We start from the raw sequence: 72,089 nt of genomic DNA on the forward strand, positions 1-72,089 counted from the left end.
CATAAAATCATGCCGCAGGCTGGATTGGAACCTTTGGAGGGCTGGTTTTGGCCCACGGGCCGCATGTTTGACATCTGTGTTGTAGACGAACAAAAAACAAATTTGCCTTATCTCATCTAATTGTGGTATTATTGTTTATTGATTTAGTGTTTTTTTTATTCAGTTACCACATTTATATAAATATCTCTTTTTCCAGAGATGAAAGTTATGTTTTATTCAACTATATTCCTCACCTTTTAAAGTACACTGTACTCTTGTTGTAGTAAAATCCTTTATGAATAACATGTTAGTTATCGTTTTGGACAAATATGGTATCTGCTTAATATTATTTCACCCAAACTATCCCTGTGTTGCTGTTAGTTGTTTGCACCACTTAATGCTAAAATACCTTTAATGGTGTTGTCCTTACTGCACTGACAATAACGCTCAGTATAATTTAGAAGTATTTGTAATTTAATTCAGTTATTTTTAAGGTCAGTCCTCATTTTGCAATATTCACCAGATCCTCCACAGATAATACAACCACAACAAATACGGGAAGAACAGGTTCAGCTTTTCTGAAGCCTGTTACAAACCACTGCTTCATTGTGAAAACTAAAGTGGTTTGGGGTAAAGAAGAAGACAGAAAGAGGGAAATGTTGTAATTATTCTTTTGAAATGTTTCCCTTCCCTTTTGATAGTGATGTTACAGATAGAGCCTGCAACCTCAGAGGCACACAGAGGGCATATGACAAGAAAAAGGGCCCCCGGGGGGACGCTGAGGTTAACCACCAGGTCACTTGTGGCTTTTTTTATTTCTTTGTGAGACTTGTTGGCATTTTCATCTTTACTTTGTAGTTTGCTGTTGGATAAAAACATAGTTTGATAGATAAGACACATGGATAGAATGGAAGGTAGCTGCACATACAACTCAACAACGCAGTGTTATCTTTAAAAATGAAAAAGAGTCTTTTTATTCCATATTAATTCCATAGTGTAGGAATGTCAGACCCATTTCAGTTCAGCCCAGTGGGATCTCCAACAGACTGGAGCAGTAAAATAATAGCATAATAACATGTAAGGAATGTCAACTCTAAAACTGTCCTCTGTGATTTTGAGTGGAAAAAAAGGAAAATCACATGATGAAAGTGTTTACATTTACAAAGTATTTAAAAAAAAAAAAAGAATAACATGAACAACCTGAAATTTCTTCATAAAAGTAAGTGCAGTTTGAACAATATTATGCCTTAAGCTCATCGTTTAAATATGTGGATTACAGGTCACAGTAGATCTACCAATAAACAAAACACTTATTAACAGGCTGTTGTTAGAATTGCATTTTATTTTTGTCAAGAACTTTTAGTAGTTTTTTTTTTTTTTTGGTGGGGGGGGATACAATTTCCCTTTTTTACAGTAAAACAAAGGGTATTGTGATAGTATTTTACTGGCCCAACCTATTTGTGTTGCCCTGTGTATATTCGATTGTGTTTATTGTCTTTTTATTCTCTGCACCGAACATTGAGCCCTATCTATCTATCTATCTATCTATCTATCTATCTATCTATCTATCTATCTATCTATCTATCTATCTATCTATCTATCTATCTATCTATCTATCTATCTCTGAAAAAGAAACTAAAACTCAAACTTGATCTGTAAAATGGTCAAACAGTGTCCATAAGGTTCCATCCTTAATGTACATTTGTATATTTGATGTTTACATGTTAATATTTGAATGTTTCTGATACAGAAAGTACATTGTGCCGATTATTTTATTTATTTATTTATTTATTTATTTATTTATTTATTTATTTATTTATTTTTCAAACTACAGCTTGGTTAAATTATTTCAGTGTGTATTAGTACTTTTTGAACATTTTGAACACATTTCAATAATACTGCCATAATAATGATAACCTTGATAATTTTGGTCACAATAACCGTGATATGAAATTTTCATATTGTTACATCCCTAGTCAGAGCATGAAAAATACTTTAGAAATTTGGAGGTAGAACATTTAAAATTATGGTCATGGAAAGAAAAAAAAAAAAATCAATGTTGAGAGAAATGAAGTAAAAACCACCTCTGAGGCATTTTGGAAGCAAAGATAACAATTTAAACCAAACTAACCAATGCAATGATAAGATCGATCGATCGATCGATCGATCGATCGATCGATCGATCGATCGATCTATCTATCTATCTATCTATCTATCTATCTATCTATCTATCTATCTATCTATCTATCTATCTATCTATCTATCTATCTATCTATCTATCTGTCTATCTCTCTCTCTCTCTCTCTCTCTCTCTCTCACTCACTCACTCACTCACTCACTCACTCACCCACCCACTCACCTGGATGTTGCCCCTGAACTACAATGACTTTGACATCGTGGACTGTAAATATCTTCAGTGTGCTCTCCGAGTGCTTTTCTAGTTTTTGCATTATAACTGAATCCCACAGTGGAGCCTTTGGAGGGCTGCTTTTGGCCCACAGGCTGCATGTTTCACACCCCTGCCACAGACTAACTTTATACAGTGTGTGTGTAGTTACAAATAAGTATACTTGTACATCTACATGTTGGGGGATTTTTATGAGATACCAAAGTAACAACACTTATTTTTTGTCAGTTCTCAGTTTTAAAGGCTCACTTGCTGCAGCTTTGTGCATGTTTGTGTGTTTATATGAAGACTGTCATGGATGGAACGTGTTTTTTTGCTAGGAGTGGATTGATTTCTATCCTTAAACTAACAATGGTCTGGATTATCTACATCAGCGATAACAGCCACACCGTCCTAAATGCTCTGTAGAGTTTAGGTTAGATTTTCTGCACAAATTCTCACACCTCCTCTCAAGTTCTTCAAAGCATCTCTTCTACTGCTGCAGTGTTTGTAACACTAGCTGTCAGCTTACAAATGCAGTAAACAGATATCCAGCTCTCAGCACAACACAAGCGTCCCCCGAGTGCCCATCATAAGCATGCGCAAATCTTACATTTGTCATTTTTCTTTCCGTTCATCAGTATCAGTTCAGCTCACATATTCTATCCTCTGCAGAGCTTCTTATGAGAGATGCACCAATGAAAGAGGAGTAAACTTAGACTGTAACTGTAAGCGATCATATTTAAAGTATAACGTTGCATTCATTAATGGACAAGGACCCAAGCTTCAAAATGAAACCAATGCACACGTATCATAAAATAAAATAAAATGGTACCTCTGCCGACAGCTGCTTTGGGGGGCTCCAAAAGACCATGTAAGCCAGGGGCCTCAAACTCATTTTCTTTCAGGTTCCACATTCAGCCCGATTTGATCTCCAGTGGGGAGGACCAGTGAAATAATAGCATATTAAACTAGAAATAATGACAACTCCAAATTTTTGTCTTTGTTTTAGTGCAAAAAAACCCAGTAAATTCTGAAAATACTTACTTTTGTAAACTATGCAAACAAAAAAAATGTGAATAACCTGAAAAAACTGAAATTTCTTTAGAAAAATATGTAAAATTTTAACAATATTCTGCCTCAACTTATCATTTCTACATGTGGATTATGGATCAGCTCTACAAAGACACTGGACACTGAGGAACAGGCAGAATTTTGTTAAAATTGTGCTTAATTTTCTTCAGACATTTCAGATTGTTCATATTTGTTCAGGTTATTCCCATTTAATTGGTACAGGATAGTTTGTAAATGTAAATATTTTCATAATTTAATGTTATTTTTTGCACTAAAACAAAGAAAAAAATTTTTAAGTTGTTAATTCAAGATTTTTTGCTTATTACCTCCGCCAAGGAGGTTATGTTTTTGCCAGGGTTTGTTTGTCTGTCCGTTAGTGTGCAACATAACTCAAAAAGTTATGGACAGATTTGGATGAAATTTTCAGGGTTTGTTGGAAATGGGATAAGGAAGAAATGATTAAATTTTGGTGGTGATCGGGGGTGGGGGGGCCCACGGGGGGGGGGGGGGGGGCACTAATCAGCCTTGGCGGAGGTCTGCGCTCTCCGAGTGCTTCTAGTTTCAAGATTATTTGCTAGATTTTAGATTTTTTTTTTTTAGCTTAATTCAAGATTTTTTTTCTTAACTCAAGTTAATTTTTTTTTTTTGTGTAATTCATTCATTCATTTTCTGAACCTGCTTTATCCTCACTAGGGTCACAGGGGTCACTTGGAGCCTATCCCAGCCACATAGGGGCGAAGGTGGGGTACACCCTGGACATGTGACCAGTTCATTGCAGGGCTGAACATATAATTCAATTCAAGACTGTGGAATTTTTGTAATTAGCAAATTCATCCCAGGGGCTGGATTGGAATCTTTGGTGGGCCACATTTGGCCCCCGGGCCGCATGTTTGACACCCCTGACGTAAGCCGTCTTCTAGCATCTTCTCACCTCTGACCCCTTGAAGATGGCTCTGAGCCCTTGTACTCAGGCAGCTCCATCCTTGTTGTCCATTACTGCTTCCAAAGGTCACCATGGCAATGGCCAAAACACAAACCACTGCCTTCACAAACCAATGTCACAGCTTCCTCTGTCCACTAATTATAAGCATAGAGATTATAATTTTTTAGCCCATAAAGACCCAAACCTCCATTGGGAACCAAAACCATCCACTGATCTAAACTGTTTAATACCTGTTGATCTACTAATCCTATTAATACATGTAAATAACTGATGTCAAATACAGTTCTTCATCTTTTCATGGTCATCAGATATGACCCATTTGGACGCTCAGAGGCTCCATAGTGAATGTGGAAACACCGTCATCTTCTACAACACTGATTCACCAGTAAAACCCATGGAGTTGGATCAGTGACAGTGGATGGACACACTGGGTTTATGTTCAGTTAATGATATCTTTGTGGAAAAAGTTTTGATATAATACACTGTTAAAAAAAAAAAAAAAAAACGTAAAAAAAAAAAAGGTATTATTCCGGCAGCTGGGGTGCCAAAAAATACTGTTAAATAATGGAAAATAACCATCTATACAGTAATTTTCCATAATTAAAATACAGTTTTTTGCCCTAACTTTACATGAGATTTTGCATATTTTTTGAATTTTTAATGTTTAATAAAGAATATTTACATGTATTTAAACAATTGAATTACCTATAACTATATATATATATATATATATATATATATATATAAATAATTTTCAGTGAGACTCAGTTGTCCAATCCACTGATAAAAACTGTATTTGGACAGTTTATCAGTGCTTATACATGTTATACATTCACAAAAATACATTTATTCAACATTTTTGTTCTGAAACCTCCTGTAATTACACAAGATATTTGTCAATTAACAAACAAGTCTGGTTCAACTGACAGAACAAAGACTTCTGTTACTGTTAATTGTTAGTAATTTTATCTTGTTTTTTTTTTTTTTTTTTTTTTTTTTGCAGTATTAAACTTTAAATTAACAGTTTAATCTCAAAAATAGAAAAGAAATATATATGAAATTACGATACATTTGCAAATGTATTTTAACTGTATTTTTCTGTGAAAAAAGAAAAAAATTATTTTAAAAATGGAAACTTTTTTGGTTATTCACAGTTACAGTTTTTTCATGTTATTTTACATTTGATGTGTAAAATCACAGTCTGTTTTGGTCATTTCATTGATATTTTCCTGTATCTTAAAAATACAGGAAAAATCTATAAAATAAACAGTGAAAATTCTGTTAAATTACAGATTTTTTTTACAGTGTAACTCTCAACTTTAATTTGAGCTTTTATGAACATCTACATAATCAGTGAAATAAATTTAGGAAAATACCTGATTTAGATGTAAAAAATGCTAAATACTATAGAATAATATCATAATAAATGGTGATAAAACACTTAAGAAAGGTTAAATATAGGAAAATAAAATATTTTGGAAGTGCCACAAAAGTAGCACTGGGTCTTTATGGGTAAAAAAACCAAAACAAACAAAAACAAAAACAGGTCAATTTGTTCAGACAGAGCCTACTTGAAAATGTACGCGCTCCACATATTGACACAGCAATGAGTCTGGGTCAGTCTGTCATCGGTGTTTATTTTACATTTAGCAGTGCTTTAACTCACTGAAACCTCAACTCCTACTATTAGGTTTAAAGTTGCACATTTTTTTAAAAATGTTTTTAAATATCTCTTTAGTTTGTTAAGTAGCAAATACTGATACATCTGTGGGGACTGTAATGGACTGAGTTTGACCTTGGTTTAAGTGAAATTTCTATTAGCAAAAAAAAAAAGAAAAAAAACACTCAGAATAACTCAATAATGAAGAGCCAGACTGTTTGTGTTTTCATTAGCGGACACTCATGGTGTATAATGCAGGAACATCTGAAGGAGGGCTGCATGCGGCGCTGACAGAAACCACAGTGGAGATGGAACCAGGGTCGGCCTTCCAAACATGGACTGTAGGCACACAGTACTGACACACTCCCAGAAACACACACACAAACGCACACTGAGAGCAGTCAGCAGCTCATCTGCGGCTGTCCGGCATGCTGGCGATTCCTCACAGATAGTATTGATCTGGGATGCAGGCCTCATTCATTACAGGCTGACTAGCGGCAGATGAGCTGGAGCTTATTGCTGAGCAGGGCCTTTCTGTGCCGTCTGCAAAACCACAAGGGTAAAAGTGGAGAAGCCATGCATAAGGAAATGTGAAGCTGGGCTGTACGTCTTACTCAGCAGAGTTACATAACATACAACACTCCTTCAGATAAGAAGGGAAAAATAATGATCTGATCATCTGTAATAATTTAGGTGGTTCTGCATAGCTACGAGTTTTTCCAGAAAAAAAAAAAAAAAAGCATTTGGTTCCAGTGATCATTTAAACAACACTATGTTCAGCCAAGGCATGTGTTGACCATTTTGGAGCTTTGCTTGAACCACAAACTGGACATTAGGGCTTCACGATATTAGAAAAAACCTGACATTGCGATGTTTTTTAACCCCACGATATATATTGCGACATGAACAAATACTCAGGAGGATTTAATAGCTGTGTGGTGCCGACATAAATGGTCAAACAGATTAGTTGTATGACAGGTGTAGGGCTGTAGGAAAATATCAGTTCTGCAATATATTGTGATATTTAATTTCACAATACTGTTAAAAAGTACTGTATCAGTATCTTTAGGTATTTACTCAAATGCAGATATTATGGAGGTTCATTTTTGTTTTTCTTTTTTGTTTATACTTTATTTACTGTTATTTCACACTCTTTTATTCAATAATGTTCGTTCCTTTGTTGGGATTGAACTAATATAAAGTTCTGATGTTAGTTGTGAACTAATAGAATCTGAACATTTGAACAGGATCTGAAACTGGAATGTCTGTAAAACACAATTTCAGTTAGAACACAGTTTGAACATTTGGTGATAGAACATTAGTTCCTGTTGGGAACAAATACAAATGTGTTTAGTATTTGTGCATACTTCTGGTGGAATTCAATTCTTCAAGAAAATAATCATTTTTAAAAAAGAAACAAACAAAAAAATGGCCTTTTTCACAGTATTGTGATATATCGTATCATGATCCTAGTATTGTGATTGGTATCGTATCTCCAGATTCTTGCTGAAACACAGCCCTACACAGGTGTAAGGCACTGTGGACACAGAACACAGGTTTCACTTTCATCCTTCTGTAGCTGAAAGAATTCCAGATAACTGATGTCGCTTTTCTTTTTGCCACCGAGTCTTTGTTTTTGGTGATGTTCTCTTGTTCGTTGCTCATTTTCAGTGTCGTTACCAGTGACTCACTCCATGTGCAGGGGCGGGGTCTGCTTCGGCAAACTGATTAAGAACAATTGTGATTGGTGGATGGGTGTGTGCGGTGCGTGTCAGGTACCCAGGTTGAACGTAGATGAGAACACGTTGAGTTCATTTCCCTCCTACACTGCAGGACCTGCGATGGGACTGCTGCACACATGTACATCGTGATGACGATGTTCAAACGATGTATATTATGCAGCTCTACCGAATACACAGTCACAGAAAAAATGATTAGACCACCCTCGTTTTCTTCAGTTTCTTGTTCATTTTAATGCCTGGTCCAACTAACGGTGCGTTTGTTTGGACAAATAGAATGAGAACAACAAAAGTAGCTCATAGTAGTTTGATTCCAGAGCTGATATGTTTCCATTTTTCAGGATTTTCTTGATAAAAACCAAAATCCCTTCAGTTCTTCCATCAGTATCTATAGCATTGTACTGACACAAACAGTGCTTTTATTCATTCCATGTTTTCTTTTCTGTCTGTTTTAGTCACATGACACACACAGGAGTTCGGACTTGATTGCATAACCATTGTTTTTGATGACTTTTGATGGTCTAATAATTTTTTCTGTGACTGTAATTCTTTCTAAATGTTTCGAATAGCCCTGTCTGCCAAAAATGTTTTTTTTTACATACATCTAAACTGCAAGTATGTAACTGCTATAAACAGAATTATATTATTTTCTAAAGTTTAATCAGACTGGTTTTGGTGCATGAGTATGATCACTGTTGGACCTAAAGATGCAATTTCAGATGATACCACAGAGTTCTAAATACGTGTCCTCTGGCTTACCTGTGTTCCTTTGTGATATTTACTTTACATGTCTGTGATTCAGTTAAATGTTTACTCGATTTGTTTTATTCAAAGGACTGAAGTTAAAACACAGGCTGCATTTTAAAATAAAACAGCAGAGACAGGATGAGAAAAGGAAAAAAAAAAGTTTCACAACTAAGAAATAATTTAAAAAATGTATATTTAATGTTTGATATGATGTAGGAGGGATTCCTATTAATTAGAAGGATCATCATCAGTGCCTCTGCACTGGAGGCACCATAGGTCCACCATGTGTGAGTTATACTCTGAAATATGATTGGATCCACACATGCTGTGATGTCACTAATGCTCCAAGTAGTTGAATGTTTTAATCTGAGATTTAAGACAAGTGCAGAGAAACAGACATGAAAACATCAGTGGAAGGATTTCCATGTAGACATAGCACAACTTTTTTTACTGCGTCATCATGATCTTCATCATCATGGTTTAGATCAGGGGTCTCAAACATGTGTCCCGGGGGCCAAATGCATCCCGCCAAAGGTTCCAATCCGACCCCTGGGATGAATTTACAAAGTGTAAAAATTCCACAGTCCAGGCTGTGGAACTCATTTTAGTTCAGGTTCCACATCCAGACCAATCTGATCTACAGTCAAACAATAACAGCAGAAGAACCCACAAGAAATAATGACTGCAGATTTTCTTCTCAGTTTGATGTGAAAAAAATATTACATTATGTCTATAAATAATGACAACTTCAAATGTTTGTCTTTGTTTTAGTGCAAAAAATAACATTAAATTAAGAAAATATTTACATTTACAAACTACCCCGTAACAATAAAATATGAACAACCTGAAATGTCTGAAGAAAATTAAGTACAATTTTAACAATTTTCTGCCTGTTACTAAGAATCTTTGTAGTTCGGTTCCATAATGCACATGTACAAATGATAAGTTGAGGAATAATATTGTTAAAATTGCACTTATTTTTCTTACGAAATTTCAGTTTTTTCAGGTTATTCACATCTTTTTTTAAATAGTTTATAAAAGTAAGCATTTCCATAATTGAATGGGTTTTTTTGTACTAAAACAAAGACAACAATTTGGAGTTGTCATTATTTCTAGGTTATTCTGTTATTATTTTAGTGGTCCGGCCCACTGCAGATCAAATCGGGCTGAATGTGGAAGCTGAAAGAAAATGAGTTTGAGAGCCCTGCTTTAGATACTCTGTCAGTTACATGTAGTAGTAGTAGTAGCAGTAGCAGTGGTAGTAGTAGTAGTAGTAGTAGTAGTAGTAGTAGTAGTAGTAGTAGTAGTAGTATACAATAACATACTACCTGGGGTTTGACTAGAGCACTGAATGGCTTAATAGGACTTTTTCAGCTCTGGCTTTGGTTTTTGATCACCAAACTGAACTGAACCACACGTCTGATTTACATGATGTTGTTTCAGACTCAGTTTGTGCAGTTTGTCTAACATTTGTGTCTGCAGGTTTCCATACCTGATGGTGTTTCTTTGCTCTTTTCTCTATAACATGGCTTTTATTGTTAAATAATTCAATCAGTTTTCTTCACTCCTTTTATTGCTACATCAACTTTTCAACCTCCAACAAGAATAAAAACATAAACAAAAAACTGCTTTTTTTTTTTTTGCATTTTTTTTTAGTTCAGTTCAGTTTTTTTTAATACTCAGTATTGAAAATCTGAATAAAAAGAGTGGAATTGATATGCAACTAGTGTTAGAGATGAACTGCAATTACTGCAGGAGAAGTATTTGTCTTCAGAGTTAATTAGTATTTAATTAGTCTTAATTTAATTAGTTAGTATATAATACTTTCTGTGACTTGTGGAAAATATGTGTTGCAGTAGTTTCAAACTGTAGTTTTAATCTTAGAACACCTGCAAAATGCAACAACACGTCATAGAGGCTTTTCTTTTTCAGAACAAAATTCTGAGAAAATAACAGCCTTATGTTAGAAGTTCTCACAGTAACATAAAGAGAAACATGCGACAGTCCAGCAACAATCTCACTGTGATCTCTTAAACGTATTGGAAAAGGGACCGGCTCCTGAGCAGCTCTTTTACTTCAGAGACTTCAGGGAGTGAAGTGGATGAGCAGGTTGAACTGTGGGAGATTCGGACTTTTCTGTATTAACACAGGGAATGGAGATAAGCTTTGGGTTTGTACTTTCGTTCATATACTCCGACCTGTAACCAGCTCATAACAGTGCTTAATATTGGTAAAAATAATGAGACATTATGTGTATTTTGTCTTCTATCTGAGCCCTCAAATACCTCTTTCTCTCACTTCCTAATAACATTGTATTCAATCTAATTATATGTCCAACTTTGGCGCTCCACCCTGACATATCTGTGAGCGAGATGAAGCGTGATGACGGCCGCTCCCACGGACTCTGAAAGACAATCCCTTCCCCTCTGTCCTGACCCAACAGGCTCTGCTTCATACATGCAGCTGTATTTCCCCAGAGAGTCGGTCACATTCCTGCCAGCACACAGCAACACGCTGCCATTTCCAACAGGGGCCCCGGGGTCACCGATCCAAGAGCTCCAATCGCCGCCGCGCAAACCTGGCTGAGCTGCAATTTTGGCCTTTGTTCATTTTCTCCCCTCTTTCTGGTTTCTTTTTGGTTCCTGGGCTGTGGGAAAAGAATGACTCCTGCTTAACGATAAAATAATGAATGTCATTTTGTGGCGGGAGCAAGAGGGAGGGAGGAGATGGACGGCCAGAGACAAGAGGAGGGAAGGGAAGGGCTGGAGAAAAAGCTGGGGGAGGGAGAGACGAGTATATTACCGAGCCGGCAAATGTGCCCTCGTGCCAGGGAGTCAATTTGAGTGAAGCCGAGCAATGTGACATCATTTACTCAGAAATCCCTAATTTGTCAGCATTAATATTTCAGCCCCAGCATTGCCTGTCACAGTGTGCCCGAGATGACTGATCAATCTACAAAACGGCCGCAACTAATTTATTGAATATTTATGTGCAATGACATGTGCATGAGAGCAGCAGAATGTATTCCACCCTGCTCTGACTTTACCGTATCACAAAGGGATTCTTAAAAACCACATTTAGATTTCAGCGTTGCCGTTTAAATGCAGAGAATGTCTCCCAATAGTTTACACCCAAGTACGTTAAAGTGAAAATACAAGGTGTTGTCTGTAAGGATTTCCACTTTTACAAGATGAAATTAACCACCATTCATTGTCACATCTGTGCATCATGTAGACCAGGGCTGTCAAACTCATGTATGTTCAGGGGCCACATGCAGCCCAGTATGATCCCAAGTAAAATAATACTATCATAACCTGCAAATAATGTCAATTCCAAACTTTTCTCATGTTTTAAAGTGAAAAAAACAAACAAACATTCCTAATCAAACATTGAGAAAATGAAAAAATCTGAACATCTACAAACTATTCTAAAATTAAATGTGAATAACATGAACCTGAAATTTCTTAAGAAAAAATAGTGTAATTTTAACAATATTATGTCTTAGTTTATCACTTACACATGTGTGTTACAATGTACAGATTACAGTGGATCTACAAATACATAAAATATTTCAGAACAGGAGGAATATTGTTAAAACTACATTTACTTATCTTAACATTTCACGTTCTTCATATTTGTTCAGGTTATTCACATTTTCTGGGAAAGGATAGTGTGTAAATGTAAACATTTTCATGTAATTTTACTTCTTTACACTAAAACAAAGAGAAAATTTAAAGTTGTCATTATTTATAGGTTGTTATAATTGTATGTTACTTGTTCGACCCACTTGTGATCATGTTGGTCCGTATGTGGAACCTGGACTAAGATCATTTTGACATCATTGATTGCTAATGTCTTCAGTGTAATTTTTGTATTTTCCAGGCTCATCCCACAGGCCAGATTAGACCCTTAGGTGGGCCGGTTTTGGCCCCAGGGCCGTATATTGGACACCCCTGATGTAGACGATCAGTAGTTGTTTGTGACACTCTAAGTCATTTCCTGTTGTCAGTGTGTCTGAACTTACTGTGTTTGGATAAATATTCAGTTTATTTGTATCTGTACTGAATATGTATGAAATAGCTGAGCACTTCTACCAAAAATCAAGGTAGTGTTTTAATTTTTAGGAGAAATAGTTTTAACCACAGTTAATGTATGTGTATTGTCTGTAGAGGACAGTGGATAATCATACTTTACATCTGCATTCATTTTTTTCATTTATTGACTCAGAGTCCTTTTAGTCAGTGTATATAATTTTTCAGGTTCACAAAAACATGATTTTTTTTTAGTACTGCTGTGTAACTACTGTTGATCGACCAAATACACCCCCCCCCCCAAAAAAAAAAAACCCAACATAAAATCCACCTGTATTTTGATAAATCATTTTTATTTGGCTATATAGTTACACTTTGTGTTGTTGTCAAATGACAAATGTAAGCATCTGATCAGTCACAGCTGGTGAAATAACTTGCAGGATGAAAGTCAGTTTTCAGATGCACATAACCACATACCACCACTAGGATACACCACAGCACATGGACCATTATTTTAAAATAGGAATTAAAATTAAAATAAAGTAGAAGTTGTCCTAGGTGCGCAGTTAAATGGAAAAATTATCACTGTTGCCTCCAGGATTCGAACCCCGGTCCCTTGCATCAAAGTCAGTGACGTTACCTACTGAGATGTGCAGGTGGTGATATACACTACAGTCGTATTACCTACTGATCTGTCTGCTGATGTATATGTCAGTATACAGTGGACACACATCCTTTTGGGGTGGTATGGGGGTGCATTGGATAGCACTGTCACCATACAGCTAGAAGGTCCTGGGTTCAATTCCAAAACCAAGACCAGATTTTGCATCCCAAACAGGAAACACGTCACATGTCTGCACACTAAACGACTGAGAGCAGTTTTAAACAAGAAAAGCACTCAGAGCGCAGACCTCCACCAGACAGACCTGCCCATCTGGTTAAAGAATACACCCTTATTACCTCCGCCAAGGAGGTTCTGTTTTTTCTGGTGTTGGTTTGTCTGTGTGTCTGTCTGCCTGTCTGTCTGTCTGTGTGTCTGTCTGTGTGTCTGTGTGTCTGTCTGTCTGTCTGTCTGTCTGTGTGTCTGTCTGTCTGTGTGTCTGTCTGCCTGTCTGTCTGTCTGTGTGTCTGTCTGTGTGTCTGTCTGTCTGTGTGTCTGTGTGTCTGTCTGCCTGTCTGTCTGTCTGTGTGTCTGTCTGTCTGTGTGTCTGTGTGTCTGTCTGCCTGTCTGTCTGTCTGTGTGTCTGTCTGTGTGTCTGTGTGTCTGTCTGTCTGTCTGCCTGTCTGTCTGTGTGTCTGTCTGTGTGTCTGTCTGTCTGCCTGTCTGTCTGTGTGTCTGTGTGTCTGTCTGTCTGCCTGTCTGTCTGTGTGTCTGTCTGTGTGTGTGTCTGTCTGTCTGTCTGTGTGTCTGTCTGTCTGCCTGTCTGTCTGTGTGTCTGTCTGTGTGTCTGTCTGTCTGTGTGTCTGTGTGTCTGTCTGTCTGCCTGTCTGTCTGTGTGTCTGTCTGTCTGTCTGTGTGTCTGTCTGTCTGTGTGTCTGTCTGCCTGTGTGTCTGTCTGCCTGTCTGTCTGTCTGTGTGTCTGTCTGTCTGTGTGTCTGTGTGTCTGTGTGTCTGTCTGTCTGTGTGTCTGTCTGTGTGTCTGTCTGTCTGTCTGTCTGTGTGTCTGTCTGTCTGCCTGTCTGTCTGTGTGTCTGTCTGTGTGTCTGTCTGCCTGTGTGTCTGTCTGCCTGTGTGTCTGTCTGTGTGTCTGTCTGTGTGTCTGTCTGTCTGCCTGTCTGTCTGCCTGTCTGTGTGTCTGCCTGTCTGTGTGTCTGTCTGTGTGTCTGTCTGTCTGTGTGTCTGTCTGTCTGTCTGTCTGTGTGTCTGTCTGTCTGTCTGTGTGTCTGTCTGTGTGTCTGTCTGTCTGTCTGTCTGTGTGTCTGTCTGCCTGTCTGTCTGTGTGTCTGTCTGTCTGTGTGTCTGTGTGTCTGTCTGTGTCTGTGTGTCTGCCTGTCTGTCTGTCTGTCTGTGTGTCTGTCTGTCTGTGTGTCTGTGTGTCTGTTTTGTCTGTCTGTGTGTCTGTGTGTCTGTTTTGTCTGTCTGTCTGTCTGTGTGTCTGTCTGTGTGTCTGCCTGTCTGTGTGTCTGTCTGTGTCTGTGTGTCTGTCTGTGTCTGTGTGTCTGTCTGTGTGTCTGTCTGTCTGTTTTGTCTGTCTGTGTGTCTGTCTGTCTGTCTGTCTGTGTGTCTATCTGTCTGTCTGTCTGTCTGTGTGTCTATCTGTCTGTGTGTCTGTCTGTGTGTCTGTGTGTCTGTCTGTGTGTCTGTCTGTCTGTCTGTGTGTCTGTCTGTGTGTCTGTGTGTGTGTCTGTCTGTCTGTGTGTCTGTCTGTCTGTTTTGTCTGTGTGTCTGTCTGTCTGTCTGTCTGTGTGTCTGTCTGTGTGTCTGTCTGTGTGTCTGCCTGTCTGTCTGTCTGTCTGTCTGTGTGTCTGTCTGTGTCTGTGTGTCTGTCTGTGTGTCTGTCTGTCTGTTTTGTCTGTCTGTGTGTCTGTCTGTCTGTGTGTCTGTCTGTGTGTCTGTGTGTCTGTCTGTCTGTCTGTCTGTGTGTCTGTCTGTGTGTCTGTGTGTGTGTCTGTCTGTTTTGTCTGTCTGTCTGTTTTGTCTGTCTGTCTGCCTGTCTGTCTGCCTGTCTGTCTGTCTGTTTTGTCTGTGTGTCTGTCTGTTTTGTCTGTCTGTCTGTTTTGTCTGTCTGTCTGCCTGTCTGTCTGTGTGTCTGTCTGTGTGTCTGTCTGTCTGTTTTGTCTGTGTGTCTGTCTGCCTGTCTGTCTGTCTGTTTTGTCTGTGTGTCTGTCTGTTTTGTCTGTCTGTCTGTTTTGTCTGCCTGTCTGTCTGTTTTGTCTGTCTGTCTGCCTGTCTGTCTGTGTGTCTGTCTGTCTGTTTTGTCTGTGTGTCTGTCTGCCTGTCTGTCTGTCTGTTTTGTCTGTGTGTCTGTCTGTTTTGTCTGTGTGTCTGTTTTGTCTGTCTGTCTGCCTGTCTGTCTGTGTGTCTGTCTGTCTGTTTTGTCTGTGTGTCTGTCTGTCTGTTTTGTCTGTCTGTCTGTGTGTCTGTCTGTCTGTCTGTCTGTCTGTTTTGTCTGTCTGTCTGTCTGTCTGTCTGTCTGTTTTGTCTGTCTGTCTGTCTGTCTGTGTGCAAAACAACTCAAAAAGTTCTAGACGGATTTGGATGAAAATTTCAGGAAATGTTGATACTGGCACAAGGAACAAATGATTACATTTTGGTGGTGATTGGGGGGGGGGCACTGATCTGCCTTGGCGGAGGTCTGCGCTCTCCGAGTGCTTTTCTAGTGTTTTAGTTTGTAGCTATAATTTAGGCGTTTCAACTTCAGTTTTTATTTCATGTCGTTAGATGAATGGTTACATCTGAACTGATGTAACATAGGTTGTGTTTTATCCACATCTTGAGAACAGAAAGTAGAAGATGTTCTCTTTCAAATTAAGTTCAAAACATGTATTTTAGCCTCATTCTAGGTGAAAGTTACTGTTCCTTGAAAGGGAGAGATGTTAAAAGGTTAATCAACAATTTCAGCTATGTCACGTTCTGAGGGTTTCACTACCAACGTAAATACCATACCATACATTTAATTTAAATAAATGGGATATTTATTCTTTTGTGAACTGAGTTCATGTATATGGAATGAAATACAACAACTTTGAGAGACATTTGTGTGTGTGTGTGTGTGTGTGTGTGTATGTGTGTGTGTGTGTGTGTGTGTGTGTGTGTGTGTGTGTGTATATATGTATATATGTATATATATATATATATATATATATATATATATATATATATATATATATATATATATATATATATATATATATATATATACACACATGTGTATATAAAATCAGACTCAGGTGCTCTACCAGAGGCCTGGGAGCCTGAGGGTTCTGTGCAGGATCTTAGCTGTTCGTAGGATTGCGCTCTTTTCGAACCGAACACCAATAACACTTCTCATGACAGTGTGTTATTTTGGTTTAAAATAATATAATTCCAGGAAGTGATGACATGTGCCATACTGTGACATTTGACATTCCCTGAGCCTGACCCACCGTCCTCTGTGTTTATGGGTTCATTAACAGCAGTCTTCCAGTACAAAATGATGAATGTGAGCAGAAGCTTTTCTCCATTCACAAAGCCAGCAGTTGTATCTAAATGTCAGCACTCCTAAAGCCCTGCAGTACTAATCTGTGTGTGTGAGCTGCCAGCACATGACTTCCTGTGTCATTGTCTTATTCCATACATTGCCTGCAGATTACTTCTTCTACAGGGATAGATTTTTAACATAACCCACATTGTGTGCAATTATTTACCGGCTGCTGATGGAAAAATCCCTCCATTTTCTGCCTTTGTTGGCAGCTGCACTGCACATTCACACAATAGGCATTTAGCACGGACAGCATAATTATGACAGCACATCAGGGCTGAAAGTGCTGGGACAGCGCCAAGGAAAAGGCGAAACCCTCATCAAACCCTCATCCTTCAATGCCGCCCATGAAGATGATTATGAAGGAAAATTAGTGCCGGTGGGATGCAGAGGCGCGTGTGAGGAAAAACACCACCACAGAGTTGTGAGAGTGGAATCCCAGTGCACCATGACATGATCTGTGGAAAAACTTGAGCTCATACTTATCAGCTGTTTCACAGTTAAACTCAGGGTAGGATCTCAGATGACTTCATGAGGTCTTCTAAAATGCACCGATAGAAGAGAAAGTACCAGTGTTGTAATTGAACCATCTGTAGGAAGAAATAAACAGCATTGCATCATTAGTTTGCAGTTTTAATTACATTATAATACTACTTGAGTTCATTGAATTCATCATTTGAACCACTTTTATCCTCATTAGGGTCATGGGGGGGGGGCCTATACCAGCTAACCTGTGGGTGAAGGCGGGGTACACCCTGGATGAGTCACCAACACATAGAGACATTCACACCTATGGGCAATTTTAGGTTGACCAATGAACCTGTCAGTGCATGCCTTTGGATGGTGGGAGGAGCCAGAGTACCAGGAGAGAACCCACACAAACACACAGAGAACCTGCAAACTCCACACAGAAGGGTCCCACGGAAAGAACTCTGATGTTTAAGACCCCAAAGGTGCTGGAAAAAGAAAAAGTTAAAAAGAAAATGGGTTGGATTTATCGATTATTTAGGTTACTAAATATAGAAAAAATAACATCAGTCTATATGAATGTTGCCTTTCCCCACTTTATAATTGAAAACCTTGAATAAAAAAAAAAAAAAAAACTAACATTTTTATTGTAAAAATAAAAAAATAGGACCAATGTCCCTGTGTCTCACCTGCATGTTCTGTCAAGAATCAGTCCCCAGTTGAATGTGTGAGGTCGTCAGGTTCTGTTCTGTGTTCCAGTCCTGTGGTCTGGATGCAGATCTGTCTCCCAGTAGAAGTGGGTGGGACTGTCACTGGAGGAGAACTCAACTAATTCAATCAAAGTTGATAATAATAATAATAATAATAATAATAATAATAATAATAATAATAATAATAATAATAATAATACATCAGTTTTATATAGTGCTTTTCTAAGTACTCAAAGACGCTTTACAATAAACAGCCAGAGGACAAACATACATCAGACGGGTAAACAGATACAGAGTTAATGCTAAATGGTAATTAAAGAACAAATACAAAGACAAATACGGACAAAAAAATCACACAAGAGAAGGTAGATCAGAGTGGATGAGGTGGAACAGGCAGTCAGTTTATGAAGGCTGATCTGAACAGGTGGGATCTGAGTTGGCTTTGGAATGAGCTGAGTGTGTGGGAGTTCTGGATGTGAAGGGGTCGGGGGTTCCAGAGGGTCGGGGCGGCGATGGCAAAAGCCCTGTCACCCAGGGTACGGAACTGGGTCTGGGTGATGGGGGTGAGAAGGTTAGCTTCTGCAGAGTGGAGGCGGCGAGTAGGGGAGTGGAGGTGCAGTAGATCAGTCAGGTGGTGGTGGTGGGTGGGGGGGTTGTGTAGGGCTTTGTAGGTGATGAGGAGGATCTGGAAGGTAATGCACTGTTGAACGGAGTTCATATATGACTTCTATCAGTAATATGTAGGAACTATTTCGATATCTCTAACCATTTGCATGTTAGAAACCATCCAAATATGGACCAGTAGAAGTAAAGGCACATTTTTAATATTTAAAAAATTAAAAAATGAAAATTTCCCAAAACTGTGAATAAACTTTGTTGATATTTTCCCACAGAAGCTGCATAACATTTTTTAAATGAATATCTGACCAGTAGTTTCATCGGAGATGTTGGAAGAAATTGCTAACAAAGATGACGACAAAGACACAACACCTTCACCAAAGCTCATGAACTATCGGCTGGTGAGCTAAAAAAATCAAAAACATGGCAACAGGAGATTTCCATCATCATTCTTATCTAACTGAATGAAATGAAAAACAATGCAATGGCCATGTAACATCCATACTTGTCAGATTCAACCTCCTCTGGAGACGGCGGGAAACCTACAGATACTGAAAGGCCAACTGTCCTGTGAAAACATTTGTATAGAGTTCATTATATTCCAAGAGTAAGTACATCTGTAGGACCAGTGATGTGAGCCCACTGTGACTGTTACACAGTTCATAAAATGGAGTTGACCTGTAGTTGAATCAGAAGGTTAGTTTAGAAGAGGCTTAGTTTAGCTCCAAACAGTCATAAACAGTATTCCTTCATATACCGTTCTTTTTTCTTTTTTCTTTTTTCTTTTTTTTTTTTTTTTTTACATTTTTATGTTAGTGACAGACATTGTGTTTTAGAGCAAATATTCAAGAAGGGTAAATATATGATATTAAAAATACAATGACTTCCTGTTGTGGGCGTCAGAATGTGGAATTCTTTGGCAATGGAAGAGAAGAGCTGTACAAATAGTTTTCAGTTTAAGAGGTTGTATAAGGAAAGAATGGAGAAGCTTTATAAAAGTGTGAAATGAAATAATTTTACAATAGATTTTGGATTTGTTTTATTTGCATTGACTATCATGTAAACTGTGTACTGTAATAGCTGTAATGGCAACATATCTGATGTAAGCAGAGGTTTGAAGAAAGGGGCAGGTATTAGAAGTTTTCTTCATTCTGCTCCTTTCCAATCATTTAGACTGGAATGAATAAATAAAATGAAAATGAAATGAAAAGTAAAAGTCCTTACCTTAAAGTAAAACTAAACAATTAAGAGTATCAAAATATGCTTAAAGTACCAAAAAATAAAAGCATCAAATGACCTGCTCCAGAGTGATACTGGATTGTAATGAATTAATTATTGTATTAAAGTGACTCATTATCACAGCTAGTAATGATGGGGCGTATTGTAACAGAATTATACACTGGTGTGTATTTTAATATGTAATAATCCATCTCAAATTTTTTTTTTTTTTAAAGTTGATCTTTATTGCATTTTAACCATATGATTCTGCAAAAGTACTAGTAACTAACTTTTAGTTACCAAAAATAAGTACTAGTAACTATGGTACTAGTAACTAAACTTACTTGTAATAAATGTAGCAGAGTAAAGAGAACAATTTTTGCCTCTGAAATGTTGTAGAGTAGAAGTATAAACTAGAGAAAACTGAAATACTCAAGTACAAATTTGAGTTACTTCTATTTCCCTAAAGTACAGTATTTGGTTCGAAGCCGTTCTTCCACCGCAGCCCAGCCTGGACTGTCAGCTGTAAATGAGGCGTTAGTGGGCCCTTGAGCTCCAACTACCCATTAGTCTCATTACTGATTAATCTGATGAGTATTTCCTACATTAATCAGTCTATAAACTGCCAGAAGGTAAAGCAAATACACTGTCACCATTTCCCTAAACCCAATGTGAGCCGCTAAACTATTCAGTTTACTATTGGATTCGACAAAGAATAGAATCATATTTTCTAATTTGAGAAGCTACACTCTGAGAAAAACTGTACATTTATTGGATCTTTTTGTCGACTAAACTTTCAGAGGCGAGAAACAGTTTATTCAGCCAACAGTAATAGTTTTCTAATAAAACAATTTTACATGAAAGCAAACCTTTTTGTAAGGTTTTTCTCCCTCCGGGGCCCCTGGGCATATAGTTCCATCATCCCCCCACTCTGTTTTTTATGGGTAGATGATAAAAAAAGATTCCTGATGCTGAAGTAGGACTTTAAATGCATGTTTTCCTGCTCGATATGAGGCTGATTCCAGGTCTTTTCCTGACGCTCCCGCTGTGCGCTGGCAGGTCAGCAGGTGACCAGCCCTAACTGCTTTCCATCCAAAGTGCAAATCTCTTCCTGCTCCACAGTTAGCATTAGACCCTCCAGTACCTTCATTATATCAGTGCTAATTACAAATTCTTAAAGCAGTGCGAGACATTACAATAAGACAGTGCAGTGAGCATATGGCATAATATCCTATTAATGAACACTCTAAATTCAAACTCAGGTCAGCGCTATCATGCCGGAGAACGTGTCAGTGATCCGATGGAAAGGGAGGAGGAGGAAGGTGGGGGGAGCGAGGGGGTGGGAGGAGGGGGAGGAAGTGACCTTCTTCTAAAATGCACAGACTAATTTGGAGGGGGAAGGCAGCCCCCGGGGCCATCTCATTGTTTTACTTGTTTAATTTTTCGCCAGCAATTATTGATATAATATTTTGATGGCAGAGCTGAGGAAGGAGAAGTCATTAAAAAGAGACCAAAGGAGAAACGAGGACCCCCCTCACCCCCCCCTTCCCCATTCTGCTTTGCCACTAGCTGGTTCTACTCATCTTCCTTTTCATTTTTTTTTTAACTCCTCTCTTTTCTGGATTTTTCCCGCCTGCCACTCTCCGCCTCTCTCCAGGGGGAAAGTTGGGCTATTTGCATTCGCTGTCACAACAGTGTGAGAAACAAGTTGCGGCCGTCTCGCAGGCTCAGTCCTCAGCACGCTCGCCGTTTTAATGGGGACTGTCAACTACAAGAGAGATGGATACCCCCACCCCTCCAACCTCCTCCTCCTCCACTACGGCCTCCATCTTTTGGGGAAAAAAAAAGAGGGGATGCAAATAGACACATTTAACATGATTGCATCTGCGAGTGATAGATGTTCCCTGTGGCGTGTTTCGTTTAGATCTGGTTTTCTGAGTTAATCTGCTCGGATGACCCCTGTCTGAAGTGATGCAGGGCCAAATGCAAAGAGAAAGAGGGCGACAAAGGTAGCAAAAGGTAGAGGAGGAGGACACTTCACCTTTATCTGAAATGGAGCTATGATCAGTCTTTTCTTTGTCAAGGGCTGCGGGGCCATCGGTTGCCGTAATTCCTGCTTCAGTGCGGCTAAACTTACCTGATAAAGTGTCTGTACTGTCTGTGTGTGAAATTTATATCAGCTAAAATTTCCTTAGGGGTCAAATGAGTGGCCATTTTTATCCAAAAAAAAAAAAAAAAAAGTTGTAATAAAGTCATAGAAGTGTGTGTAAATAATACTAATCCATTTGTGCACAGACTACTGATATTCTCTGACAGTGGAAGCTCTATTTCATAAATATTGGATTTGGAATAGCACGTGGATGTGAAAACTTTTGCTGGTGGACGGACGTGACATTACCCATGATGCTCTGGTCAGTCCCAGTACTTTATTAGGAATAAACTTCTAGACTTCCTATTGCTAATTGTGCTCTTCTTCATAAATGTTGGTATTGTGGATCTAAAACAATCCCAGCTGACACAAAAACACTAAATGTGTCAGTGGACGGATGTGACATGGTTGTTGTGGATCCCATCATACTGATGCTCTGCAGCCATGTCAGCGTTTACACTAATGATCCCTGTGCAAAAACTAGGAGCACTATTATTTATTGGATAGTTTAGCATCAGACTAAAGAGGAAAGAACAATCTAGAATTGTTCTTTCTGTATAAAAATGCTTCTTATTGTAAAAGTGTTGATGTAAACAGTGCTGTGTGCCATTCTTCATGTATGTATTGGTGGAACAGAAGCAGGATGGATCAGCACCATACTCCAGATTGAACCTGTACAAATAAAACATGTGATATGGAGGAGAGAATCTGGGAAGAAAAACTGGGGAATCCAAAAGAAGAGAAGATTTGTTTTTCAGCTCAATTCAGTTCAAATAGAACTTGTCCATTTGTGACATGAAAATATAGCATTAATTGTGCTGAAATGGTTCATTTTGGAGCTGAAAACATAGTTCATATGAGCATCAACATGTTGAACAGAACTGAAATCCTGTCCATTTGATCTGGATCCGAATAAGTGTCTGTTTTGTGCTGTTTATGTGGAGCTTTGGAGGCTCATCAGATTACAGCGGGGCCCTTCTCTGTACCCCTCCCCAGGGATGGCTGACTCTCTGCGGTCCTTGAAGCCGGACCCCTGCCCCTGGCCCCTGCAGAGCTAAGCGTAGCCTGTGTTTGTTTAAAAACCAGACTTAATCCTCTGCAGCAGCTGTCTCAGATCAGGTCGCAGTTCAGTGCTAAGGGAGGTGGTGGTGGTGGGGGGGGTAGACACAGAGGGCTGCAGGTGCAGACTCCAGAGCAGATGTAGCAATCACTGAAAGTATGAAGGCAATTAAACTGATACAGTCAAGTTCAGAGCCTTCAAACAGGTTGAGATGATCCTGCAGATTTAAGAGCATGTATGAGCAGACGTACAGTATCAGTGAGTAACAGGAAACAAACGCTTCATGTTCAGATCACTGTGACTGTCCACTGACTGCAGGTGGGTTTAGGTCCAATCCTAATTCACCCCTTGGCCCTCCCCCTTACCCGTACCCCTCCATTTTGCACGTTCATGTGAAGGGGTAGGGGTGTCCCGATTCTTGATGAGTCAGAGGGGCAGGGCTAAGGGGAAGGGCTGTTTGACCCTCAAAACAGAGGTTTTTCAGAACCACACTACAAACAGAGGGGTATGAGAAATGTCCCATATTTTACATAGATGGAGTTATAAAGATGCATCTTTTACTGTTCTTTAATGTTTTAGTTTTTATTAATGTCTGTGTTTTTTGATGATATACAGATGATGTTATAAATATGCATTTTTTTTACTGTTTTTTACTGTTTTAGTTTTAATTAATGTCTGTTTTTTAATGCTAACATCAGCCTGCCCAGGGACAACAGGTGGAAATTAACACTAGTGGTAGAACCTGGCACACCACATCTGTCCTTTTTAAGGTTAATGTATATTGTGCATTGTCCCTGTCTAAAAAAATAAATAAAATGAAATGAAAAATTCAGTTCGAATCATTGGCAAAATTGAGGTAAACACAGCAAAGAAGTGCAGCAGTGTGACGGAAGGAACACACAAATGTATGTATTTTCTTCATAAACAACTCAATCATTTGATCGACTGATTAATGCCGTTTCAGTGTGTTATAGATCGCATTTCTGCGGTTTGCGGTTGATAGCTGCAAAAAGATGGCCAGAGCCCATGGAACAGAGACGGTTACAGCTGCTGACGGCATGGGGAGTTCTGTCGGAAACAAAGTTGTCACGTCTGGTTACAGCATCGATGACTGCTGATGACGTAACAGGTCTGGAAGGGTTCTCTCATTTCATAGGGGAGTGCCAAGTGCGGGGGGGGGGGGCAAAGGGGTGAATTGGGATTGGGCATTAGACTTACACTGTTATGTACACTGACTGTCAACGCAAAGTCTGGTAGGGCTGTGTTTCGGAAAGAATGTGGCGATACAATACAAATCACGATACTAGGATCACAATATGATATATCACGATACTGTTAAAAGGGAATTTTTTGTTTGTTTCTTTTTTTTTTTTTTAATGATTATTTCCTTGAAGAATTTACTTACACCACAAATCTGCACAAATTCTAAACACGTTTTTATTTGATCACAACAGGATCTGATGTTATATCACAAAATGTTCCTGTGTTCAAACTTAGATTCTGTTTTACAGACATTCCAGTTTCAGATCCTGTTCAAATGTTCAGATTCTATTGGTTCATAACTAACATCAGAACAATATTTTTGTGCAATCCCAACAAAGGAACGAACATTATTTAATAAAAGAGTGTTAAATAACAATAAATAAAACATAACAAAAAAAAAACAAAAAACAAAACAAAATTGAACCTCCACAATATCTGCATTTGAATAAACACCTAAAAATATCAATACAGTACTTTTTAATATCAATACAGTATTGTGAAATAAAATATCGCAATATATTGCAGAACCCATATTTTCTTACAGCCCTAAAGTCTGGACTTCATTTATACAAAGGGCACAATACAAGTGTAAACAGACAAATAGAAGTGCAGAAGTATTCAGATGTAGGACTAACTGAGATACTCCGACTACATAATGTTTGCATTGACACATTTTGGTAAAATTATAACTGTTTTAGAAACAAAATGCCACCACTGTCTTATCACACAACTCACTCTATTACATTTAATACATCTACTGTTGACTCTATGTGTCTCCATCACAGTTCACCAAATCCTGTACTTCCAAAAACCAATACCTCCAAAAATATGTGCAGTAACACACCCACACCCACACCCACACCCACACAGGGCATGCTGCCTTATCGGTGTGGAAGGGGGTTGTTGGAGGAGAGGAGGGGGCATGTGCAGCTACATAAAAGGCCGCTGGCATGAAGAGTGATGGGCCAGTCTGCTCTATCCGCTATTCGGCCTTCATTTGCTCCATCTGACCCCACCCCCAATCCCCTACCCACACTGCTGATCACCCCCTCCTCCCCTTTCATTTATGCCTTTATGGAATCATTTGCATATGGCATTGGCTGTGCTGTTTTTTATTGAGGTCATTTTTATCACCGTTGCGTGGAAGCCGTGACAACAATAAATTCAGTTTACTCCCGGACAAGGATGACCTTTTTTCTCTCTCTAATCAAGCCATTACAGGTTGAGTCCATACTCGGTCCTTTCTCTCCTGCTCGGCGGCTTCTGTTCATTTGTGCTTATCAGCTGAATGAAAGAGTGATCGCTGGGCATGTGCAGACAGCACTGAAACTGTGGGAGAATACCAATACATCCTGGAGTTCTGCACACAGGTAGAGCATTTACAGGGGCCAGTTTCCCAAAATAGTGATTATAGAAGTTAGGAGGGATTCTGATGAGCAACACATGCTGCAGACCTTCCTGTATGTTTGTAAAAGCAGCATATAGGTGCATGGAGGGCGGAGACAGACCGGTGAAACTTACTCTGAAATCAAACAAGCACACATTCCTGTTCAGTGTCCAGGCTTGTGTGTTTTAAGTTTGATTCTTTGAAGGTGATTTGGTTCCATAAAAGAAAATGTATACTGGGAAGTAAGTTTTGTAGGATAAACTGCCAAGTATAAATTGAGTGTTGATTTTTGCAAAAACTAGACAATACAGATAAAATACTAGAAGCACTCGGAGAGCGCAGACCTCCGCCAAGGCTGATCAGTGCCCCCCCCCCCCCCCCCCGTGGGCCCCCCCCCCCCGATGACCACCAAAATTTAATCATTTCTTCCTTATCCCATTTCCAACAAACCCTGAAAATTTCATCCAAATCTGTCCATAACTTTTTGAGTTATGTTGCACACTAACGGACAGACAAACAAACAAACAAACAAACAAACAAACAGACAAACAAACAAACAGACAAACAAACAAACAAACCCTGGCAAAAACATAACCTCCTTGGTGGAGGTAACAAGTCAACACTCTGGCACAAGCCACTATTTGGTGACAATTTACAAACCATTTACAAAAAGAAAGTGTGAGAAATGGAGGTTTGGACATAATGGACTTATAGGAGACTTGAATGAACTTATGTACATACAAGGGACACAGAAAGGCAATTTTTTTATTTAACTGGGAAAATAATATTCTTGTCTGGTGGAAATTTTTACTGATTGGTCTCCCTGGCCTCTGAGTCAAAAAAGGATTTTCACTAACTGATCCAACTTTAACCATAAAGACCCAAACAACCGCCATCGACCTAAAGCATCTACTGATGTAAACTGTTTAATACCTGATGATGTACTAATCCTATCAATACTTGTAAATAATTGTTGTAAAATACAGTTATTCATCTTTTCATGGTCATCATTTATGACCCATTTGGATGTTCAGAGGCTCCGTAGTTACCATGGAAACACCGTCATCTTCTACAACATTGATTCACCAGTCAAACCCATGGAGTTGGATCAATGACAGTGGATGGACACACTGGGTTTATGTTCAGTTATTGATATATTTGCTGAAAAAGTCACTTTTTCTTCATATATAGATCTTTTTATATTTCTAATTCATTATGTATAGTGTTTGCTCCTGTGTTCTATTTTTTTTTTTTTATACTCGTGTGTGCTGTGGTACTTTTATTTACCGTACTTTCCAGGCTATAAGTTGCACCTGACTATAATCCGCAGGTGTCCACGTTGTAACATGAGATATTTACACAGAAAGATGGTAAACAGAAAGATTATTTAAATATTTATTTCCATCCCTTCACTGCTTTTTTGCCAAACAGTGTCTGTAACACAGCAGTAAAACGGCAGGAGCAGGCTGGTTCAACAAAAAAAACCAAGAAACAGAACAGTCATTGATCTGTCTCTTCCTCTTCCTTCTGCTCATTAAACCACTGCAGTCGTCTTCTTCTGTTGAACATCCTCAAAGGCTCCATCACATTCCTTCTACATCTCTCCTCCGTTGTTGCTCAATGGCACTTCGGTGCTGCAGCTCTATTTCCTTCTTTACAGACACATCCATTGCTTTTAACTTCAAAACTGCAAAATCTGCATTTCTTCATGTGTTTTCCATGATGAGGGTTTGTGCATGACACGCAAAATGATTGTTCAAAGTTCATCTTAAACCTTCTCCTCTTCATCACCTCTTCCCCCTCTGTCTCGCTTTTGTGCTTCCTGCTACAGCGCCCCCTGGAGAACGTTAGCCTGTAAAAATCTATACTCGAGCTGCATCACTGTATAAGCTGCAGGGTTCAAAATGAGAAAAAAGTAGCAGCGTATAGTCTGGAAAGTACGGTATGTATGTATGTAGGTATGTATGCATTTATTTATTTATTTATTTATTTATTTATTTATTTATTTTTTGGGGGGTGGGGGGAGTACATCTGTCTATATATCTGTCCTTTCTGTCTGTCTGTCTGTCTGTCTGTCTGTCTGTCTGTCTGAAAACCCTGTGCAGTGGTGTAGATAGTTCCAGAGGTTGGGACTGTAAAAGTAACAGTTGGAACTTCAGTTTTATCAGTTTGTACGTCACCCTTTCTAACAGGGACATTGTGAAGATAAAGCCTTTTAAAAACTGGATGTGAGACACCTGGTAAAGACGAGACATTCAACACGTCTCCCTGTGCCAAGAAGAGACAAAGAGAAACTACGGAAGATGGAAAAGCCAGTAAACGTGAGACAAAGCAGCAGATAGAAACATACAGTCATAGAGACAGACACTGTAAAACAAAGCTGAGGCTGCAAATGAAGAGTGCAGCAATGCTGGCAGACATTGGCATCCTTTTAGTTGGCACACCAGCATGCCAAGTTGTAGGATTTACCCTGGAGCCCTTGGGCTTCACTGTGAAAAGACTCAGTTGGCTTGAGGGGCCCCGCGGCTGGCTGCAGTCGGGGTCCCATTGTCTTGGCCACTGGAGAGGGGGGAAACGCTAGATGGAAGGAAAACAAGAGGGAGACAGAGAGGAGGAGGAAGCAGAGGAGGAGGAGGAGGAGGAGGAGGAGGCCGGGAGGGAGAGCAGCAAGTGGTTCCAGGGAGCAGGGCCAAGATGTAGAGGAAGACGAGGATGCTGTTGTACACCAAGAGCCCAAAACCAACTGACTCACTGGGGCACACTTAGGCCTTTTTCATCACTGCACAAAAAAAAGAAAAAGAAAAAAATCTAATGTTGGGACTTTATATTTCATTATTTTAAATGTGTAAATGAAAAGAGCTTTCATGTTCAGCCTCTAATGAAAGTCCGCCATCGCATTGATTTTAAAATTTTAATATTTGTTTTTAACGCTTTAAATGGTCTGGCTCCTCCATATTTATCGGACATTTGAACAGTTCGTCGCCCCAGCAGAGCCCTCCCATCGTCCTCTCAGATGGTTTTGGACGTCCGCAGGTCCCGATATAAACAATGGGCTGATCGTTCATTTTCTGTTGCTGCACCAAAACTGTGGAACTCGCTGCCTCGTGACTTGTGAGTCCTCACCGACCTGTCCCTGTTCAAGTCCAGGTTTAGACTCACCTGTTCAGACTGGCTTTAACCCTCAGCACTGACACACTGTTTGAGTCTGTGGTCTTTTTTATCATTGTGTTGTGTCTTATTTTTTTATGCATATTTAAGGTATTTGACTAAACTACTTCTATCTTATTATTACCTCCGCTAGGAGGTATTGTGATCACTTTGCTTTGTGTGTGTTTGTTTGCATGTTTGTTTGTTTGTTTGTTTGTTTGTTAGTAACTTTAGTGTAAAACTCTTCCACCCATCTTTCCCAGATCTTCCCCACAGATAGGCCTAGGCCCTGGGACCAACCCATTCAATTTTGGTCCCAGTAGGACAAAGTTCAAGGTCACAGCAAGGTCACAACATCTACAGTTTTCCATCTGTCATCATTGAGACAATTTTCCAAAATTGATCCAAAATTCAAAACGACTCCAATTCTCCAGTTGGATCCACCTGTAGCTTAGAACAGTCTCTTGTATGTGGAACTAAATTGTCCACATCCACTGTGGAATGTGGACTCTGTGGACATTTACATTGAACATTGAAAATCCCATTTCCCACACATTTAAAATTGGAACTCAACTAATGTTGATGTGAATTGAATCTAATGCCCCATTTCCACTATATGGTATCGGCTCGACTCGACTCGACTCAACTCGGCACGGCTCGGCTCGGCTCGGCCTTTTTTGCGTTTCCATTACGAAAAAGGACCTGGAATCTGGTACCCGGTACTACTTTTTTGGTATCACCTCTGCCGAGGTTCCAGGACTGGGGACCAGATACTAAAACGTGATGTATAAACACTGCAGACCACTGATTGGTCAGACAGTTTTCTCTGTGACCCGCCGTTTGACAAAAAACAGATGCGGAAGTTGACAGTAAACATAGCGGTACATTAATCCACATGATAACAGCCCAAAACTACACCATGGTCGGTCCAGGAGATTCAGTCTTCAGTGGCCGACGTAAAAATTCAGACGAGACAACATGCAACAAACGAGTTTATCAGCAACTCTGAGCAGATGACACGGAAGTAATGCGCCACATTGCTATGACGACCGGGTACTGTAAAGTCAGTAGTATCCTGGAACGGAAACACTCTCCAGGAATACTGAGCCGAGCTGAGTTGAGCTGGTTCCACGTAGTGGAAACGCGGCATAACTGGACAGACACATGAGTGGGACCAAGCTTCACCTGTTTCTGCTGCATGGAACAACCTGGAAACTGCTGAATTTAAACAGAAAGAGTCGATCCACACATGCACACCGTCAGGGTGCATGGAGGAGGTTTGTGTTCTCTGAACACTTGTTTAATCATGTTTTTAGATGTAAAGCACTTTGGTCTTCTTCAGTCTTCTGACTGGTTTGAACAGATGACATCACATCAGCTCTATCCTGGCCTCCCCCCATTGGCTCCTGTGTGTTTTAGAATTGATTTTAAGATTTTGCTGATCACTTTTAAAGCCTGAATGGGTCTGGCCCCAGTTATATAGATGAGATACTAGTTAACTGCTATCCAGTCCGCAGCCTTAGATCCTCTGGTGGGGGGGCAGAGGGCTCCTGGCTGTTCCAAAGTCCAGGTTTAAATCTAAAGGGGACCTTTTCCATCAGGACCCCCCCCCCCCCCTTGGAACGGCCTGCCCCAGGAGATAAGGCTGAGGAATCAGTGGCATCTTTTAAATCACTTCTTAAAACACATTTTTACAGACTTGCTTTTATGTGATGTTTGTCCTTTTTTAACTTTTTAATTTTAATTTTAAATTTGATCCTGTTTGATTATTAATTTGTTTCATACATCTCACTAATTGTGTTGCTTCTGTTTTAGTGTTTTTACTTGCTTCATGTATCCTGCTGTTGTGCCCTCTGTCAAAGCACTTATTTACTAAAGTGCTATACAAACAAAGCCATTATTATTATTATTATTATTATTATTATTATTATTATTATTATTATTATTATTATTATTATCATTATTATTATTATTTCTTTCATTCTTTGGAAATTGCAAGAAAAAGTAACCTTTGGAAATGACTTGAAGTAGTATGATATATTATAACCCAACTCTTTTCTGTATCAGTCATTTGACTTTACACAGACACAAATACAGAGGAGCATCTGACAGGTCTGGTGTTGTGAATTACTTGACAGTAAGACCCAGTTGTTTAATGGTAGTTCAGTAATATGAGGTAATCAGTCAAAATGGTATCACAGATATCATTGGTGGGGGATATCTTTTAGAAATGTTTTAATTGAAAAGTGCACAAGCATGTCTGTTTTCAACAGGTGGACAGGCTCATTCAGTAACAGTTGTATGCTTCAGTGCCCATTAACACACACACACACACACACACACACACCACACACACACCTACACACACACACACACACACACACACACACACACACACACCACACACACACACACACACACACACACACACACACACACACACTCAGCTGTTAGAATGGTGCAGGGTCTGGGTTAACAACTAGTCCAAAATACCACAACCACACAACAAATAAACACGAGTAGGCAACTACCAATAACAAGACCAGAGACTGAGCTTTAATAAACCACAGACTTTGTTTTTTTCACTTGTGTAACATTTTTCAGTATTTTGTGCGATATTTTTATACAATCTTTTTTTTTTTTAGTGTTTTTTTACTGTTCTATTCTATTCTATTCTATTCTATTCTATTCTATTCTATTCTATTCTATTCTATTCTATTCTATTCTATTCTATTCTATTGTGTTCTATTCTATTCTATTCTGTTCTAATGACATTGCATATATTGTAAGTGTGACTCTAAATGGAATTCATGGGCACCATCTTCATTATCCACTTGTGCTGAATACATTCATGATTAACTGCCTGCATCCGCTGGAACCTTGGCACCCACCACACAGATATTATGCCAGAGTTACCTTAGCAGGAACTAAACACATTCCAGAAAAGAGAAGAACACTCCTATGATTTCTGCACGGTGGACTTTGGTCCAACATTTAATTTCAGATTCTCTGTTCCACCTCTGCGCTCGTATCTTCCTTTGTGTACACGACTGTGCTATTGTAGATGTTTGTTGTAGAAGTCGGTGTGTGATTTGCTGCGTGCACTCGGTAGTCGGCAGCTGGTGCGTCGGGGCAGAGCCTGCAGATGTGTACAGAGCAGAAGTCGACCGCGAATCAGAGCTCATCCGCCAGAGCCGGGGAAAGCACATGGTCAAGTGGTCAACAAATGAAAATGGAAAATTGCTACCACTTGTTGGACCTGTTCAAGTACATGCAGGCGGGAGAGGTGGTCAGGTCATGATGGATGCCCCGTGTGCCTGTTTTTGTTGATATGATAAAAAAAATACATAGCGGGCCACCCATCCCCTCCCTCGGCCTCCCTCCCCCATTCACCATCATAATAGACAAACAGATGTGTGCAGGTCGCCGGCAAGCACGGAAAATTGCCTGTGTGCAAAATTGCCTTTGGGATGAGAAATTTTGTTTATTCGTTGTACGAGTCCAATCGTGTTTTTGAGTCCAAGTGGATTGTTAGGGGTTTTTATTAAAAGAACAGGGACTTTAACTTGTTTTTCACTAAGCAACCAAATAGGAATATGAATGGTGCTTAACATGAGGTTGTTGCTGTGTATGAGGACGTCCATGTACAGAGGAGAATAACGCTGTTACTCTGAGTTTCAACTAAAAAACAAATCTTTGAAATAATCACATTAGGCTGCAGACAGTTAAACATTTTCAAGAGCATATGAGATTATTCCCTCCACCAGGAGGTAGTGTGATCACTTTGCTTTGTGTGTGTGTTTGTTTGTTTGTTTGTTTGTTTGTTTGTGTGTTTGCGTGTTTTCATCTTTAGTGTAAAACTCTTCCACCCATCTTTCCCAAATCTTCCCCACAGATAGGCCTAGGCCCTGGGATCAACCCAGTACATTTTGGTCCCAGTAGGACAAAGTTCAAGGTCACAGCAAGGTCACAACATCTACAATTTTCCATCTTCATCATTGAGCAATATTTGAAAATTCCAAACGACTCCGATTCTCCTCCAGTTGGATCCACCTGTAGCTTAGAACAGTATCTTCTCTGGAACTAAATTGTCCACATCCACTGTGGAATGTGGACTCTGTAGACATTTACATCGAACATTGAAAATCCCATTTACCACACATTTAAAATTAGAACTCAACTAATATTGATGTGAATTGAATCTAATTTGACATTAAGGATGTAACCATATGAAAATTTCATGTCACGGTTATCATTATTTTCATGGTATTGTTGAAATTGTGCTCAAAATGTTCAAAAAGTACTAATACTCACACTGAAATTTTTAATTTAACCAAGTTGTATTTTACATAAATGAATAAATAAATAAATAAATAAATAAATAGGTACAATGTCCCTTCTGTGTCAGAAACATTCAAATATTAACCCTTAGTGGTCTGAGTCTATTTTGTCCGTTTTTCAGTCCTTTGATTTGGCCTTTATATACTATAGAAACAAATTACTATATTTACTATACCCATGTTTGGGATCTGTTTTTCAGCACAACTTCATCTATCCCATCTGTCTATTTTTTTTTTTTTCACTTTAACCTACTATAAAAATACAAAAGGACAAAAAACACACAAAAATATATGAAATCCGATTTGAAAAATGTATATAATCCATTGCATAAATAACACACAGATGCTTAATGAACTTTTTCAATGACTTTAAAAGTGAATATTGGTTCCAAATATTACGTATATAAAATCAAAATTGTAGTAAATTAAAACTATACTCAAATATTTGACATAAAGGCAGATCTTTATGTAGGCGTTCTCTCTGTAAAAGTGTGGTAATCAAACACGGTTATTATGATAATTAGAATTTAAATGGTAATACTAACCATTGTCAATTTTACCGTTGTTTATCATTATACCAGTAATCATTACATCCCTATTTGACATTTGACATACACATGACTGATACCAAGCTGCAACTTTTTCTGCTGATTGGAACAACCTGGAAACTGTTGAATTTAAACAGAAATAGTTCAGGGTGCATGGTGGAGGTTTGCGTTCTCTGAACACTGGTTCATTCCTGAAATCTGATTCCAAAAGCGGCTGAGACCGTATATTAAAGAGCATAAAGTGGTAGTGAACATGCGACATCTCTATATGAGTTAAGTCTAGTAAAATGTTTGTGCATCATTTACCACATAATTTGATGCAAATACTGTGAAATGTAGGAACGTGAAAGTAAATACGCTGGAATGGCAATTTAATGAAAACAAATGTTGGATGTGGAAATGCAGATGTAATCGTGTGTTTAGAGTGCATCGTGCTCTATATCTCTGTCTGGTTCTGGCTCATACAGAAACACACACACACACACACACACACACACATTCATACTCGCAGGTTGTAAGAAGATTGTATTTGCCTAATCATATGCATTTTCCACTTCATTTCCATGCCTCTTAGGCTAGAGGCACTTTGTAGCCATCAGAAACAACATTCTCAACATTTCTGTTCCTACACAGTACACAGTCACATCAGTATTCCATGAGACTGGAAACTAAAAACAATGATATTCACACTGGATAACCTTTAACCTTGTGCTGGTGATCAGTTTTAAAGTTGACATGCGTTTGTTCATTTGTTTCTATCAGACTGCTGTCTTAGTGTTCACACTTATTATTTTGCTTTTTCTTCTGTTTTGAATTTTTTTTTAAAATCAGTACAGAGACTTACATCACTAGACCATTTTAAAATGCTTTCTAACCAAAGATGACAGAAAAAGTCCTTTGAGCTCTCGTGTTCCTAGAGATGGAGAAGTTGTGGTCCTGCACTCGACCAATCGGCCGTAAGCTACTGTCGTCTGTCGTCCGTTCCAAAACTTTCAATTGTCTTCTTTTCCGAAACTACATCTCCAATTGACTTCAAACTTGGTCTACAGCTTCTTTATGATGATGTCAACAAAAGTTAGTGAAATTATTTGGCTCTGGATCTGATTCTGGATTTGGTGCAACTTTGAAAATGTCCCCATTATCAGAGATAGGAAGTGGATGGATGCAATAACTCAGTAAATCTAAATGATCTCCAGTGTAAATGTCTCCAGTCCAGCCCTGATGGGGAGATGACCCAAACATAATGTCCACATGCTGATCAGGATCTTCTTCTGGATCTGGAACTGACGCAAAATTTAACATGGGCTCTTATGGGGAAAACATTCAATCGTCTTTTTCTCCCAAACTCCAGTTCTGATTGACTTCAGACTTGGTATACAGCTTCTGTATGATGATGGCAACACAAGGGATTGAAATTATTTCCATCTGGATCTGATTCTGGATTTGGTGCCACTTTGAAAAAATTTCCCCATTATAACAGATAGGAAGTGGATTGATTCAATAAATCAGTATCAATGATATTAAGCTGGAATTTGAATTTTTTACAGATCTGATTGGAATATGAGCAAAACATGGGCTATTTCTGTAATAGAATGAATACACAGAAGTGGGGGAGAATAAATGGATCTGGATACATTTCCCACAGCTTTGAATTTGGCCGGTAAGACACAGGGCCATTGGTCCGATTATTCCTTTAATTTGTCACCAATAAACAAGGTCAGATTTTGAAAACATGAAATAACTGGTGAGGAGAGAGCTAAGCCAGAGAATGAAGCTTTCAATCTACCAGTCGATCTACGTTCTGACTCTCACCTATGGTCTGGGTAATGACCGAAAGAATGAGGTACAACCGGCCAAAATGAGTATCCTCCGCAGGGTGGGCGGGCTCAGCCTTAGAGATAGGGGGAGGAGCTCGGACATCTGGGAGGGACTCAGAGTAGAGCCTCTGCTCCTCCACGTCCAGAGGAGCCAGTGGAGGAGGTTCAGGCCTCTGGTGAGGACGCCTCCCTGGGGAGGTGTTTTCAGGCAAGTCCATCCAGGAGGAGACCTCTGGGGCTGACCCAGGACACACTGGGCTGGTCTGGGAACGCCTGGGGATTCCCCTGGAAGAGCTGGTGGAAGTGGCTGGGGACAGGGCTGTGTGGGCTTCTGTGGTGAAGCTGCTGCCCCCATGACCCAGACCTGGACAAGAGGCATACAGTCCAGCACGGTACGAAGTAAATGGGAGAGTAGCTACCTGTTAGAAGGAAACTGCTTCAACTGAATGGTTCAATTCACCAAATCTCACAAAAGAAACAGGTAAAGAAAAAAAAAAAAAAAACAATTAAAGTGACATTCTGTTGTGTCTTCTGAGGCTGTTTTAATTGTCCACTCACATTCTCAGGGTCAGATATAAATGATAACATGTACGATGTTTTGTACAGTAATTTCCATTTGAAACATGAATAATTGCAGTATTTTTCAACCTTGGGGTTGTGAAACCATGTGGGGTTGCCTGAAATTCAGATGGGGTCTCCTGAAATTTCTAGTAATTGATAAAACAAACAAACAAACAAAAAAACATACTAATAAAAAATATACGGTGAGTTGAGAGAGACCTAAGAAACTGTGGTTGTGAAACTGCAGCACTGTGGTTCTGTTTCTGTGTCAAATGTTCATTGTGGTCAGTTTCAGATGCTGCAGCTCTTTCATAATTCATAGTTTCAGTTCTTGTTTGTTCAGTATTAATTGTCCTCCTTGTAAATCACAGCTGGACTGACTGGACAGATCCTGACCAAGGAAAATCACATTCTCCCTTTGTGCAGTAATCTACACCTGGATTTACTGCCTCTGTCCACAATAATAGACATTATATAGACTAAATGTCCTCTAGCATTAACTTGTATTTGCAACATAGTATAGCAAACTATTACAGGATCAAAACAAATTAATTTTAACAAAAAAATGTCTCGTTTTTTAATGTCTGGGGTCTGTTAAAAGGGGGTCATGAGTCAAAAAAGGTTAGGAACCACTGAGTTGGTGTGTTAAAAACTATTACAAGTGTTTATGTATAGTATAGTATAATATAGTATAGTATAGTATAGTATAGTATAGTATAGTATAGTATAATATAGTATAGTATACAGGGTGGGGAAGCAAAATGTACAATGAACATTTAGTTGTTTTTTCTCAGCAGACACTACGTCAGTTGTTTTGAACCCAAACATATACTGATGTCATAATCATACCTAACACTATTATCCATACCTTTTCACAAACTTTTGCCCATATGAGTAATCAGGAAAGCAAACGTCAAAGAGTGTGTGATTTGCTGAATGCACTCGTCACACCAAAGGAGATTTCAAAAATAGTTGGAGTGTCCATAAAGACTGTTTATAATGGAAAGAAGAGAATGACTATGAGCAAAACTATTACCAGAAAGTCTGGAAGATACTATTAAAGAAGAATGGGAGAAGTTGTCACCCCAATGTTTGAGGAACACTTGTGCAAGTTTCAGGAAGCGTGTGAAGGCAGTTATTGAGAAAGAAGGAGGACACATAGAATAAAAACATTTTCTATTGTGGACATTTTCTTGTGGCAAATAAATTCTCATGACTTTCAATAAACTAATTGGTCATACACTGTCTTTACATCCCTGCCTCAAAATATTGTACATTTTGCTTCCCCACCCTGTAGTTTAGAAGTATAGTAGTATTATAAGGCTTTATGAATAGTATAGTATAGTACAGTATAGTATAGTGTGGTATAGTATATACTAAACTACTATAGTAAAACTTAGTATAAAAGGAAATGGTGCAGCCCTCTCAAACAAGTACATGCTAGTATTGAATGATTACATGATTACATGTATGCATCTTTGGAAAAAATGGGCTTCTTAAAGATGAGCCAGACCCCAGATTTGAACATGTGATAAGGGCGTAGGTAATGCTAATGTTGTGGGATCAAGACATCTGCAGTTGTTGAAGCCAGATGCTGCGGTCGCTCTGCAGTGGGCGCAGTAACTTTGTGATGACAAAGGCCTGGCTGTCCTCGAATCAAACAGCTGAGCTGTGACAGAAACATGACATCCACACATGACGTCTGTACTTTACTACACATTTAGAGCATGATGGCTGCTGTCATGGTTTATTCCAGTTCTACAGATATGCTGTGTCTGATGAAAAGTGTTGACAGAAATCTCTATTGGAAATGTTTCAGATAAAACGCCTTCATATTAAACTCCTGTAAATATAGATCACAGGTGTTAAACTTGTGGCTCGGGGGCCAAATCTGGCCTGCCAAAGGGTCCAATCTGGACCGTGGGATGAATGTGTGAAATGCAAAAATGACACTGAAGATATTAATCAATCATGTAAAAATCATTTTATTTCAGGTTCCATACGTACGCATATAAACCAATTAGATCTCAATTGGGTCAGACCAGAAAAATACTGTCATAATAACCTATAAATAATGACAACTGTGGATTTTATCTTTGTTTTAGTGTAAAAAAGTAAAATTACATGAAAATGTTTACAGTGACAAACTATTCTTTTACAAAAAATGTGAATAAACTGAAGAAATATGAACAACGTGAAATGTCTGGTGAAAGGTAAATGTAATTTCATCAATATTCTGCCTGTTACTAAATGTTTTGTGTATTTGTAATTGTAATGTAAGTTGTAATGCACATGTGATAAACTGATAAACTGAGGCAGAATATTGTTAAAATCGCATTTGTTTTTCTTAAGACATTTCAAGTTGTTCACGTTATTTAGATTTTTAAGGAAACATTGTAGATGTAAACATCACCATAATGTAATTTTACTTCTTTCACTGGCTAAAATTACTCTTATTTTTCTTAAGAAATTTTATTTTTTTCAGGTTATTCACATCTTTTTTGTTTGGATAGTTTATAAAAGTAAGTATTTTCATAATTTAATGGGGTTTTGTTTTTGCACTAAAACAAAGGCTAAATGTTGAGTTGTCATCATTTCTAGGTTATTATGTTATTATTTTACTGTTCCGGCCCACTGCAGATCATATTGGGGTGAATGTTGCCCCTGAAAATGAGTTTGACAGCCCTGATATAGATGAAGTCCTCCAAACCTTTGTTTATATAAAAGTGTCATGTGTACTGTTGGAACAGCTTCTAAGGCTTAACTCTATATGTCTGACAGTGGGGGCTGCTGTATATTCACCGCTCTCTCTCTTCGTACTACTACAGTTATAGCAGTTCTTGAGCTGTTTTAGACTGTGGACTGATTTTTACCTTCTGAGATATGAGTAGTTTGAATGACATTCTCATAAATTCCAAGCACGAATCTTCCGTTGCAGCCTGCATGATCTGCAGGGTCCTGGTGGTATCTGTATGACTTTATTCTTATATAACAGTAAAACTGAAAACATACTATTGTCACTAGATGAGCACATACTGTACAAATACAAGCAAGTGAAAAATAAGGGTCAAAAGATATACTTGTCATTGAACTGCTTACATATAACTGAAGTTAAAAGAAAATGTCTTTATGAAACTGGGGAAAATGGCTGACATTCAGAGACAAACGTAGCTTTTAAGGGACCTGAAATATTCCAACACCAACACAGGCTGTTCTTTTCATCTGTTTGTTTTTTCTGGTTCTTTTGGTCTTTTCCTGCTCCTCAACTTGAGCAGATTGTATTGTACTGTTAAAATGAGAAATAAAAATTTAAAATAAATAATAAATAAGGGTCAAAGGATGAAACATCAAAACAGAACAGGTAGAGACATCAAGAAGAAAAAAGGCCTGAGACTCTGATTCAGTTCACTCTAATTACTTCTCCACTCCAACAAACTCTTTCTGAAAACCAAAATAAGCCAAGCCAAAATAAGTAGTGCTGTCAACGACTACATTTTTAATCAGATTAATTACAGGGTTGTTGTGGATTAATTTCGATCAGCCACAATTAAATATCATTCATTTTTAATCTATGTTAATCGCATTTCATTTTGCATGAGCAAACAGACTCAAGAACGAAGGGTCTGGCTTAAGGGTCCACTTAACGGGTTTGTCACAAGCTGGGCGACACGTTAGCCTCAGTGCTAGCAGAATCCCCCACTCACATATGCTTTGCGTTAATGTTGTTCACTAAGAGGAAATAGAAACGCAACATTGTGTGCGCCTGTTTTCCCTACGGACGTCCGTCAGCACCAAACCCACACTGGTACAGTATGAGTGGATGCCATCCTCTTGTAGCCGATGTGGCTCTGTCCTGGAGCTGACGTCCTACTGTCTCTGCAGCGCTACGAGTCTCTGGCAGAAAACGCTCACGCAGGTGCAGGACTCGTAGGTGGCCCATCCTGTGCACGGGTAGGACATGTGGTCGGCCATGTCCGCGGTCCCTGTCCGCCGTCGCACCTGTCTGTGCGTAGCGCGTCTGCAGGCGTGAGACGGTGGATCTGAGAACAGCAAAACGCCTCCTACCCATCGCGTCGGACATTTCCGGACCTCACGCCACCAGTGTCTGCTCCCTCATGTTGTGCTGCTCAGCGTGGCGTGGTGTCCATCTGTGACAGGCTACATTTTTCCTCCAGGTTTTTATGCCTTGGCCAGTTGAGCAATATTCATCAGAAGAACTCATGAAAAGTTTTTCAAACATGTCAGATCGAACCACTCCTGAAAAATCAGGGATTGGCACCTGAGCCCGACCGATTAATCGGCCCGATTATAGCGTATCACCAATTAATCAACATCGGCCAATATGTAGCCGATATACTAACTTTTTTTGTTGCGTGGAGATTCTGTCGCTCGCTGCTCCTGTGTGTGTGTGTGTGTGTGTGCGTGTGTGTGTGTGTGCTGCCCAGAGAATAAGAGAAACTGTAAAGCGAGTTAGTTTCACTTTCACTCCTGTTCAGACAATGACACTATCAGCCCCCCGCACGCAATCACAGAATCACAGAGCTACACCCACCCCCCACCCCCCACGTGCTCTGACAAGGTTGGACTGCTTATCCCCACTCCGACCCCCCACCCCAGCAATTTTTTTTTTTTTCTTTTTTTGTGTGTTTCCTTAGCAGTTTTTTTTTTTTTTTCAACTTTATTAACAACATTTGAGGATACAGTACAAAATTTTAAACAAACAACAAAATGTCAAAAGGGAAAAAGCATTTGAACATGTAAGTTTAAGAAAATAATGCGTAGATTTAAGAATACAAAGTATAATATACATAATAACATTCAAACTAAGGTCAGGAGTCTTTACGGCAGGAGTCATTTTAACTCTGGCAGGTTTTATTTTTGTTCCACTATCATTAAGAATAAATTGTTCATATCTTTTTGCTGGAATATTTATCTCTGTTACTTATGGGTTAATTTTAATCGTTGAACTGCTCACTCAGTCACAGTTGCTTTTAACATTGCATTCCATATATACGTGGTTTTTATCTGCGCTGTAGTGCTAGTGGTATGTTCTGTTTTAATAATGTTCGCTCTTATTATGAGATGTTACGGAAAGCAATTTTAAATTTTATAGTCACTCTAGAAATGTTGTGAATTTGACAATTGTTAACTCTGACTTTTATTCTGATTCTACACTTGTTAAATACTGGCACCAGCATCTTTAGACTTGTTATTGAAGATAAGGTGTGTGCATGCGTGTTGTTTTTTATATTTATAACCCTTTTTATTATTATTTTTAATGTTTATTATACTCTATGGACTGTAACTATTTACATGTCTGATACAAATAAATAAAATTTAAAAAAATGAAAAACTATTAGCCACGTTCATCTTTGTGCCACCCCTTCCTTACCGTGCCCTTATTAACCTTGGAAACTCGAGTCAAAGCTTAGAGTCCGGTCTGTGAAAATGCTGACATTCTAAAACGGTGACGGTGGAACCAGGTTGTTTGAAGACAAACAGACTGAAAACAGCTCAGAGGACCAGTCAAAGGGAGGTGATGCTGCCAATCACACAGCGCTCCTGTCAGCATTTTCTCCCAGCAGGATAATGCCTTCTGCCCTCCTGTCATCCCACCTATGGTCACATGTCTCTTGTTTTCCTCATCTCTCTTTCCGTGACAGCCCAAACCTAACTGCAGCTGACGAGTAATTAATCATTTGTGTCGATGATGTCCATGTTTATCTGATTATCGTTATTAATTACAGTATCTTTTAGTGCTTTTAATATAAGGGGTGATCCTGTACATAGCATACGCTGTTGTTGCAAACATGTTATTTCCTCCAAATTTTCAAAGCCTTATTCACAGTGGGCCAGCATTTCTTTGTTTATCACTCCAGAGCTTTGGCTTCCTGTCTAATCACTCTTTTTCCCATTTCCTTCTCATTTGCTCTTCCTATCTCTCCTTTCTCACCCTCTCCAGTGAATATCGGCAATAAATAAGAAAAGGATTAAAAATGAATCCTGAGCAGCATCACCCTTCCTGTGAGGCATCGTCAGGATGTTTTGCAGCTCCTCTTGATTAGCTCAGATATCGTAGGATAATGAAACAGGTTGGATTTGACAACGCAGGGTACCTCGAGGTGAAAAAATATCAGAAATTAGTTTCCTTTTTGCATGTACATATTTTAAATGTTTCATTTGGATCTGTAAGTGTTCAGTTTTCTAATACATCTGTCCATTCATCCATATGTCTGTTCCTTTCTTGTGATATTTCACAAAAACCATGATGGGGAATTCTTCATATTTAGCAAAAATATTCACTTTGCCTCGAGGATGAACTGATTGCATTTTGGTGGGCAAAGGTCTAAGACATATGTGTAAAACCTCAAGGCCCGCGGGTCACATCCAGCCTGGTGTTCGATTATATCCGGCCCGCGAGATCATTTTATATAGATGTATTATTATTGTTATTAACGACCCGGCAATATGAAGCGCTGATAACACGCAGACGGACCTTGGCGGAGGTCTGCGCTCTATGAGTGCTTTTCTAGAAAAGACAGCGCAGACCTCCGCCAAGGCAGATCAGTGCCCCCCCCCCCCCCCCCCCCAATCACCATCAAAATTTAATCATTTGTTCCTTGTGCCAGTATCAACATTTCCTGAAATTTTCATCCAAATCTGTCCAAAACTTTGAGTTACCTTGCACATGGACAGACAGACAAACCAGCGTCAACAAAAGCAGAACCTCCTTGGCAGAGGTAACAAAGGGGCTCAAGAAAATACAAGTTTGTGGCCTTACACATGAGACACTTGGTTTCATGTCCCAGTTCATGCTGTTAATTTTGGAGTATTTTGTTTGTCTGTCTAATTTTGACCCCTCTGAACCTTTTTTCCTGTTTTTTTTTTTTCCTTTTCTTTTCTTTTCCTTTTTTAAACTGTCATCCTTACTCTTTTTCTAACTCTAGGAAAGTTGTGTTTATGCCTAAACCCAACAAAACCAGAACCGGTACATTGGCCCAATGTCTCTCTACTGCTCCACAGATCAAGAAGTGACACCTACCTGCTGAAAATGCTACTCTGAGGCCATGGCCAAGTGTCGCATGTGACAAGTGTTTCAAGTGCAGAACAGGAAACAGAACAATTTCCATTGCCTGTATCTAGGGATGTAATGATTACTGGTATACCGATAAACAGCGGTAAAATTGCAGACGGTTAGTATTACTGTTTAAATTCTAATTCTCATGATAACCGTGTTTGATTACTGCACTTTTAGGGGAAAAAAACCCTGTGTAAAGATCTGCTTTTATGTCAAATATTTGAGTATAGTTTTAATTTATAACAATTTTAATTTTCTATACCTAATATTTGGAACCAATATTCACTTTTAAAGTCTTTGAAAAGGTTCGTTAAGCATCTGTGTGTTATTTATGCCATAAATTATATACATTTTTCAAATTGGATTTTTTTTTTTTTTCTGCGTTTTCTGGCCTTTTGTGTTTTTATAATAGGTTAAAGTGAAAAAATAATACACAGATGATATAAATGAATTTGTGCTGAAAAACAGATCCCAAACATGGGGATAGTAAACATTTGTTTATATAGTATATAAGGGCAAAATCAAAAGGACTGAAAAAAGGACAGAATAGGCTCCGACCACTAAGGGTTAATATTTGAATGTTTCTGACACAGAAGGGACATTGGGACTATTATTTATTTATTTTTATTTTTTTCAAAATACAACTTGGTTAAATTATTTCAGTGTGTGTATTGGTACTTTTTGAACATTTTGAGCACAATTTCAATAATACTGCAATAATAATGATAATTGTGATAATTTGGGTCACAATAACCGTGACATGAAATTATCATATTGTTACATCGCTACCTGTATCCTGTATCATGTGGGATGACAAAGCGCATCAAGAAAATTATGCAACAGGTTAAAAAAAAATGAGAGAACAGGTCTGAATTCCATCTTTTCATTAGTCATTAGTTCCTGCTCTACCCAGCACAGGCATGGTGAAGCATGACCCACAGCAGGTTAGGGCAGCCTGGTCCTTCCCAGCACATAGGCCTCTTTAGGAGAGATATTGATGATGGTTGGGAGGAGGCTTTGCTAAATGAGCCTCAGCAATGAGCTGGAAAATGACTAATGTTCCCCGGGTGAGCCCAGAGTGGTGGGGCCTGCCTCTACTGGCATCCTGCTTTCTGATGGTGGAGGGGAAGGGAACATGGAGGAGTGTACGGAATGAGTGTGCACGACAGCAAGTGCACTGTATTTTACATGCACAACATAAATATCTCCTTAATATGGCACATGTTGGTTTTGTTCTGACACACTGAACATACTTTAATTTTATGCAAAGAAACAGACTTGAGGAGCTCAGTAACGGAATAAATCAAATGTACGTCGACATATAATTTAGTTTTGAATTAAATGGTGTGTAATTATGACCCTTAAACTCCTGTTGATGATTTAAAAACTTTAGGCTTATCTTATGAGAACCCACCATTCAAATCTATTTAAACAGAGCTAAATGGTATACCGTTGTTTCCCTTCAAATACACAAGTTACTGTCATATGTAAAATTTAAATGAAACACCCACTAAAATACAACACTAACATTAAAACAGGAATGAATATCATGCACTGGTTGCTTTTGTTTTGGTGATCCCTAACCCTGTGCTTGGTTAAACAAATGAAACACATATTGGGTTTGGACTATGTAACACCACATTCTTCACCCTTATACACCACTGTAATCGTAATATTTATACTATGTACAACATTTTGGCTAACTCTGTATGTAAGAGTTGGACCACTGCATAAAGTCGTGATAAAGACTCAGTGAGGTTAAAGCGGAACTATAATATTTTACGTTTTGGTTCTTCTTTGCTATTTTTGTAGCATTTTTCTCGATGGAGCTCTGCTGCAGTTTCAAAGTACATATTCACTGTCGTAAAACCCACGCTGAACGCTAACGTATATCTGGAACAAACTACCAGAAAATCTCAGGTCTGCTGAGAGTCTGAGTTCTTTAAGTCAAGGTCAAAGACTCACCTGTTCACTGCTGCCTTTGACTAAAAGGCTTTTGACTTTTTAAATTTTAGATTCTCTTTTGAAACTGCACTGCAACTCTTACTTTAATATTTTGGGGTTTTATGGGTTGTTTTCTTACTTGCTGTTTTTAATCACATGTTTCTTTTATGATGTTTTAAATGTGTTTCTTTTTCCCTGTTGTTGTAGTTCAATGTCCTGTGTGAAGCACCTTGAATTGCCTTGTTGCTGAAATGTGCGACACAAATCAACTTGCCTTGCCTTGCCTTACTGGAGCGGAGCAAAGTGGGAAACATTAGCATTGAATATTTTGAAGTTTTGGACATTTGTTTTCACTTCATGGAGGAGGTCATGGAACTGGCACTGCAGTGGGGGGACGAGTGGACAGGACCCCACACTGACACGTTGTGGGTGCAGAGACCGCCGGTCTAGAGCTCCGTCTGCAGCTGCTAGCACTGCGCTGCTAATGTTATCTGCACAGCTTAAGCGCTAACAGGCTAACAAACATCAGCAGCTCCCACCTGTCACCACGTCCTGGCCCCGTTAGCGATTAGCATGCTGTCATCCCGGGGCTAATATTTACAAGAACAACAATCATCTAGACCTGTGGTTCTCAACTGGGGCGACACGAAAAATCCTGAAAAATCATGGACTCACTGGCTATTAGTACAAAGGAGATGCAGCAGATTCCCCCCATGACAAAATACAAGTGGTTGGACTATTAGTGTTTCTCGAGGGGGGCACATAAAGAGGGCGTGTAAGCTCTGACGTAAAACAGAGGCACCCCCCCCCCCCAACCCCCCCCGCTTATGGATTGAGGTTCATTGTGTAATAGAGGCAGAGGGCTTTATCTACAGAGCTATATAACCCACAACGTCATCCACATCCACAACATTAACTTTTAGAATAACACCTTCACCTGGACAGGGGACAAGTATCATACAACACCAGGTAAGATTCAACATCAACACAAGTTCTTATGCCAGTCGCTTTTCAGATGAAACAAATTAGACACTGATGTTATAACATGACACTTTGTCAGTGGTCAAAAAAAAGATTATTTAACAAAAATACACAAGGTACAAAAATGGATACAAAAAGAGAAAGCACAACGTGCTCTAAAAAACCTAATAACTAAAAAAGAAGTACAACGTACTCAATACGAACTAAAAAGCCTGAGGTAGATACATGAGGTTGAAGATTCAAGATACCTAACATTAGTCGGACTTCTCAAGATCACAGAAACGACGCACTGACAAGAGACAAAGGGAGTGAGGAGAAATATATAGGATAAAATACCTAAACTAAATCAACACACACAACGATGCATGACAATTTATCATATAAGGAACTACATACATCTGACAAAATTCTGTGGTTAGTAATAAAAAAATGCACTCCTGAGGCAGACAAAGGTGATCTAGTAAACTGAACAAACACTGTTACAACCAATAGCAATCATCAACAGCACACAAACACACTGAAACACACACACTACAGAGAAGTTATCTCAGCCATACAAGTACAACAGCAACAACACTTAGTCTGCATCTGTTCAGCTGCCTCTTTTTCTCTCAGCTCTTTCCATTCCACTAAAGCTGGACCGAGGCAGAGTCTTGTCTTGTTCCTGGTTTGGTCACTCTCTCTTTTCTTCGTCCTCCATCCTCTGACAGTGGCCACCTCCTCCTTTTCTCTGCCGGCTCTGCTGCGGTAAACGCCTGTGAAATGAAGGCGTGGTTGGCTTGTGTTTGTTGCTAGCCGGTCGTACCTGGCTGGGAGCGTGTTTGTGTTGCAGTGCTGTATTTCGTGCTGTTTCTCGCTAGAGACGAGATTTAGAGCACCTGGATGAGATCTAGGCCACCGGGTCGATGGCAGAGAAGTTACAAGTGGCATATTCAGCCCTACAGACCCTAGAGGAAAGGCACTTCCATTCTCCTCCAAACAAGCCATTTAACCGTCACAGCTACTCTGAAGCTCTTTAACTAAGGTAAAAATCTTACATCGTTCTACTTTAGGGTCTTGACTCTGTGGTGGCCAGTTTGAGCCCAGGGAATCCTGGCTTTGTCATCTTGGAATATGCCCGCACCATCAGGGAAGGAAAAGACTGATGGAATAAGCTGGTCATTCAGTTTATTCAGGTCCAGCTGACCACATTCTTTGGACACGTTTGCTTCTGAACCTAGACCTGCCCGACTAAACCAACCCCAGATCATGGCACTGCCCCCACAGGCTTATACTGTAGGCACTAGGCATGATGGGTAATCACTTCATCCACCTCTTCGCTTACCCTGATGCACCCATCCCTCTGGAACAGGGTCAGTCTGGACTTATCAGACCACATGATCTTCTTTCATTATTCCAGACTCCGATCTTTATGCTCCCTGGCAAATTGAAGTCTTTTTTTCTCTGATTAGTCTCTCTGAACCTAGTGGTTTCCTTAAAGCTATGCAGCTGTTTAGTCCCAATCCCCTGAGTTCCCTTCACACTGTGCATGTGGAAATGCTCTAACTTACACTATTAAACATAGCTGGAAGTTCCACGTTTTTTTTTTTGTTTGTTTTTTTAATGATTCAGATTTTTATTTATTTATTTATTTATTTATTTATTTGCTCATCATAAAACAGCAAGAGAAAATTAAAAAACACAACAACATTCAAACAAGTAACATCATTGTGCAGGAGAGGTTAGAAGCCAAAAAGCTGATATGAATACCTCCCTGGAAATGAACAATACACAGGAAAAAAAAAAAAAAAAAAGAATTTAAAATACAATATAGCTGAATTAATAAACTAAAGCAAAAACAATAAAAATGCAAATCACATTACAAATCATCAAATCAAATGATATACAGCTGTACATTTTTTTATGAATTCCAGTCCTTTTCAGATGCTTTTTAAATATCGATAAAGTAGATGTTGATTGAAGTTCAGGTCGTGGATTATTCCACAGACTTGGTCCACCATATTTCAGAGAATACTGACTGACAGAAGTTCGGCAGTACGGAAGATAATGTTAGCTTGAATATCATGTAGGATAATTGTGAATAACAGGACAACATAAAGAAATTCTGAAAAACTTTGGGAAGAATATGAGTTAAGTGAACATACAGTATTTGGACATGAAGACACAGGTCTGGTCAACGTTCACATCAAAAACTAGAGAAGTTTGAATTTTTTGAAAAGAGGAGCAGATGAGTATCGATTCCACCCTCATTGTGCATGCGCGATGACGTCACATGTACGCTGCATTGTTTTGGTCAGAACGAAGACAACATGGTGTTGAGGCAGAAACCGTCCAAACAGACCACACAGGTCCAAAAGACACCAGGTCCAAACAGACCACACCAGGTCAAACAGTCCACACCAGGTCCAAACAGACCACACCAGGTCTAAAACAGACCACACCAGGTCCAAACCAGTCCACACCAGGTCCAAACAGCCACACCAGGTCCAAACAGACCACACCAGGTCTAAACAGACCCCACCAGGTCCAAACAGTCCACACCAGGTCCAAACAGACCACACCAGGTCCAAACAGACCACACCAGGTCCAAACAGACCACACCAGGTCTAAACAGACCCAACCAGGTCCAAACAGTCCACACCAGGTCTAAACAGACCACACCAGGTCAACACAGTCAGACCAGGTCTAAAACGACCACACCAGTCTAAACAGACCACACCAGGTCCAAACAGACCACACCAGGTCTAAACAGACCACACCAGGTCTAAACAGACCACACCAGGTCCAAACAGTCCACACCAGGTCCAAACAGACCACACCAGGTCCAAACAGACCACACCAGGTCTAAACAGACCCCACCAGGTCCAAACAGTCCACACCAGGTCTAAACAGACCACACCAGGGTCCAGTTGAACTCTGTCAAAGCTTTCCATTTCTTCTAAAGGTGGACTCCCTCCAGTCTGCTCAAACATTTGTCCACATGTGATTCATTTACAGGAATGTCACGTATTTGATTCTCTACTCAGCGACGCTTGTGAATGTAGCGGCAGAGTGAACGCCGGGCCCAGTTCTGGTTCTGGTGCAGGAACAAACGTCGTACCCAAATACAAGTTTCTGAAGGTAGAGGAAAGGAAATGAGGTGCACAACAACTGGAGACGGGCCGAGTTGAACCGGTTCCACCTGGTGGAAATGTGGCAATAGAGGAATTAATAAAGCATCTTAAGTTTCACTTTCACTGCACATCGCCGCCCCTGAACTGTTCTTATTATTTGTTCATACTGTATATGTTCTATTTTCTGTGCAGATGGAAGTATACAAGAAAGTTAATGCAAACACACCCGTTTGTACTCTTTTATTCCATCACCCAATGAGAATTGATAAGAGAATCGATAAGGAATTGGATCGATAAGCAAAACTGATAGTGGAATCAGAATTGTTAAATTCTTATCAATTCCCATCCCTAAAAGTGAATGTTGAAAAGGTAGAAAAGTAACACAATTAACTTCAATGACTTTTTACAGAATTTAAAAATTAAAAAAAAACAAACAAAACTTTTCAAACACATATCAGGCTTAAAATATTTAGTTTTTTCTCAATGTTGTTTCCTGCAAAACGTATTTGTTCACACTCTGATACTACCGATTTGTTGAATCACAGTTTTAATGTTCACTGATGTTTTGACTTACCAACAGTGATGAGGTCGACCACACCCCCTCTTACAGCTCACAGTTGGAGTTCTCGCCATTAATTAGTCATAGTTGCAAAAAGGAAGTTTCAGCACCACTGAGGCACAAAAAAGCAGATAACCTATCACAGGCTTAACTTTACAACCTGTCACAGCTGGTTTAAACCCAGAAGGACACCACTGCACCCCCCTGTGGTCTCCTGTCTGCCATCTTTGCTTCGCATTTGAGCTCAGATGAAGAACTGATGTTGTCCTGCTTTGTATTAATACAGATATGAATCTTTTTGCTGGAAACATATTTGGATTCTTTATGTCGGTTCCACTTCGACATGCACAGATATTTTTGTTAGCATCACTATGTGGAAGAGCTGGGCGTTGTTCTGATTACTGCAATAACAAAAATATGCTATATTTAATATACTTCCTAGTTCTATTTTTGTTGCTGTTATCTGCATGGTGTGTATGTATTTAACTATATGGAGGTTTTATCATACGAGATGGTGGTAGGTAAATATATACTGTAGCACAGATTCATTGTCTTTTGTCAGAAAGTCAATATTTGGAAGCTTATTTGGAGGCAAGAATAAAATCTGACAGATTTCTTTGTTCTTATTATGACTTGAATATTGGTATTTGTCTTTTTTGATTGGACAGTATTTAATACATGATTGTCCTGGTTACAGTTAGACGTATGTTAAACAAACATATGAAGCTGCCTGGCTTTTGTTACTGGATTATAATACACAGTGTATGTATTTTGCTTTATGTTGAGACAAAAGTTATCCTTTTTTTTGTGCATCACCTTCCATTTGACGCCTGTGATGTGATACTGAACTCAAAACCCTCAAGAGCAGTCATCTACATCACCAGCAGTGTATTCCTTTGACTTTTTATTTGTTGGAATCATATCTGCCTTTGCAGCGAGAGAACACTCCTGGTTAAGTGTTGCCCTCCTCCTGCTTCCTTCCTCACTCCATCTTCCTCTTTCTCGCATTCTCGCCTCCAATCCGCCATTATTAGTGCCTCCAATACTCCAGAGGGCAAACAAACTTTCAAAAAATTCCCCATAACCCACCAAGCGTAGCCCATTTTCTTCTCCATGCAATTAACTGCGCCAACATTTACAATAATATGATTACAGACACTTTGGCAAAGTCATGGGGGGAACGCGGGGCATATTAGGTATCAGCAAGGGGTTGATCGTAATGGCCGCGTTTCCCGGAGACTCACATTTTCTTGTGCACGCAATAGTGAGAGCCACTAAATTCTCCTCAGGCAGTAAAAACCAATGCACTGGAACCATGATAACAAACACAGGCTACCACTTTCTTTCTCTTCACTCTCTTATTTTCTTTCTCTTACTTTGGGGCTTAGTTTTTTCTTCCTTCTGTCTTTCCTCTGCACCCTTCTTCTTAACACCCCCCTTCAACCCAACCCCCGCGCACCCTCAATTAATTAAGTCTTTCACGGCCATGTAATTAGGAACATTAGCAAGTCATAAACTTGCCACGAGTCTTGAAATTATGTGCTGGCCCTTAGCAATTTGTTTGTAATTCCTTTTTTTTGTGAGACAACAGCACCATAGGGTCCCATAGATCTTTGAGGGGCCCCCACTGTTACCCCCCCATTCCTCCCTCTCGCAGATACCGCAGGCAGGATAAGAGGGGTCCTTGTCGGGGCTGAGGGGGGGGACCACCTGATGCCCAGGCTGCCGGGCTGGCACCCATCCTGCTGCCACACTATTTAATACAGCTTGACAAAGACGGTCGTCTGTTCACGGCACAGCTCTCATGTTTCATCATGTCTGACTCCAAACACAATAACACACTTTAGAATCAGAAGTTTCGGACAATTTTCAGCGGGGTCACTGATGAACACCCCTGCAGCTGAGAGGGTCAGCCCCACCTCGTCTTGCTCAGTCCACCCCCAGGACCGGCAGAAAACCCAGTCTTTACCACAGTTTCTGTTTGCGTTACTGCAGGACCGTCTTTGAGCAGGGACGAGTTAGCCAGCGTCAAGACCAAAATTATGTTGACAATGCTCACATGTTTTGGGGTTTCCCATCTTTAATAAATTCTGGTCGGGAAATCTTTGATGTTTTATCAACGGTAACGGGAAAGAAAATTGTTCCTAATGTTTTTACTGTTTGTTTGGTGTTGTACCTGCTCCATTTCAATTTTCCTCTGCTAACAAAGACATGATTGGAATAAAAACAAAAAAAACTAAACTCTACTTGCATTACATAATATATATACATGCATAAACATATAATTTTACAGACTGTATTCCTGTACATATCCACTCACTGTATAAATACTTCAATTTGCGCTTTCTGTACATACTACAATGTAAAACCCACTGTAAGTATAATATTATATAGATATATATAATATATATATTATATATTATATATATATATATATATATATATTTTTTTTTTTTTTTTTTTTTTTTTTTAATAGACCGGACCCACTCACTGTATAAAACTCCAGTTTGCTCTCTGTACATAGTACATTGTAAATCCACTGTAAATCTCACCCATTGTTGTCTCTGTCTCTAGTGGACTGTTTGTCTATATTGTGTCTCGGTCCACATGTTGTTCTGGGTTCATGTTGGAACTGCATGTCAAGAGCACTGTAAAAACTGAAGCCAAATTCCTTCTATGTGTTCACATACTCGGCCAATAAAGCTGGTTCTGATTCTGATTCTGGTTGCATTTCCATCTTTATCGGCCAGGAGGCTTATGTTGTTAAAGTGGAAATCCTCACCTCCACCAACCTTCTCAAAATGGATCAAGGAAGTACTTATTTTCTCAAACTGGGAAAAAAATTGGTTTGACGTTAGCTGGAGCCTTCCAACCACTTTTGAGACATGGACTCCTTTCTGATCTGTGTTAACAGTGGCATGTGTCATGTTTCTCTTGCTGAGTATTGGTGTATACAGTTGTTTTTTGGGTGTTTTTTTGTAACATTTAATTTTGTAATTTTGTATTTCTATTTTGTATTTATTTACTATTAATTTATTTGTTTATTTTTATCTTTCCTGTGATTTAGATGGGATGTGTGCCAGAGGAGGGGGGGGGTTGTTCCACTTGTTGTTTGTCTGTGTGTTGGACTTCTGTATCATACGATGGAACTATGTTTCTTTTTTTTTATATTGTAAAAAATGACAAAGCCAATAAACAAAAGGTTAAAAAAAAAAAAAAAAAAAAAAAAAAAAAAAATATATATATATATATATATATATATATATATATATATATATATATATATATATATATATATGTTGACAAATGTTCTTAGAATAAGTAAAATCTAGAGTAGAGTGCTTTCTATTCAAACCCCACACTCATGTATGTGATGTTGGAATTATTTGTAGTAAAATATAACTAGTCTGTCTAAATGTCTCCATGAAAGGCCTACACCATCAGCCCTGGTGGAAAACATTATTGCTGCCAAAATTCTATTTGTTACAAAAGGTTTTGGTGCAAATTAAGAACAGTCTGGAAATAGGTTTTGTTTGCTGTGTTTACCTGAGAGACATGCAGTTATGGAGGATATGGGCTGTTTCTACCAGCTGTTTTAAAATGAAAAAAAAAAATGGTTGCAAATGAAATCATTTATATTTAGGGTATTTAGGCTGTGTATTGGCAAGAATCTGCCAATACAAAACAAATTACAATACTAGGATCACAATATATCACGATACTGGTTGACAAGGTGATATTTTTTGTTTTGTTTCTTTTTTTTAAAGATTATTCCTGTAAAAATTTGTAGTGCAGCATTTGGATAAATAAAGTTTTAACATGCAGCTTTATCAATACAAAAAAAAACACAAATAAATAAATGATGTTTTACAGATAATACAGTTTCAGATCCTGCTTAAATGTTTGTATTCGATTTCGAAAAGAATCCATAGTGTTCAGTCCCTGAATCATCCAACATCAGAACATTATTTTTGTGCATTCCGATTAAAAACAAAACCTTTTTCTCTTTCAGACAGTAAAAAGTGCTTTTAGGATGGCTTGAATTATCATTATTTAACAAAACAACGTTATCAATTTCAAAAACTACATTTATGACCTGCAATATCACACCAGTACTACTGTAGTTACAAACAGCAGAACAACTACCATGAGAATATAGAAAAAAAAAAAGATTAAAATACCCATGAGAATATAGAAATAAAAGAGTCAAATACCCATGAGAATATAGAAATAAAAGAGTAAAATACCCATGTGAATATAGAAATGAAAGACTAAAATACCCATGAGAATATAGAAATAAAAGACTAAAATACCCGAGAATATAGAAATAAAAGAGTAAATACCCATGAGAATATAGAAATAAAAGAGTAAAATACCCATGTGAATATAGAAATAAAAGAGTAAAATACCCATAAATAATAAAATATAAAATAAAATATAAAATACCCATGAGAATATAGAAATAAAAGTAAATACCCATGAGAATATAGAAATAAAAGAGTAAAATACCCATGTGAATATAGAAATAAAAGAGTAAAATACCCATGTGAATATAGAAATAAGAGTAAATACCCATGTGAATATAGAAATAAAAGACTAAAATACCCATGAGAATATAGAAATAAAAGAGTCAAATACCCATGAGAATAGAAATAAAAGATAAAATACCCATGAGAATAGAAATAAAAGAGTAAAATACCCATGAGAATATAGAAATAAAAGAGTAAAATACCCATGTGAATAGAAATAAAAGAGTAAAATACCCATGAGAATATAGAAATAAAAAGTAAATACCCATGTGAATATAAATAAAAGTAAATACCCATGAGAATATAGAAATAAAAGAGTAAAATACCCATGTGAATATAGAAATAAAGTCAAATACCCATGAGAATATAGAAATAAAACTAAAATACCCATGAGAATATAGAAATAAAAGAGTAAAATACCCATGTGAATATAGAAATAAAAGAGTCAAATACCCATGAGAATATAGAAATAAAAGAGTCAAATACCCATGAGAATATAGAAATAAAAGACTAAAATACCCATGAATAGAAATAAAAGAGTAAAATACCCATGAGAATATAGAAATAAAAGAGTAAAATACCCATGTGAATATAGAAATAAAAGAGTAAAATACCCATGTGAATATAGAAATAAAAGAGTCAAATACCCATGAGAATATCGAAATAAAAGAGTAAAATACTCCATGTGAATATAGAAATAAAAGAGTAAAATACCCATGAGAATATAGATAATAAAAGAGTAGAAATAACCCATGTGAATATAGAAATAAAAGAGTAAAATACCATGAGAATATAGAAATAAAGAGGTAAAATACCCATGTGAATTATAGAAATAAAAGATGTCAAATAACCCATGAGAATATCGAAATAAAGAGTAAAATACCCATGAGAATATAGAAATAAAGAGTAAAATACGCATGAGAATACAGACATAAAAGAGTAAAATACCCATGTTGAATATAGAATAAGCGTCAAATACCCATGAGAATATAGAATAAAAGAGTAAAATACGCATGAGAATATCGAAATAAAAGAGTAAAATACCCATGTGAATATAGAAATAAAAGAGTCCAATACCCATGAGAATATAGAAATAAAAGAGTAAAATACCCATGAGAATATAGAAATAAAAGAGTAAAATACGCATGAGAATATAGAAATAAAAGAGTAAAATACCCATGTGAATATAGAAATAAAAGAGTCAAATACCCATGAGAATATAGAAATAAAAGAGTAAAATACCCATGAGAATATAGAAATAAAGAGTAAAATACCCATGAGAATATAGAAATAAAAGAGTCAAATACCCATGAGAATATAGAAATAAAAGAGTCAAATACCCATGAGAATATAGAAATAAAAGAGTAAAATACGCATGAGAATATAGAAATAAAAGAGTCAAATACCCATGAGAATATAGAAATAAAAGAGTAAAATACCCATGAGAATATAGAAATAAAAGAGTAAAATACCCATGTGAATATAGAAATAAAAGAGTCAAATACCCATGAGAATATAGAAATAAAAGAGTAAAATACCCATGAGAATATAGAAATAAAAGAGTAAAATACCCATGAGAATATAGAAATAAAAGAGTAAAATACCCATGAGAATATAGAAATAAAAGAGTAAAATACCCATGTGAATATAGAAATAAAAGAGTAAAATACCCATGTGAATATAGAAATAAAGAGTCAAATACCCATGAGAATATAGAATAAAAGACTAAAATACCCAAGTTGGAAAATATAGAAATAAAAGAGTAAAATACCCATGTGAATTATAGAAATAAGAGTCAAATACCCATGGAGAATATAGAAATAAAAAAGTAAATACTACCAACCCATGAGAGATTATAGAAATAAAAGATAAAATACCCATGACCATCGTAATATAGAAAATAAAAGAGTCAAATACCATGAGAAGATAAGAAATAAAGAGGAAAATACCCATGTGAATATAGAAAATAAGAGGTCAAATACCCATGAAATAGAGAAATAAAAGACTAAAATACCCATGAGAGATAGAAATGAAAAGAGTAAATACCCAGTGTGAATATAGAAATAAAAGAGTCAAATACCCATGAGAATATAGAATAAAAGATCAATACCCATGAGAATATAGAAATAAAAAGACTAAAATCCCATGAGAATATAGAAATAAAAGAGTAAAATACCCATGAGAATAGTAGAAATAAAAGATTAAATACCCATGAGAATATAGAAATAAAAGAGTAAAATACCCATGTGAATAGAAATAAGAGTCAAATACCCATGAGAATATAGAAATAAAGAGTAAAAATACGCATGAGAATATAGAAATAAAAGAGTAAAATACCCATGTGAATATAGAAATAAAAGAGTCAAATACCCATGAGAATATAGAAATAAAAGAGTAAAATACCCATGAAATATAGAAATAAAAGAGTAAAATACCCATGAGAATATAGAAATAAAAGAGTAAATACCCATGTGAATATAGAAATAAAAGAGTAAAATACCCATGAGAATATAGAAATAAAAGAGTAAAATACCCATGTGAATAAAGAAATAAAAGAGTAAAATACCCATGAGAATATAGAAATAAAAGAGTAAAATACCCATGTGAATATAGAAATAAAAGAGTCAAATACCCATGTGAATATAGAAATAAAAGAGTCAAATACCCATGAGAATATAGAAATAAAAGACTAAAATACCCATGAGAATATAGAAATAAAAGAGTAAAATACCCATGTGAATATAGAAATAAAAGAGTCAAATACCCATGAGAATATAGAAATAAAAGAGTAAAATACCCATGAGAATATAGAAATAAAAGAGTAAAATACCCATGAGAATATAGAAATAAAAGAGTAAAATACCCATGTGAATATAGAAATAAAAGAGTAAAATACCCATGAGAATATAGAAATATAGAGTAAAATACCCATGTGAATATAGAAATAAGAGTCAAATACCCATGAGAATATAGAAATAAAAGACTAAAATACCCATGAGAATATAGAATAAAAGAGTAAAATACCCATGTGAATATAGAAATAAAAGAGTCAATACCCATGAGAATATAGAAATAAAAGAGTCAAATACCCATGAGAATATAGAAATAAAAGACTAAAATACCCATGAGAATAGAGAAATAAAGAGTAAAATACCCATGAGAATATAGAAATAAAAGATTAAAATACCATGTGAATATAGAAATAAAAGACTAAAATACCCATGAGAATAGAAATAAAGACTAAAATACCCATGAGAATATAGAAATAAAAGACTAAAATACCCATGAGAATATAGAAATAAAAGAGTAAAATACCCATGAGAATATAGAAATAAAAGAGTAAAAGACCCATGTGAATATAGAAATAAAGAGTAAAATACCCATGAGAATATAGAAATAAAAGAGTAAAATACCCATGAGAATATAGAAATAAAAGAGTAAAATACCCATGAGAATATAGAAATAAAAGAGTAAAATACCCATGTGAATATAGAAATAAAAGAGTCAAATACCCATGTGAATATAGAAATAAGAGTAAAATACCCATGTGAATATAGAAATAAAAGAGTAAAATACCCATGTGAATATAGAAATAAAAGACTAAAATACCCATGAGAATATAGAAATAAAAGACTAAAATACCCATGAGAATATAGAAATAAAAGACTAAAATACCCATGTGAATATAGAAATAAAAGAGTCAAATACCCATGAGAATATAGAAATAAAAGAGTAAAATACCCATGAGAATATAGAAATAAAAGAGTAAAATACCCATGAGAATATAGAAATAAAAGAGTAAAATACCCATGTGAATATAGAAATAAAAGAGTAAAATACCCATGAGAATATAGAAATAAAAGAATAAAATACCCATGTGAATAAAGAAATAAAAGAGTAAAATACCCATGAGAAATATAGAAAATAAAAGAGTAAAATACCCATGTGAATATAGAAATAAGGAGTCAAATACCCATGAGAATATAGAAATAAAAGAGTAAAATACGCATGAGAATATAGAAAATAAAAGAGTAAAATACCCATGTGAATATAGAAATAAAAGACTAAAATACCCATGAGAATATCGAAATAAAAGAGTAAAATACCCATGAGAATATAGAAATAAAAGAGTCAAATACCCATGTGAATATAGACATAAGAGTCAAATATCCATGTGAATATAGAAATAAAAGAGTAAAATACCCATGAGAATATAGAAATAAAAGAGTAAAATACCCATTGAATATAGAAATAAAAGAGTAAAATACCCATGTGAATATAGAAATAAAAGAGTAAAATACCCATGTGAATATAGAAAATAAAAGAGTAAAATACCCATGAGAATATAGAAATAAAAGAGTAAAATACCCATGTGAATATAGAAATAAAAGAGTAAAATACCCATGAGAATATAGAAATAAAGAGTAAAATACCATGTGAATATAGAAATAAGAGTCAAATACCCATGTGAATATAGAAATAAAAGAGTAAAATACCCATGAGAATATAGAAATAAAAGAGTAAAATACCCATGAGAATATAGAAATAAAAGACTAAAATACCCATGAGAATATAGAAATAAAAGAGTAAAATACCCATGAGAATATAGAAATAAAAGAGTAAAATACCCATGAGAATATAGAAATAAAAGAGTAAAATACCCATGTGAATATAGAAATAAAAGAGTAAAATACCCATGAGAATATAGAAATAAAAGAGTAAAATACCCATGTGAAAAAAGAAATAAAAGAGTAAAATACCCATGAGAATATAGAAATAAAAGAGTAAAATACCCATGTGAATATAGAAATAAGAGTCAAATACCCATGAGAATATAGAAATAAAAGAGTAAAATACGCATGAGAATAGAAATAAAAGAGTAAAATACCCATGTGAATATAGAAATAAAAGACTAAAATACCCATGAGAATATCGAAATAAAAGAGTAAAATACCCATGAGAATATAGAAATAAAAGAGTAAAATACCCATGTGAATATAGAAATAAGAGTTAAATACCCATGTGAATTAGAAATAAAAGATAAAATACCCATGAGAATATAGAAATAAAAGAGTAAAACCCATGTGAATATAGAAATAAAGAGTAAAATACCCATGTGAATATAGAATAAAAGAGTAAAATACCCATGAGAATATAGAAATAAAAAGTAAAATACCCATGAGAATATAGAAATAAGAGTACAATACCCATGAGAATATAGAATAAAAGAGTCAAATACCCATGTGAATATAGAAATAAGAGTCAAATACCCCATGTGAATATAGAAATAAGAGTCAAATACCCATGTGAATATAGAAATAAGAGTCAAATACCCATGTGAATATAGAATAAAGAGTAAAATACCCATGAGAATATAGATAATAAAAGAGTAAAATACCCATGTGAATATAGAAATAAAAGAGTAAAATACCCATGTGAATATAGAAATAAGAGTCAAATACCCATGTGAATATAGAAATAAAAGAGTCAAATACCCATGTGAATATAGAAATAAAAGAGTAAAATACCCATGAGAATATAGAAATAAAAGGAGTAAAATACCCATGTGAATATAGAAATAAGAGTCAAATACCATGAGAATATAGAAATAAAAGAGTCAAATACCCATTGTGAATATAGAAATAAAAGGAGTCCAAATACCCATGTGAATATAGAAATAAGAGTAAAATACCCATGAGAATATAGAAATAAGAGTCAAATACCCATGTGAATATAGAAATAAAAGAGCTTGAAAAACTAAAATGAACCTCTGCCATGTCTGCATTTGAATAAATACCTAAAAATATCCATACAGTACTTTTTAATATCGATATAGTATCGTTAAGTGAAATATCACAATATATTGCGATACCTATATTTTCTTACACCTTTGCTCATGTTGCAGTAATGTCATGCTTCAGGTTAATTTAGTGACGGCCACAGAACCCACTTGGTTGAGCTTAAAATAAGTTCTAAACGAGGACGTCCTCTGTTACGGTGACAGTAACAAACACCAGGTTCATAGGAACAGGACTGACTCTGCCCTTGGACTGACGGTTCCAATCCTCAGGTACAGTGGATCCACAACTGTAACTCTGATAAGGAGTGGACGCCTGTGGTGTATGCTTTACTCATTTAAACACATGAGCAGAGTATGGAGCACTGGTGCACCATGTTTTAGGGGGAATTTATCTAGTTTTGTCATTATACAGACTTCTTTTTAAAAGTATAATCCAGGCTTTTCATGAGTGGACAGGTGTTAACGCTTATGGATATACTGGTTACTGATATTCAATTTGTAATCAGCAGATAATTATGCACTTAAACACAGGTTAATGAGAATGTGTTGTGTTAAATTAGCTCTCTTTCCCTTTTTGTTTTTACAATTTTCCTTCATTGTTTGTCACAGTTATAGGTTGTCTTTCACTGTTGCTCATATTGTGTTCTGTCACTGTTTTGTGATGCATGAAATACATAAAATCAGATTTTCGTCAATAAAAAAAAAAAAGGTTGACATTTGTTTTGAAACAAGATGTGAACAATTGTCAAACATCATTTTTGCCACTTGCTAAAATAAACATTTTTGGGTTACACCGTCAAAATTTTTCTTAATTGTCTTTTTAACAGCTAGTAATCGTCACTTTCTACTGTCATGGTCCCACTATGTCTGTATTTAAGCTGGGGTAACACAGACTGGTCATGTTGAACTAAAAGTACTGGAGCTGTGTAACATACTGTATATTCTAAATCACAGGTGTCAAACATGCGGCCCGGGGCCCAAATCTGGCCCACCAAAGGTTCCATTGCGGCCCTGCAGGATCAAAGTGCATAAATGAACCTGAACAGTCCAGGTTGAACAAATCCTTTTGGTTCAGATTCCACATACAGACACATGTGATCTACAGTCAAAAGAACAACACAATTACCCATAAATAATCACAACTACAAATTTACTGTGAAAAATTATGTGGAAAAAATTTAAGTGAAAAAAATTACATTACACTGTGAAAATATTTACATTTACAAAACTATTCTTTCTCAATAAAATGCAAATAAATACATAAATAAAAACAAAAATGAACAACCTGAAATGTGCAATTGGAACAATATTCTGTCTGTTCCTAAATGTTTGGTGCATTTATGGATCCACTGGGATCTGCAGTTGTGTTCAGAATAACAGATGGAATATTGGAGAAATTGTTCAAATTTTAGTTCCAAACTCCAACATTTGAACAATATTCTGCCTGTTATCAAATGTTTATGGAACACTGTGTGTAAATGCATATGTAGAAATAATAAGTGGAGGCAGAATAGTGTTAAAATTGCACAAAATTTTTCAAATGAAATTTCAGTTTTTTCAGGTTATTCACATCTTTTTTGTTAAATGTAAATATTTTCATAATTTAATTGGGGGGGGGGGGGGGGGGTGTTTGTACTAAAACCAAAAGAAAAACTTGGATTTGTCGTTATTTATAGATTAAGTCATTATTTTACTGGTCTGGCCCGCTGCAGATCAAATTGGGTTAAATATGGAACTGAACTAAAATGACTTTGACAGCCCTGTTTTAAATCATATGAATTCTGCTGTAGCTTCATATTAATTTCATAAAATTCTAAAATATTCACATAGTGCATTAATGGGCAGTTGAAGTAGTAATTCTTACAAGTAAAATGCATTTCAGCATGTCTGCTAACACCTGCCAGTTGTTGTTAAACTAATCTCAAAGATTCAAAATGCATCCCCTTTTTATGGAAAAACCTCTTTTAATACAACACACAGGCTCTGTCTCACCCAAGTCACACTTTCTGACAACGGCTGTAGTCATTGAAAGTGCAGCACTCAAATAGAGCCATATAAAACTAATATCATGGTCTGGTTGCCAGAAAAAGTGTATTCTGATGGTAGATGCGTTTACAGAAACACAGCTGGGGTCAGGAGTTTACGCAGCCCTTGGCTAACTGCATTTGAAGACCGTTTTTCAGAAGGAAGAAGCCGCTGCTCCACAGCTGGCATAAAAACAGCAAGACCCCAGTTCACAAGTGTGGGATATTGATCTGCCTTCTGGAAGAATGTTCTTTAGTCAGATGACATGGCACCAGGAAACTACTTTTTGACCATAATGACCAGTATCATATGTAAAGACAGAAGGTTTGGGCTGTAATCCAAAGAACACCAAACAGACTGTGAAGCGTGGGGATAGAGGCTTTGACGTATTTCTCTTTTGCTGCATGTTATGGCACTGATTACATAATAAAGGAGAATTCTGAGGTTTCACCCAAAGACCAGGGAGTAAAAGTACAAATGGATCCTTAAGACAAAGCATGGCATAGATCGTGGCGTAGCTCCAAAATCTAGACTAAGTAAGTAAACGTATAGAGGTGTGTGGTGTTTAATGTGACAGAAAACATGTGGACTGAATGCCCACAAATCTGACAGAAGAATGGACCAAAGTTCAGGCAAGAAACTTCTACAAGTTTGAAGTTGAAAATTATGTTAAATATTAAAGTATTTTGTGGAAGCCTGAACTGTAACTCTGACTTCACCATATTCTCATTGTTTTTGCATTTATTATAGTTTTTAACCTCATCTAATCTCTTCTCCCTGATTTTATTTATTTTGTCAATTTGTACACATGTTCTCTCTCCTAATGTGTAGAAAGTTACTGAAATTTAGAAAATATGTGCATGGCAGTGAGTCCAAAACTGCTCTTGATATTATACATGTTATGCTCTGTAATATAAGCTGCTATTCCAAAATAAAAATTATATATATATAAAAAAAATTAAAGTATGAAAAACAAAAGAGCAAAACAGAAATTAATCAATAGTCAATGTTCAAAAATTAAGTAGTGTAAAAACTCAACAGTCAGATGTAAATCTGAGGCACTTGGATACAAAAATAAAAGTTATTTGCGTTCCAAATAAAAGTTCTTCATCAAGGCTTAGTACAAAATACACCTTGGAACAACTGTGAAAGCATCTAACAAAGGTGTAAACATCCCACATCAACTATAGTTTATAAACTTTGCACATGTACAGTACTGTGCAAAAGACTTAGAATACCTTTAGTGTTTTTGCAGAGTTGAAATGATCATACGTATTTATTTCTCTGTTTCTTTTCTTCAGGTACAACAAGAACATACAGGGAACATGAGCACAGCCTAAAGGACACAACAAAAAACTGAATGAAATGGGTTCTAAAGGATAATGTAACTATGTAGTGTGACCCCTGACCCCATGTCAAGAAGCCGCACAATTAGAACTGCAACACAACAAATGTCATATTGTCTGAACAAAAGGGTTAAAGACATGTTAAGTGCAAAGGGAGGTCACACTAAATACGACCACTTTGGTTTATAGAAGCCTTTTTTTCCCCCTAAAACTCCAGTTTTTACTGGTTTAAATACTTCACAAAGATCCAGATTGGATCTTAATACAGAGACTGACAAATGTATGTGTGGTCTTTAGAACTTTACTGAACCCACAAATAGGGATGTAACGATTATCAGTATAATGATAAACTGCGATAAAATTGCCAATGGTTAGTATTACTGTTTAAATTCTAATTCTCATGATAACTGTGTTTGATTACCGCACTTTTCCAGAGAAAACGCCTATGTAAAGATCTGCTTTTATGTCAAAAATTTGTGTATGGTTTGAATTTATTACAGTTTTAATTTTCTATACCTAATATTTGAACCAATATTCACTTTTAAAGTCTTTGAAAACGTTCGTCAAGCATCTGTGTGTTATTTATGCAATAAATTATATACATTTTTCAAATTGGATTTTATATTTTTCTTGTGTTTTTTGTCCTTTTATTTTTTTTTATAGTAGGTTGAAGTGAAAAAAAAAACCAGACAAATGATACAGATGAAGTTGTGCTGAAAAAACAGATCCCAAACATGGCTATAGTAAACATTTGTTTATATAGTATATAAGGGCAAAATCAAAAGGACTGAAAAATGAAAAAAAAAAATAGACTCAGACCACCAAGGGTTAATATTTGAATGTTTCTGCAACAGAAGGGACATTGTGCCAATTTTTTATTTTTTTTTTTCCAAAATACAACTTGGTTAAATTATTTCAGTGTGTGTATTAGTACTTTTTGAACATTTTGAGCACAATTTCAACAATACTGCGATAATAATGATAACCGTGATAATTTTGGTCACAATAACCGTGATATGAAATGTTCCTATCGTTACCCACAATCCTAAACCATTATTTCAGCATAATTTATTTATTTAGACAGAAGTTTGTGAGATTACCATAAGCAGTTCATGTACCCTATTTAGATCATCAGACCATGTTAAAATAATCTACACCACTCATATTTTCTACTCAAAGCCAAACACTTTTCTGTTCTGAAGCCTTTTTTTCATCCCTCCCCATGTGGCTGTTCCATGTCTGTGCTGTGGCTCAGGTTCCTCTGTATTTACCAGCCGACAGAACCTCCAAAAACACCCAAATCACACTGAGGCCTAAACATGTGATTTTCTCCCTGGTGCAGGTTAAATGTGCATGTGCTGGTCCATTCTGTGGGCTTGCGTCTGTGTTTGAATGCGAGTGTGTGGGTCCCTCCGGCTCTTTTGTCCGTGCCACGCTGCAGAGAGGTTAACGGCATCGATGCCTGTGTGATTCCAGCTCAAGCACTCTCATCAGCCGCCTTATTCTCTCCTCCGGCTGCACCCTGACCTCCCAATAACCATACACCATTGTTTCTATTTACCATTTGCCAGAGATGGAGGGAAAACTGGGGAAAGAGCGTGGCAGAGAAAAAGAGAGCCGGGCCTTGTATTGATCGGCTTCCACATGTATTGAAACCAGATATTGATTTTCTTTCTTTTTTTTCAAATGGGAAAAAGTGCATTGTCCGACCGAAGGAGATTTCTATGGGGATTTGGGGAAAGAGGAGTTGAAATGAGCATCCGGTGCACCGTTGTCTCCTGTGGACTGTGTATAGGGCTGTGGTAATTGAATTGAGCGAACAGGGCCCTTCTCCGATATGTGCTCTCTTAAGAGTTTTTGGACCGTCCATGTATCTCTGTAATATTTCAGTTGGAGCAGACTTCAAAAGGCAGAAGTTTAGCAAAAAACCACTTAACTCAATGCAGCTCATTAGGGAGAAAAGAACACTGCATTGTGATTATATGAGCATTAATGTAGAGGCTACCACTCGAAACATGCATGCAGTTGGATACTTAGACACACATGAGCTGTTTAGGGATAAAGGATGCACCGATTGCAAATTTCTTGGCTGTTATTGATATTAATATTTACAATGACATTTTGGCTGATACTGATGTTACTTCTTCATTTTGTTTTGGCTGTTATTTCTGCCTTACAAACAAATCTTCATTATAAACATTAAAAAAAAATAGTTGACTAATAGTTAAAAATAGCTAACTAATCTGTCAGTTATAGTCTGCGCAGCATCTTTTTTATACATGATTTTGAAAAGCATGTCTCAGAACTACTTTGTTCTGGTGTCAGTGAATGTATAATGTCCAAATACTCCTATTTCTAAACATTTATTGCAAGTGGGCTTGAGGTGTCAACCTGTGGTGATTACTTCATCCCATCAGCTCTATCAAAGTCCAGTCTGTAAATGAATAGAACTTTTTTGAGTGTATAACATGCTCCTTATTCTTACAGTGGTTTTAATCAGACAGCTTTGTTTTTCAGCCACAGTAAAAAAAAACAAAACATGAACAATGTCTTTGAAACATCACACAGAGAGTTCTTCCATTTGCATCTTGAAGTGTTTTCTGCATGCCCTGTCCTGCCTGCACCAGTGGAAGCTCTGCTGTGTGCAGCCCGGTCGCCTCCATGTCCGCAGCCTCAGCTCGCCTGCTTCTCATTCAGCCAGCGTCGGCCTGCTCTCCCACTCAATTTGCAATTAAGACCAAATTTAGAGCACTGAAGCCTGAAGGCAGGTGGGTGTCCGTACAAGGAACATGTTGCCTAGCAACTGGGGGGGACCAAGTCAGGGAGGTGTACCTGAACGGTATGGGGGTTGTGTGTACGTCTGGGAAGGACATCCAGTGTATCGGTAGATGCCGATACTGGCCATGCATCATATTAGTCAGCCAGTCAGCTCTTCTTTACTGCAGTTTTAGATTTTCTAAAGGGTTGTGACTTTATATTGTTTTGTGTCGACCTCTGAAAAACCATCAGATTTTTCTAAGAAGAGACATAAAAGTTGGTATATCTACTTATTTACCCTTTATGTTCATGCAAATGAAAAAAATCCACATATGAAATTACCTTGAAAAATATGGATTAAAACAGATCATCAACACAGTTGTCAAAAATATATGAAACTAATTATTTATGCACATGATGGATCTCCACATCTCTGAACCAAGAGTTCATTTCATATCTACATTTGTCAACATGTGAATGATATTGTATATGTATACTGTGTACTGTAACATTGTAGAACTGTATGTTATAGTTTGGACTAGAGAATAAAGAACGCACACAGAATGTCCATGGGCCAAAGGCAGAAGTCTAAACTGAGGCTCATTGTCAGGTTTTCTGCCTCTGTTGGTGTGACTTTGTTGTATTTGTGTGCACACACTGATTAAAAACCCAGACATCCTCTGTTCCAGCAAAGCATGAGCTCAAGTTGTCACGACGAAGGAAAGAGGTGGCGCAACAAACACTGAACAAAATGCATAGCTCGTTAATATAATGTTATGTTTAAAAAAAAAAGAAAGAAACAGAACAGTAATTATAGCAAACCGCCAGTAACAGTAATGAAAGGAACATCTTCCATGTACCTGGAGCTGCACTTTTATGGAGACAGAAGAGTAGTTAAAAAGGTGTTAGATGTCTGCACACGGGTCATTAAAGACATGAAATATCACTGTCTTGAACTGGCTGGTCTTGTTTAAGCAGTGGTGAGCATTACTAAAGAACTTTTATGCACAAATACAACATATATGATCTTTAATATTAGCAGTCCTAATGGAGGGTTTAAACAGGTCACTTGTGCAGCATAAAGACTCACTGTCTGCATATAGTTTATGTAGTTATTACCAAAAAGAAAAAAAGAAAAAATGTATTGAACAATACCTAATGCAGTCATTCATCACCTTATGACAGTCTGCAGTGATCAGTTTTATCCATTAAAGCACAGAATGGAGCATTTTCTCGGGAAACATTCAGGTGCAAACAGTCCTCATATGCAAAGTTCTGGTGATTTGCACCACAGCTCCAACATGTCAGGTTGTTCTGTTTTTGCAAAGAGCCTCCTGGAGAGCTGCAGTAATGAGAGCTCATCCAGGATCTATTTGCTTTTTGGCAGCAGAACTGAAAATAATGTCCTTATTGGAGCATTATAAGTAAAAAGGCTCTGATTCATCAATTTTGTCATTTCTCACCTTGTTGAAAATTTGATGACTTCCTTTTGTATTTTTTGCCAGAAAGGCATAGAAGGTGATCACTTATTTATATTTATGTGAAAGAGACAAAACTTAAACATTAATATGGTAATATTTTCTTTCACTTCATGACTACAGACCATACCTTGATGAGGATAGGATGGAGTGACACTAAAGAAAATATCATTAACTTTAACTATATATATATATATATATATATATATATATATATATATATATATATATATATATATATATATATATGTATGTATGTATGTGTGTATATATATATATATATATATGTATGTATGTATGTATATATATATATATATATATATATATATATATATATATATATATATATATATAGATAGATAGATAGATAGATAGATAGATAGATAGATAGATAGATAGATATAGATATAGATATATGTATGTATATATGTATAGTATTCAAAGTTGCTGTTATTTTCTTTTTGACTGTCTATAACTGTTATTATACAAGTTCAAGTTTTATACAGACCTTTGTCACAGCACAGATTTTCTGGACGATGTTGCTCCAAAACGTTTGAAAAGTAACCCATTGCTTCAAAATGGCCTTTTATGAGAAAGGCTTTTCCAGCAACTGCTGTCTGGCCTTAAACCAATAATCTGCAACCTGCTGAGTGTAATGGTTTGAGCTGAATTAGTTTTAGTGAAACACTCGTGGAGATAGGTCCTCTTCAAACCTGTCTCCATTCAGTGTTATTTCTAAAACAGGTAAAAGTCATCGTGCAAGCCCTTTTCATTCCAAAATCCAATAGTTTAGATTGATTTTGTATTTAAGTGATTTCGGATGAGTCATATGTTTCTGGTAATCATTTGTCCCTGTAGGATGCTTTGGGTGATTCTTTAGTGTGGTTATAATTATATTATATTATATTATATTATATTATATTATATTATATTATATTATATTATATTATATTTAATATAACTTCTAAACTAGTTACTTACTCCAGTACAGATGTGTATTTATAGATGGACATGTGAGGATATAAATCAAAATTTATATGTACTCATGTGCAGGGTCTATCTCTCTCTGTCTATTATATATATATATATATATATATATATATATATATATATATATATATATATATGTATATATATATATATATATATATGTATATATATATATATATATATATATATATATATATATATATATATATATATATATATATATATATATATATATATATATGAGGGTGAATAAAGGGGGAGTCACACATACATATACTGTGGACTATGCGGGGGTGGGGGTGGGGTGGGGGGGTACTGCATGTGCATAATACCCTCCTGGTCAAGTTCACACATACTTTAGATTGCACAGAGGTTGTGCATTTGGTCAAATTACTACAAAAGGTCACAAAAGACAATGAACACAAAGGTTATTGCAAAAACAAAACAAAAAAAATCTGACCTCTAAAAACAAATGCAAACCAAAAAAAACAAAAACAAAAAACAAGGCATACATGCAAAGAAAATTCACACTACCATCTTGATGTTTGGTCTTTTGTTGATTTTTTTTTTGTCTCTCAAAGTGAGGCATGAATTCAAAACAATACCACCACTCCTGCCCAACAATAACCCAGACTTAAACAGTTGGTACACATTTTACAGCCTAGCACTATTCCCCAATCGGTATCATCTTCCATATTTGCATGTGCTTGGATGCTGAGAGTGGCAAATTGACTGAGAAAATAGCCATATTACCACACAGTGGGAGAGGGAGTGTGTCATGCGCAGCAAACAAAGGAATACGACGGCGATGGCCCTCACACCGAGCTAAATGTCTGCTCTCAACTCAGCCGAATCACATAGACCGAATGTGTGTGCGTGATGAAAGACAATAGCAGAGATAATGTCAAAGATTTCTGATGATTTGTGGACTCTGAAACACGTCATGGGCGAAAAGAGAATAGGGCTCTTTAATGCCTGATACTTGACTATAATGCCAGGCACTCAGTTCGGCTGTTAGATGGGGTTATTCAGCTCTTTTTGCATGACCTGCGCTGGTCATGGTGTGTGGAATAACAGTTTATTAAAGTCAAAATGAAAAAAAAAAAAAGAAAAAAGTCTTACACTGTTGGAATTTTACTTCCCTATAGCATGAAACTGGATTTTGTCTTTATATTTTCTCAGAAAATTAGCTAACCCTAAATCTAATATTGGGAAAAGAAGAAATAATAAACATATGGGTGTTTCTGTAAAACTGGTCCTAAAAACAGGACACTGGGCTAAACATTCAAACCAGATGTAGACGAATGTTATGAAACAAGTTTGGAAGCACTTTGGGTCTGTTTTAAAAATAAATACTTACTGAAATAAAAGAGAAACAAATTTTCAGATAAAACATATTTTTATATATTTTTAATATTATTTTTTATACAAAAATCTGCATGTAACACGGCACAAAGGACACAAAAATTACACGGTACAATTTTTTTGAATATCTCTTCATTCTCTCACAGGTATATTTTGGGAATTGAACTAATTATGCAAAGGAGAATGTTTCACAAAAATGGCTGCTGTAGACAAATCACTCATGATTTATTTGTGTTTAAATGGGCAGGTTCCATATGTAATGTGAGTGGACACGATGGGTTACACACGAAACCTGGAATGAGACTGAGATTGATGAAAAACCCACATGTGGATTAGAAAAAACCCCTGGATTTACACATTTAACACAGTGCCTTTATTTATAGTCTATAGAAGAGCATTTACAGGCATGTTTTCAGATCTAATGCACTGACACCTAGGGAGATTTAATGTCCATATTTGGGTCCTATTTTTGGCCCCAATATTTTATTAAAAATTCATTAATTTTGGGATGGCTCAGAGCAGGAGTAGAATTACCTCCACCAAGGAGGTTCTGTTTTTGTCGGTGTTGGTTTGTTTGTCTGTTTGTCTGTCTGTCTGTGCAGGATAACTCAAAAAGTTCTGGACGGATTTGGATGAAAATTTCAGGAAATGTTGATACTGGCACAAGGAACAAATGGTTAAATTTAGGTGGTGATTGGGGGTGGGGGGGCACTGATCTGCCTTGGCGGAGGTCTGCGCTCTCCAAGTGCTTCTAGTTTTTTTTTATTTCTCTGAGGTCATCATTAGGTCCATCCTGGGGGACATATGTCTGCATTTACCTTTTATTATTGGGTCTAAAATGGAAATGTGACAGATACTAAAATGAACCCAGTTTCAGAGAAGCACCCAAATATAAAAAGAAACATTAATTAATGGATAAAAGGCGTGTATACGTTCACTGCTGTGAATCTGACACTTACTATATTGATAATTAGAAGCCTGAATCAATGTGAGTAGTGACAGATGATCTGTTTTTGCTTTGTTTTTTTTATGAATCAGTTCCCTGAAGCTCAGCTGCTAATTCTGTCCAGTGTCTTTATTTTTGGTTCAGGTTCACGTTGTATCTTAGATATCCCTTTTTCTGATAATTATGTGAGTTACTCAAACGTTCTCGATGGTCTTTTCTCTGTCTTTGAGTGTTTGTGATTAGACCATGGTGGACCATCAAAGCTAAAATCTACAGTTGGCAGACGTTTGGACTTTCTGCTGAGATGGAATGGTGGAAGTTCTAATGTCTGTGCTTCAGGCAGAACGAGAAAAACTACAGGCCACAACTGGATGAGTCTGTAGTCTGTTTTAAGTACTTAAACCTTTAGAGCGAGGATGTGCAGGCTTTGGCTGCATGGCAAATGCTTTACAGCCCAGGTATAACAAATACACAGATTTTCTAAAAAAAAAAAAAAAAAAAAACACAATAGGGCTGTACATCAATGTTAATAACAAAATTTAATAAAAATTTGCAGATGCAGAGTAAATGGAAATAACATGTGATGCCTGGACACCGTATGTAACTTCCTACATTCCAGTCACATCCAGGATTGTCTGGTGTAAAATGTCATGGATCTGTAGTTAGGGAGGAATCAGTACTTCAGATTCCACTGATTTGAATTTCTAACAGAAAAGGAGTGTCAGCCTCGATCAGCAGGTTCAGAAACATATAGATTAGACTTGTGCACGGTTTCTTGTGATGGAAAGTACGATTCTTTTTACTAACTTGATTCTTTTGGTTCGTTCATCTGTTGTGAATCGGTTCAGAATTGATTCCTTTGATTCAGCAACTGAAAAAAAAAAAAAGGCCTCATGTCTAACCCTTAGTTTGTCTCTTTCCTGTCCATCTGTGAATAATAGAAAATAGAAGATCACAAAACTTAATAAAGATTTTCCACTAGTTTATCAGTGTAGTACTACTGTCAATAGGTAATTGTATTTAGTATGCTTCTGACTTTTTTATCTGTCTGTCTGTCTGTCTGTCTGTCTGTCTGTCTGTCTACTTTATGTTACTTAAAACAACTTTGTGCTCTGTGTGTTTAATTTAATTTAGTTTAATTTTATTAGTGTG

Source organism: Sphaeramia orbicularis, chromosome 13 (genome assembly GCF_902148855.1).
Source record: "Sphaeramia orbicularis chromosome 13, fSphaOr1.1, whole genome shotgun sequence".
Lineage (NCBI taxonomy): Eukaryota > Metazoa > Chordata > Actinopteri > Kurtiformes > Apogonidae > Sphaeramia > Sphaeramia orbicularis.